This window comes from Vipera ursinii, assembly GCF_947247035.1.
Source record: "Vipera ursinii genome assembly, chromosome: 2".
Classification (NCBI taxonomy): domain Eukaryota; kingdom Metazoa; phylum Chordata; class Lepidosauria; order Squamata; family Viperidae; genus Vipera; species Vipera ursinii.
In genome coordinates, this window is record NC_139513.1 from 256,764,029 (window position 1) to 256,836,117 (window position 72,089).

The 72,089-nt window shown below is 37.5% G+C and overlaps 1 protein-coding gene across 1 annotated transcript; it reads left to right on the forward strand.

The window, feature by feature from the left end:
• The first annotated feature begins 11,364 nt into the window (after positions 1–11,364).
• On the forward strand, positions 11,365–54,923 carry TMEM161B (transmembrane protein 161B). Its single transcript, XM_083355524.1, has 12 exons — positions 11,365–11,511; positions 24,129–24,232; positions 26,241–26,324; positions 28,770–28,867; positions 31,147–31,303; positions 39,284–39,435; positions 39,838–39,898; positions 43,647–43,787; positions 44,728–44,841; positions 45,200–45,374; positions 47,993–48,089; positions 50,850–54,923. Exons 1-12 carry the CDS (start codon positions 11,509–11,511, stop codon positions 51,113–51,115), a joined length of 1,452 nt encoding a protein of 483 aa, XP_083211650.1. The 5' UTR covers positions 11,365–11,508; the 3' UTR covers positions 51,116–54,923.
• The last annotated feature ends 17,166 nt before the right edge of the window (positions 54,924–72,089 follow it).

Consider the following 72,089-nt stretch of genomic DNA (forward strand, 5'->3'; position numbering starts at 1 on the left):
CCACACCTTGAACTGTTTAAAAGGGGAATGTGTGGGAGGGCTGGTTTGCTGAAGGCAACCGTTTGAATAGCTCCTGTTTTAGTGGTTCGTGTTTTGCTCAGTTTGCTCTGTTTTGGATCTGTTTTGTGTAAATAAATTTGGCGGGCTTACTTCCAGCCTTTTGCCTTTTGTAAAGGGGTTGTCCCTGCCTTTTCTGCAGGGCCAGTAGTAGGCTGGAACAGAACACTGGGGGAGGGTATGCCATGAGCAGCATGAGAGTCAATGTTACCTGCGCAGTGCTGCCCAGCCCCCAGCCTGCCCAGTTTTGGCAGGCAGCGGAGTGCTCTCCTCACAGTGCAGTGAGGCTGAGCCGGGTGGCATGAATCTAAAGAGAAGCGCAATGCTGCCCAGCCCCTAGCCTGTTTGAAGTAGGGAGGGCCATGTGCTGGCCACTTCCAGGCAATGGTGCCTTTCTTCATTCCTCACAAAGGATGATACCTCCCCAGTGTGCACCCAGTGGGCGGGGCTGACGCAGCAGGGGCTGGACCCTCGCTGTTTCCAGATGGCCTTATGGAGCTAAGACTGAATGCGTTTCAGCATAGATGGCCACCACGAAATTGTACACTGGCTTCTGGCCAGCCTGGGCCAAGGCCAAGGCAGTGGGGGCCGTTCCCTCATTGTTTCCAGGATGGGTTCATGGGCCACATGAAACCACTCCGTGGGCCGCATCCGGCCCCCGGGCCTTGTGTTTGACATGTCTGGTTTAGGTGATCTTTTAGTCTGATCCAGCACAACCTTTTCATTTTTTCTTCATAGTATATTTGTATAGGATTGCATTGTCAGTGAATTAACTGGTTGGATTACTTTTAAAAATGTGGATGTTTTTCTGCATTTCAAAATTATTCCAATTTCTGTTGCATTAATATTTAATACATAAATTGATTTTGAAAATTAATCAACAAATATTTAATAAGCCTCATTTGAAGAAATGAGCTTTTAGAGCCTATAAATTTTGAAATTTCAAGAATTATTGGAATACTGTCATAGCATATGTTACAAAATGTTAACTGAAAAATCAAAACCAATTGCTATTATAATCTTAGATACAGAGAAATTTTATGCAAAAAAATTCACGGATAAATTAATAGTTTGAGACTGATTTGAATTATGATTAATTTGTACTAATCTCCATAACCCAAAGGGCTCTGGATGTCACTTGAGACAGGTCTAAAAATGGAGAAGAGATATACTGCTTGAATAATGGTTAAACTTTAGGCCACACGCTTGTTCTGCTAACAATGGGCATCAGCAGTAAGGCCAAGTAGCACCTGTTAGCACCTATTACGAAATATCTTAAAGAAACGATGTACAGTACAGTGCAGCATAGGAAAGCTTAAGGTATTTCTGATAATCCTACTTGCCCATTTAAATGTCCATGAACTGTCTTTTCAATCTACATTTCTACATAGCCCTTCTATAGTATTTATGTGTTGAGTAATGTAAGCCAACAGGGCTTAATAAATGGTAATAGGTTTGCCATGCCACTCTTCCAATTTGAGGTTTCAACTCAAAGCTCATTAAATTAAAATGATAGCTTAAACCACTACTACCACCACCAGAAAATCCCAGTCACATATCCCTGTGGTCTTAGCCCGAGCTATGGTTTATGGTTCTGAAAAGTTGGGTTTAATATATATTTAATACCTGTAAAGGAGTGTTGTGCTGCCAGATGACTTGTATTCAAGGAAGATCTATGTGAAGTAACAATTGCAGAATAAGAAATCACACATTTTGCTATGTGCAGATGTGCCACTTTAAAAGCATACTTAATTGCAAGTGCCAATTCAGTGACCCCATTGGAATCCCAATGGATTACACAATCATTGTTAATATTATACATTCCTGCAGGTAGCCTAACCTATCAGCCAGTTTAGAAAAGTACTTAAAACCTATGAGATCTCTATTCACCTCTCTACCTACTGAGTTACCTCCAGAATTGTAATCATCAGTATAATAGTAATTTGCCATTAAAAACTTTTTTCTCCCTAATACATCAGTCATTACTGTATTGCACATTTCATCTAATTTTCTTAAAGTCCTAGTTGTTTGCAAATCTTTGTTCAAACAATCGACTTCATTATCTTTTTATTCAAAGTTTTCCTCATTTAAGAGGGCCAATGAACCTAAGGCTGAAAAACTAGATGGGTGGTATTAACTTCATCCTCAAATAATATATTACGCTATCTTCAATTAACCACTAGTTTTGTGTATTCTATATGTTAAATTTTAAAATTATTTTCATTCTCTTATGCATATATTATTTAATAGATCTTTTCTGGAGTCCTAATTCATGGGAATATTCCATAATTCATTTTTTTCTATCTTCCATGTATAGTATTACATAGAACTAAACAGATGAGATGAAAGCAACTTAACTGGGTCTATGCCAAAATAAACAAAAATATTAGATTGTTTTTAAAATCAGTTTATTCAAAAAGTAATAGTTCTGTTAAATGCCACTGAAAACTTAAATCAGCTGCATATATCTATTCTCTCTATATAAATGCTGTGCCTGATATGTAGAGCACAGATACTCAGTGTTTTTACCTAAGTTTTACTTTTGATTCAACTTAAGGAACATCAAAGGTAAAGGGACGCGGTGGCTCAGTGGGTTAGGACGCTGAGCCTGTCGATCAGAAGGTCAGCAGTTTAGCGGGTCAAATCCCGAGTGCCGCATAACAGAGTGAGCGCCTGTTACTCGTCCCAGCTTCTGCCAACCTAGCAGTTCGAAAGCATGTAAAAAATGCAAGTAGAAAAATAGGGACCACTACGGTGGGAAGGTAACAGCATTCCGTGTGCCTGTGGCGTCCAGTCATGCCGGCCACATGACCACGGAGATGTCCTCAGACAAACGCTGGCTCTTCGGCTTTGAAATGGACATGAGCACCGGCCCCTAGTCAGAAACGACTAGCACGCATGTGCGGGGGAACCTTTACCTTTAAGGAACATCAGGACATAGTTCAAAGTGCAGAATACTTTTTTTTATATTAACCTCACATTCTAAATAAACATCCTGCATGAAAACCTAAGCCATTTCATCACTGATGTAAATTGCTGAAGTCAACAAATTTGCAGCAGGCTTGATTTTTCTTTCAGAATTAACAACCTTGTCTTCCCATTATCAGCATGCATCAAGAAATCTTCAAGGTTTCTTCTATTTCAACCAGAGCAAACTATCATTTAAATATGGCTCTCAAAAACAATAAGACAATAATAAGTACAAACAACAAAAATCCTCAACAGTTTTATTCTATGATCACACAACATTACTTTCAGATAATGCTATTGAAGCAATGACAGATTTTTACTATTAGGTATAAACAATACATAATGAGCATCTATGGGACACTGCACAACTCCCATCAGTAAAAGAGCTTCATAATTCACAGGTTGGTTTACCACTTCGTTTTATTTAACTCTGTTATTAGATAGCAATTGTGTCCTCTGCTGGAAGTGGCAAATACATGTTTCCAAGGCAGCAAAAACATAAAGGGATTCCACCTGGGTATTTTCAAAAGGGTTTTGGAAAATATAATACATTATGCATATGTGCAGGTACTCCAGCATTATTGTGGAATCAGAGGCCAGTACAGGTAAAAGTAAAAAAACTGAGACTTTATGTTTGAATGACCCCTGAAATCTGGTGCTTTAATTAAGGAGCTAGTTTCACTTTAAAGACTGAGATGGAAAAGTAATATATTTATAACTGATACTCATCCTAGCGTCTGCCCTTCCTCATTCTGATTCAAAGCTTTTTATGCATACATCTGAATATAACAAAGACGATTACAAAAATGAAATACAGGGCTCACATAAAGAAGAATACAGGTTATATGCATAAGGGGTAAAATCGTTTGAAGTTTTTGCAGACCAGGGGAACAAAACAATACATTCCTGGCAATATAGCCTATAAGTTTCTACTTACTACTCAGTTTGTATCTGTGGCGTTTTTGTAGAGCTATTGAAGAATATTGCTGTCATGTTAGCTTTTTCGTGACTCTCAAACCATATTGAAATTAATTTGTTCATTGCTTTAATTTTCTTTGAAGTAATGATTGATTTTCAGATTTGATTTTTGACCTTTGGGACTTGCAATGAAATTCTTGTACATAGGCTCCTGTTTATACTTGTTTTGCTTACCAAAATCATTATTTTAATTGCCTTATCTCCAGGTATGAAAAAAAATACATAATTCACATTTCATTTGGTATCTTCTATAATTCTTTATTTTCTCACAAATGAAAATACATGTTTACAACAAACATATTGTAATTAGTCAGATTCTGATAGTTATAATGACAATAGTGTTACATCATGGGATGTACACTATGAGTATCTTTAAAAGTGATAAAAGTACTTTACTGAATATGAAGAATTGCATAATGAAAATCAGTACAATACAATAACAAAGCTGAGCAACATCGTTGCTAGTTCCATAAAGTAAACAATGATTACAAAATACCGTATATACTGACAAACAAGGAGAAAAGAACACTGACTATATTTTTTATCATAAAAACCAAGGTGTTATAATGTAGTCCTAAGGGTTCAATGTACTAAAGATTTCATATTTTATTTATATTGCAATTGCAACTGAATTTATACACTAAACCTCCAAATGTTTTGGCTGATCTGCACTGAACTCACTGGGATCTATTGCTGGAAAAATATCATAGTATCTGTAACTAGTGATATATTTCTTAGAAACAACTATACCGAGCTAAAAATTTTCACACAAAAAAGTTTGAAATAAATTTGAACTTAAATAATAGAAAAAAAGATTAGATTTTTTCAGTTGAATTCTGGCTAATCCCATGATGATAAAACTTGTTTCACAGAAAATACATTGATGAAATATATATAGAATCAAGATCACATGAAGTACAGTATTAATAGCACTTTACAATGCCTTGGTAAGGCCACACTTGGAATACTGCATCCAGTTTTGGTCACCATGATGTAAAAAAGATGTTGAGACTCTAGAAAAAGTACAGAGAAGAGCAACAAAGATGATCAGGGGACTGGAGGCTAAAACATATAAGAAACGGTTGCTGGAATTTGGTATGTCTAGTTTAATGAAGAGAAGGGCGAGGGATGACATAATAGCAGTGTTCCAATATCTCAGGCGCTGCCACAAAGAAGAGGGAGTCAAGCTATTCTCCAAAGCACCTGAAGGCAGGACAAGAAGCAACGGATGGAAACTAGTCAAGGAGAGAAGTAACCTAGAACTAAGGAAAAACTTCTTGACAGTTAGAACAATTAACCAGTGGAACAATCTACCTCCAGAAGTGGTGAATGCTCCAATACTGGAAGTTTTTAAGAAGAGACTGGACAGCCATATGTCTGAAATGGTATAAGGTTTCCTGCCTGAGCAGGGGGTTGGACTAGATGACCTCCAAGGTCCCTTCCAACATTATTATTATTATTAGTCAAATTCTGTGGCTCTTTTATGTGCAATTATATTCCTTCCTAGATGACTAATTTCAGTATATTGTACTAGCAAATTATTAAAAGTGAAATCAGGTATTTTTCTGTAAAAGCATCTAGTTATTTGTTCATAAGACAAATCTATAACTATTTCAAAAGCATATAGGCCTCACAATATCTCACAAGAGATACAAAGCTTTTTTGAAAGGGGAAAATCTGGAATTTCACGCCGAGAGAGAAGCAAAAAAACAGGAAGAGATAGCAACAGGAGCATCCAAACCAAGGGAAGAAGAAACAGAAAATACAAACATAGAAGGGGCAAAAGCAAGAGAACAAAGAAAAAGTTGTTTTTAAATTACATGTTACTGCTCACCAATGATGCAGTATATGTTTGAGAACCATTCAAAAGCATATAGGTCTCACAATTCTGGAAAAAAAGTATTTGTCCCCTTTCATATTTTCCGACTCCATGCATATCTTCACGGCTGAGCCACTGAGCCACCCATTCCAAACATAGGTGTGGTTATTTCCACAATGGTTTTATGTCCATTTTTAATTTTAGCAATAGCAATAGAACTTATATTCCGCTTCACAGTGCTTTACAGCCCTGTCTAAGTGGTTTACAGATTTTTCTATCTTCCATGGATAGTATTACATAGAACTAAACAGATGAGATGATATTTAGAAAGCAACTTAACTGGGTCTATGCCAAAATAAACAAAAATATTAGATTGTTTTTAAAATCAGTTTATTCAAAAAGTAATAGTTCTGTTAAATGCCACTGAAAACTTAAATCAGCTGCATATATCTATTCTCTCTATATAAATGCTGTGCCTGATATGTAGAGCACAGATACTCAGTGTTTTTACCTGAGTTTTACTTTTGATTCAACTTAAGGAACATCAAAGGTAAAGGGACATCCCAGGGTTCTGAAAGAGCTGACAGAAGTTATCTCAGAACCATTGTATCATATCTTTAAAAAATCTTGGAGCACTGGGGAACTACCTGCAGATTGGAAAAGAGCGGATGTGGTTCCCATTTTCAAAAAAAGCGAGAGAAAAAAAACAGATCCAGGAAACTACAGACCAATCAGCCTGACATCAATACATGGGAAGATCCTGGAAAAAATAATAAAAAACCAAATAAAGTTATAATTAATAGCCAGCATGTGTGAGTTAAAAACAGATCATGCCACACCAATCTTATCTCATTCTTTGAGAAAGTGACTAAATTAGTAGACCAGTGGAATGCTGTGGACACAGTATATTTAGACTTCAGCAAGGCATTTGACAAAGTACACAACTTACTTCGTGGTAAGATATAAAAATGTGGGATAGATGGCATCACCACCAGATGGATTTGTAACTGGCTGACAAACCATATTCAATGAATAGTCCTTAATGGTACTACATCTACAAGGAGGGAAGTAAGCAGTGAGGTACCACAAGGCTGTCTTAAGCCCAGTACTTTTCAATATCTTCATAAATGACTTAAATGAGGGAATAGAAGGGGATCTCATCAAATTTCCAGAAGACATCAAACTGACAGGAGTAGCCAACACCCCAGAAGACAAGCTCAGAATCCAAAAAGATCTTGTCAGACTTGAACAATGGGCCCTACCTAACAAAATGATGTTTAATGTGGAGAAAAGCAGGGTTTTACACGTGAGCAGGAAAAACCAAAGGTACAAGTACAGTTTAGGTGAAACCTGGCTCAAAAACAGTAACTGGGAGAGGAACCTTGGAGTCCTAGGTGGACAATTACTTAAACATGAGTCAACAGTGTGCAGTAGCAGCCAAAAAAGCTAATACAATCCTTGGTTGTATACAGAGGCATAGAATCAAAATCATGTGAAGTATTTAGTACCACTTTATAAAGCCTTCATAAGGCCAAATCTGGAATACTGCATCCAGTTTTGGGCACATTACAGAAAGATGTTGAGACTTTGGAAAAAGTGCAAAGAAGAGCAACTAAGATGATTAAAGGTCTGGAGACTAAAACATATGAAGAATGGATTTGGGAATGGCCAGTCTAGAGAAAAGAAGGACTAGGGGGGACATGATAGCAGTATTCCAGTATTTGAGAGGCTGCCACAAGGAAGAGGGGGTCAATTTATTTTCCAAAGCACCAGAAGGCAAGACAAGAAACAACAGATGGAAACTAATCAAGGAGAGAAACAACCTGGAATTAAGGAGAAACTTCCTAACAGTGAGAATAATTAACCAGTGGAACAGCTTTCCTTCAGACGTTGTGGGTACATCATCCCTCAAGGTTTTTAAGAAGAGATTGGACAGCCACTCATCTGAAATGTTATAGGGACTCCTGCTTGAGCAGGGGGCTGGACTAGAAGAACTCCAAGCTCCCTTCCAGATCTGTTCTATTCTGATTGAATGTTGAAATCTTTTACCTTTGCAAAGAAACTTCTTTGCTCACCCAAAAGTACAAATCCTCAAGTAATTCAGACAAAGCAAAAAGCCCCTCTCAAATTCATGAATCAAGTTCCTATCAGCTCTACACCAAACACAGGATTTCTGAATCTGGAGGCAACAATGTGAACCCCCAAAACTGGCTTCATCCCATAAGTTAATTTTGTACCGTAATTCCAATCTTGAGTTATGTTCAAAAGATCAGAGAAGAAACTGTCAGCAAAATGATCAGAAGGCAAATTAGCTTTATTTATGGTTGGATTCAGAAATGTTAAGCTCTTCTACATGGGGCTGCCCTTGAAGACCACCTGGAGGCTCCAGCTGGTGCAGAATTCGGCCGCGTGGTAGTGATGGGATCATCCCGATACTCCCATATTACACCCCTCCTGCGTGAGCTGCATTGGTTACCAGTTGTCCTCCGGGTGAGATTTAAGGTGCTGGTACTTACCTTTAAAGCCCTACATGGCTTAGGCCCGGGATATTTGCAGGACCGTCTGCTGCCGGGAACGACCTCCCATCGCCCTGTACGCTCACATAGAGAGGGCCTCCTCAGGGTGCTGTCGGCTAGACAATGTTGGCTGGCAACCCCCAGGGGGAGGGCCTTCTCTGTGGGAGCGTCAGCCCTGTGGAACCAACTTCCCCTTGAGCTCCGGATGGCCCCGGATCTCTGGTCCTTTCGCCGCGGCCTTAAAACATTCCTTTTCCATCAGGCTGACCTGAACTGATGACAGGGATTTTAAAATGTTTTTTTAATTTTTAATTTCAATTTTAATTTATTTTATTGGGGCTGTTAATTCTTTTTAACTTTTGTATTGCTGTATTTTATTGTTGCTAGCCACCCTGAGTCCTTCGGGAGATAGGGCGGCATATAAGTCCCAAAAATAAATAAATCTTCAGTGGGTAAAAATTAAATATATAAAATCTATTATTTACTGATAAATTCCACCCTGTGGCTAAACTGCACTATGTTTGATTAGTAAGATTAATAAGAAGCAAATGTAAAAATTATTACACATCAGGCAATGTATGATAGCTCAAATATAGGTAGTTCTTGACATACAACCACAATTGAGTCTAAAATTTATGTTGATAAGTGAGACAGTTGAGTTTTTTATGACCTTTCTTGCCACAATTGTTAAGTGAATCACTATAGCTGTTAATTTTAACACAGTTGTTAAGTGAATCTAGCTTCCCCATTGACTTTGTCAAAAGGTTGACCCTGGATTACCGCAAGCGCCATGAGTATGAACCAGTTGCCAGGTATCCAAATTTTGATCACATGACCATGGAGATGCTGCAATAGCCGCAAATGTGGAAAATGGTCTTTAGTTACTTATTTCAGTGATGTAACTTCAAGCAGTCGCTTGAGATTCAAGGTGCTGGTGATGACCTATAAAGCCCTAAATGGCATGGGCCCGGATTATCTGAGGGAGCACCTGCTGCCAGCGTCAATTTCCCATCGTCCTGTGCGCTCCCACAGGGAGGGCCTCCTCAGGGTTGTTGTTGTTAGTTGCGAAGTTGTGTCCGACCCATCGCGACCCTATGGACAATGTTCCTCCAGGCTTTCCTGTCGTCTACCATCTTCTGGAGTCCATCTAGGCTCACGCCTACTGCTTCAGTGACTCCATCCAGCCACCTCAGGTACCCCCGGTCAAGGATTGCCGACGGGCGATCCCCAGGGGGAGGGCGTTCTCTGTGGGCGCGCCTGCCCTATGGAATCAACTGCCAATGGAACTCCGGACTGCCCCCCGACCTTCGTTCATTTTGCCAGGACCTAAAAACCTGGCTCTTTGAGTTAGCCGGCCTGGACGGAGGGGTTTAATGTTTTTAAATTGTGATTAAATTGTAATTTTTTGCGGCTAGACGTAATTTAATTTAGTTTTAATTTTATATTGTATTGTTTTTAAATTTTGCCTTGTAAACCGCCCCGAGTCCTTTGGGAGTAGGGCGGTATATAAACCGAATTAATAAAATAATAAATAAATAAAATAATAAATGAAAGTGTGGTAAGTGCGTTCCCACAGAGAGGGCCTTCTCAGGGTGCCACCGGTCAGAGAATGTCGGCTGGTGGCCCCCAGGGGGAGGGCCTTCTCTGTGGGTGCCCTGGCTTTATGGAATCAGCTGCCGGTTGAGCTCCGGATGGCGGCCGACCTTTGCTCCTTCCGACGCGATCTGAAAACGCATTTATTTGAACAAGCCGGCTTGGCCTGATGGGGGATGCGTTGGGGTTTTTATTGGGGATTTTTTACATTTTTCTACTGTTTTTAGTTCGGGCTCGTATTTAATTCTCTTTTTAATTTTTGTAATTTGTATTTTTATATATGCCCTGTTCACCGCCCTGAGTCCTTCGGGAGAAGGGCGGTATACAAATATAATAAACTTAAACTTAAGTCAAGGACTACCTGTACAGCAAAACCTACTTCGTCAGCATATTCCTAATAACACCACCGCAGACTCCTGTTTTTTCCTTTCTCGGATCAAAAGGGCCACCCGTCTTCTTCCCTCCTCCACAGAAGGCCCCTAACCCTAACAGTCCTTAATAACGACGACTCTTGAACGAGCGGAGAAGACGGGCTCTCCGCGCCCCGTAACGAACCGTCCTCCGACACGGCAACTCGCGCGAGACTCCTGGACGCCTTAGCACGCCTCCCTCGCGCTCCCACGAGACACGCCAGCCAAAACTTCCGGGTTCACGCCGCTTTACGTTAAGACGGGGCTTGGTTCAAATAAAAGCTTATGCGCCCGCGGGCTTTGAAAGCCACTCACCACCGACCTGTCGTCGTTTTCGTGGGTTCTGACATCTCCGTATTGCGTTTCTGTCATGCCCATTATTGTTTTTACGTGTTTGGTTTTTTTTTACAGCTACCCATTAGTCTGCTGTCTGTGACCGATGAACGGTGCTCTAACGCAGCGTTTCCCAACCTTAGGAACTTGAAGATGCGTGGACTTCAACTCCCAGAATTCCCCAGCCAGCTATGCTGGCTGGGGAATTCTGGGAGTTGAAGTCCACGCATCTTCAAGTTCCTAAGGTTGGGAAACGCTGCTCTAACGTACGCGCAGCGAAACCTCAGCGCAACGCGTCCTCATTTCACCCAGTTTGTGTGTTTCCCCCCCCCGGTCGGCTACAAAGAGTGACTTTAATGACCTCCAATGTCACGTGACAACCCCCCCCATCGTTGTGTAGCCGTTCGCGCTTTTAACTTCCAAAAAAGCCGCGAAGGTTCCAAGCTGCGCCTGTTAAAAGCAAGGCTGGGGAATGCGTCTTGAGGGACGAATTTCTTTCGCTTTTTCTCTTGGGAATTGTCTGTGAGGCAAGTTCCTCTCTCCCGCGCTGGGCTGAAGCAAACCGTTCGGGCCTGCGGCGGAGAGACGAGTCTCTTTTCTATTCAGGCGGATTCGGGGACAACCTACGCGGGGTCCTAAGTGGAGCTGGGTCCTGACGTGACCTTTGCAGGCTCGAAAGGCGTGAGCCGGGCAGTAGAAACCGGCGCTGGCTAGGGAATAAATAGGCTCTTGAGCACCGGCAAGATCCCGCTTTGAGGATTTATGAGCTGGGTGTGGGGAGCGCACGTGAGGAGGAGGCGGCGGTGGTGGAGGCGGCGGCCGTTGGGACAGCATGGTGAGTTTGGAGGGGAAGCAGAAGGAAGAGAGGGAGTTTGGATTGGCTTCATCTAGTTCTGTGCTCGGTTAAAAAAGAGGATAAATGCTTACAGAATTCTCGGTTTGTTCACATTAGGGGTATAGGACTCTTTCGGTTGCAAGGTATTTCTGAAATATTTGTAAACAGTGGGGACTCTAATGTTGATGGTTTATATCAGGGGTCTTCAAACTTGGCCCTTTTATGACTTGTGGACTTCAACTCCCAGAATTCCTCAGCCAGCTTTGCTGGCTGAGGAATTCTGGGAGTTGAAGTCCACAAGTCATAAAAGGGCCAAGTTTGAAGACCCCTGGTTTATATGTTATTGATCACAAACATTTGCATCCTACTTTTCACGGCAGCATACTTTACAAGCAGTACAAGCGGTTGTAAAATAAAAATGCAATATGTATTATATAAAACAAGCTTATGGTCCTCCTTCCCATAGGGCAGCTGGTGATGTTATAATTTACTTCGTAGGGAGGAAAAAGCCCAGCTGAACAGGCTTCCGTGTTTGTTGCTTGCCTTTCTTCCATCTCTTAAGGAATCTTATCCGTGTTTTTCTCTGTTAATAATATGATTGGCCTTGGTAAGTAGGCTGTGGCGTGTTTATACTTGTAAACAGCAAAAAGGAATCCAGTGATTAATGATTAGCAGGTGTTATTACTCTATAAGGAATTTTGAATGATTCATTTAATCAGTAATAGTTTTGATGTAAATAATTCAGATCTGAATGTTCAGCAACACAGTTTAACTAGTTAAAACAAATATGAGAAGACAAACTTTTTTGTTTAATACTCTAAATATTACTGCTGGTTATTCTTTTTTTCGAAGAAGATAATTCAGTCATTTGCTTGTTCAGTATTGATTAGTCAATATAATCCATTTGCCATAATGAAAGTTAAACCATACAAAAGGTTAAAGAACATAAAAGGCTATATACTGACATTCTGCGGACATTAATGAAAACATGAATTTTTATTTACACAATTGCCCACATGGCCAAGCGCTACTATGATTAGTATTTTAAGTTGCTATGCCATCCAACTTCCAATGACCCTGGCTACCTCACAAAAATATTGAAAATAAGAAAAATTAATACAATAATAGAGAAAAGTAAAGGAATAAAACAGTAACAGCGGGATAGGAACAAAAGAGAATGAAACCTCCATAATCCAAAGAGGTTTTAACAAAGATGTGGTCAACTCTTTGAAACACCACCATCAGGATTTCAGGGAGAAGGAAACTTCATTGGATAGGGCATGGGTTACTACAGTGAACGCACAGTTCTGGAGTCTCAGTAGATGACATTTATAAATCAAAGGAACCCAGAGTGTGTCAGCCCTGCCATATAGGCTGGGCAGGTACTAGGAGAGTTCCCCTCAGCTAACCAGGCCCTATGCACAGCAACATTCCATGCTATTTTAACCTTACATAAGGAGGAAATCTTTGTTGATCAGAGAAGTATTTGATGTTAATTGAAGAACTAACTTAGTAAAGTTCAGTCTTATGAATGTTTATTTGTTTTTCTCCTAACTAAGCCAACTCTCAAACATTAGTTTGGTGTAGTGGTTCAAGCATCAAGCTAAAACTGAGACACTGAGTTCTTGTCTTGCCTTAGACACAAATCCAGTTGGGTAATCTTGAGCCAGGCAGTCTCTCTCAGTCCTAGGAAATAAGCAATGGTAAACCACTTCCTAAGATCCTTGGCAAGGGGCTGGTCCAAGCAATTGCCAGGAATAAACACTGAATTGAACCTAACCCCATCCCTCAAAAAAGCAAAAGCCAACTCTAATGAGACATCTGTAATCTACCAAAATCTTGATTTTAGTCTAGTTTTAATTCTGCCTACCTCTGCAGAAGAAAAAACGTTCCCATTATGTTAAATTTTAGATATCATGAAAAGCTAAATAGTTTTCTCATTTTAATACAGAATCTTTGCAAATGGTCATGTATTTGCATTTGATAGCTATATTAACTTATGAAGTTGCATTGACAGTGATGTTTGGGAATAATTGTCATATATATGTGTGTGTGTGTGTGTGTGTGTGTGTGTGTATGTATGTGTGTATATATATGTATGTATGTATGTAGATCTTTGGTCATTCGGGTTTTTCCCCCACGTAGAATTGGAGGTATCAGGGCAACGTTTTGACGAAATCTCATCTGTCATCCTCAGTCTGGTGACTTCAGCTTCATTCTTCTGGGAGAAGTGTGGGGGCTTAGCTGTGTTCTGATTGGGTGGGAGTGTGTTTTGAATGGGGGCTGTGTTCTGATTGGGTGGGGATGTGTTTTGAGTGAACAGCTAAGCCCCCCACCCAATCAGAGCACACCTCCACCCCATCAGAACACAGCCAAGCCGTCACCCACAGAACACACCCCCTTTAAAAAAGAAGAAAAAACAGCCACTATCACATACTTCTCCCAGAAGAACGAAGGTGAAGTCACCAGCCTGAGGATGACGGATGAGATTTCGTCGAAACGTTGCCCTGATACCTCCAATTCTATGTGGGGAAAACCCCGAATGACCAAAGATCTACATACAAACACCCGCGAAAACCTCCAAAAATATTTACACACACACACACATATATATGTATATGACTTAATTTTCTTGTGTCATGTATTTTATTTTTATAATGTATACTCCCAACATTATGGAAACTAAGCCTCAAACACAATTTCCAAATTCAAAATATTAAAATTAGATGGGAAGATTAAAGGGCCATGCTAAGCATATTGTTGGGTAAGGGTGGATAACCTTTGACCATACTGCCTGACACAAAAGAAACTAGTATTAAAACAGCTGTTGCTTGAGTAGAAGCACAAGCTCTGTATCAAATAAGGGCTGGACACATCATCAGGAAACCACGCCTACCCCATTGCTGGCAATGGGGGAAAATCTCCGATATGTTGCGCGACGTCATGCGATGTCGCGAGTTTGGCATGTCTGGTCTATACTGTATAATATAAATTTTGTGAACTAGAAATAAAGTTCTGTTTTCAAAAATATATTGATATGTCTAAGGACTTGTTGCATATAGTAGAATTCTTTTAGTTTTTCTGGCCCTTTAGAATATATTGCTACTGATATTAAATCGCAAAAACAGCTTCTCTTGACCCAAGGATCTTTTTCTTCATACAATAAAAAAGGTAAATGTCTACAGAAACTGATTTACAGTCACGTTTCGTGGTTTATATATGTTGGCCAAATATGTTCACTGGCTCTCTCCCTTCCTCCCCCTTTTCCTTTCCCCCCTCCTAATCTTATTTCATGCCCTTCATATTTAACCTGATCCATCAACCTAGACAAGGTACCTGGCATGATATGGTCCCTTACTGTTGACTTATAGATATTGCTTTAAAATTGTTGTTTCTTATTATCTAACATAAATAGTTGCTTAGGTTAATATGCACACAAAAATATGTAATCAGTTTTCATGTCCTTGAAAAAGTACAATTATTTCCTGTAAGAAGTTTAATGATACAACTGTGTTATTTTCCCTTTCTTTTTGTACTACGTCTGATGATGGTTTTTCTCAAAAAAGTATGATTAACAGATTTATTTAATGGTAAAAGCTTTGAAAAAGAGTACAGTTTATTGATAAATCATTGATTCACAACTGTTTTTACAAAATAAGTTCAATAGAATGAATAACAGATTTGGAAGAGACCTTGGAAGTCTTCTAGACCAGAGGTCCCCAACTATTGGGCACCAGGAACCAGTTCCGTGGAGAGAGGTTTTTCCGCGGACCAGAGGGTACATGGTTTTGTGTGCTGCCTGCATCTCACGGATGGGGCTTTGCTTGTTTGTGCAGACCGGTTGCTGGCATGCCATGGACCGGTACTGGTCCACAGACTGGGGTTTGGGGATCCCTGTTCTAGACCAATCCCCTGCTCAAGCAGGAGTCTATACCATTTCAGTTGTCCAAAAAAAACCCTCCAGTGATGGAATACCCATAATTTCTGAAGGCAAGCTGTTCCACTGATTATTTTTTTCTAACTTTAAGGAAATTTCTCCTTATTTCTAGATTGGTTCTTTCCATTAGTTTTCATCCATTGTTTCTTGTTCTGCCCCCGGGTGTTTGGAGTGTAGCTTGACCCCCTCTTCTTTGTATCAGCCCCTTAGATATTGTAACACTGTTATCATGTCACGCCTTGTCCTTCTTTTCATTAAACTAGACATATCAAAATCTGCAATCGTTCTTAATGTGTTTAGCCTCCAGTCCCCTAATCCTTGATGGTCTTCTCTGCACTCTTTCTAGAATTTCAACATCTTTTTTATATTATGGTGACCAAAACTGGATGCAATATTTCAAATGTCTCACGAAGGCATTATAAAGAATATTCTTTCCTCATTCGAAATAGAGATTAATAGCAGCAAGGAGTGCTTTTTATTATACAAATATTTAAATTAGAAGAATATCAAAAAGCAAAAAAAATATACATCAATATCATATACAGCGTAAATTGAAAAATCTTCAACTTTTACTGTTGTGTAGTTAAGTCGGAACTTTATGTGATAGCTGTCTGCTTCATGATCCTACATAATCCTCTTTATGAAACAGTGAAATGGTTTATTTGCTATCACATTCCTGTTTGTATAGTAAGAGTTTTGGACTAGCACTGGGAAAACCACAGAACAAGTACTTCCTTAAACCATGGAAGCTTGCTGGGTGATTCTCATTCCTACTTTAAAGTGTGTGTGTGCTAAGGAAATATATCTACTATGCTTTGATTTCTTGAATGAAAGGTGGGGTATAAATCCATCAAAAGTGATTTGAATATTATATTGCTCATATTTGATATAGCTTAAGATTCTCTAATTGAAACATTCCAGTGGATAGCTAGAGTATCTTTGGTCAGGTTTCAGGGGATAATTTTTAGTTAAATCTAATGATGTGTACAATCTTCCTTGAGAAAGTTAACAGACCACTGTTGTAATAATTTTTGATATATAACAGTTAATTACAACTCCTTAATACATCTTATGAGAGTGGGGTATTTTTTGCTACCTTGAAAATTATCACTATTTAAAAAAATCTCTGTAGACTATTATAAGAATTATTGACGAGTTGCAAATTTTATTTATCAAAGAGGAAGACAACTCTGAATTTAAAAGTTGCCTTATTAATGGCATATTGGCATATAAAATAAATAAATAAATGTCTCCCCATTCCCTTGAAAGTTATGATTAAGAGAAACAACAATTACTAATTTATGTCCACTGCCGTAACTCAGTGGATCTCTTTTAAAGCTGAGTTATTTCAATGGAAAAAAAATCAATTTTCCTTTTAGATAGACTAGCTAAGATAATCTTAACACAGTGGGTAAGCAGCTTGAGAATTTCTTTGATGAAATAGATTTTGTAGGGCAATTTCAGTTGGATTCAGATCTAGACTTGCTCAGTATAATGATCTCCCTTATCAAGAATTAATATAATTCTATTGATTCTCCTCAATCTTTTCACAGCATCACCACTGAGCATAGTAACGTAGAATCATTTGAATGAAAAGACTTGGGAGCCATAATTTGAGTTTATTAATTGGCTGAAGTTTGCATAGGAAGGGAAAATTCAGTATGTTTTTGAGAGGAGTGTATTCTCCCTGAAATGGTTAGATTTGTAGATTTTCAGTGGTCTTCAACTTAACAACTGTAATGGAGCTTGTCCATCACGGTGATAAGTCATGATGGTCATAAACTGGGCTAGTCATGTGATCAACCCAATTTTACACCCTATTTTGTGGTCATTAGGCAAACATGGTGATCATAAAGTGAATGCAATAATCGTTAAGCAAAGCAATAGTTACTTGTAGGCGTGATTGTTCTGAAAACTGGAAGTAAATGCTGGTTTTCAACAAAACTGTGGTAAAACATGATCACATGGCCATGGGACGCTGCAAACGGCCATAAATGTGGCCCAGTTGCCAAATGTCCGAGCTAAGCAACTGGTTGTAAGTTGAGAGCTATCTATAGGTCACTTGATAGCACAGAGGTAGTCTGATAATGGTAGTTTTGAAGATAGTTCAGAAGCTGCAATTAATTTAAAGCACACCCATTATTTTCGAACTGAGTAAATATTTTCCTAGGGTTTGAAATATTTGGAGTGGTTATAAGATCAATTCTGAATGCATTTCCAAAACTAACAACAAAACAAACCTTCACAAGTTTTGGGACTCATAATTTTAAAGTTGTTCTCTTACATCAACAATTTGTGTACTAATATATTTATCAGAGGACTTGTCGGAATGCTGTCAATTTCAAAGATTAAACTATGTGACATCAATTTTTAAAAAAAAAAACTAATATTCTAGATTCTGCCTTCACTTCCTTGTTAACCACTTTATTATTTTTGAAAATAATGTTTTGGATTTGTAAGTAGTGTTTAAAATGTATTGTTATTTCTAAATACAGGTAGTCTTTCACTTACTACCATTCGTTTAGTGACTGTTCAGTGTTACAACAACATGGAAAAAAGTGACATGACCGTTTTTCATATCTATGACCATTGCAGCATCTCCATGATCAAAATTTGAGTGCTTGGTAACTGGCATGTATTTATGATGGTTGCAGTGTTCTGGAGTCATATGATCACCTTTTGTGACTTTCTGACAGCAAAGCCAATGGGGAAGCCAGATTCACTTAACCATGTTACTAACTTAATTGCAGGGATTCACTTAACAACTGTAGCAAGAAAAGTCATAAAAATGGGACAAAACTCCCTTAAGAACTATCTTGCTTAGCAGCAGAAATTTTGGACTCAATTGTAGTTGTAAGTCGAGAGGTATCTGTATAACAATTCTCAATAAAATATGTCCATCTCGGTTTCTGATCCTTCAGTGGCCCCAGTGCCATAGCTTGGATAGGTGGAGGTCTTTATCTATAATAACATATTACCTGTGACTGAGGACTGTGCTGCTTAGATAGTTTATGTGTTGCTTGTTACATTGGGCCATAGAGATAAAAAATGGTATTCAGCAGGACTCCACAGCATTCATAGTGACCATAAGTTGTTCTAACTAATCTTGGGACCTAATACATGAAGGCAGGCACATGTTAGACATTGTCTCTCTCAAATCAGATATCTAGATACAAAGGGCAGTTCCACAAACCCTTTGCTATGGTCAGATCATTTCTTGGTCCTGGTGAGATTCATTACCTTTTGGGATCCCCCAGAGAAAATGGGATGATTAAGGTGACACATGCATGGACATCTTATGGACCTTGATGGTTTATGTTGGGGCCTTGAAAGTTATCCCAGTAATTTTATGGGTGCACCTGGCCACTTGACTGGCCACTATCAAGTAGCCTTTCCCTTTTGGTCAGAGTGGTCCCTGGTTTTTCAAAGATCTGAGAGAGAAGTAGTGGAAGAAAAGTTGCCTGTAATGCCAATTGCTTTATAGGCTGGCCAATTCTCTGTGGGAGAAGGGTCAGCAAGTAGATTTCCCTACGTAGCCTCTCTGACTATTAGCAAAATGTATGTATTGTAGCATTACAATACTGCAAGTATATATAAAAAGTGAAGCTTGTGTTGCAGTATCATTATATGTTTTATTATTTTGAAGAAAACTCCAGATTCTGTTAATTTTTCTGATTACCTAATTAGGAAAAATAGAAGGAAATAAAATATGAATATGAATAAGTGTTATGCTTCACATACTATGACAACAGACAATACTTATTTTTGCTACAAGCTATACAGGGCAAAAATGAACTTTTCTTACCATAGTTTGATGATGAGATAAGAATAGATTTGTATTACCAACACAGTACCCCAGTGTATACAGGGACAGGAAACTTGAATAGCTAAGGGTGCTTAACATTTGTCAAGTTTATTTTAGGGTTTACACGGCCGTATTAATATGATTCATAATATACAACTCAAACTGCCAAGGCCATTTCCCTATCATAAGCTTTAGGTTGTAAATAAAAATGTGAATATTCTTTTGTTTTTAACTTACACACAATCCATTGTAGTTGCTGAATCATAAAATATCATGGCTGAGTTAATATCTACAACTAATATCTAATTGTTTCACTTAGACATGATGTGTGAACCAAGGCACTGCTCTTTGAAAAACCATAGAAATGAAGAAAGTTACACTGTCTGATGGCACTATTAATGTTAGCTCTTTTGTTAGCTGATTTTCAAGTGTAATATTTTATAAGGTGAGAGATAAAACTATTAAAAAGAAAAGGATATAAATGTAACATCAGAAATTAAAATTATAAAAAACAATGTTAACTTTTAACTTCCCAGTATATGACATTCAAAAATTAATTATAGTGGTAAATAGCTGAACTAGAATTCATCAAGAAATTCAGCTTATATACTGTATACGTTACATAGCTAACCAATGCAGAAATGTCTGTTACGGTGTTTGCCCAAAAGTAAGACCAACTCCGAAAATAAGCCCTTGCTTGACTTTTGGGGGTGGGCCTAATATAAGTCCTATCCTAAAAATAAGTGAGGTGAGGCGCATGGCTAAAAATCAATCTGGGGTGGGGGAGTGGAACTTACAATTGCAGCCAGGCCTCCCATGGATTGACACTTGCCTCGCCAGCCCACTTCTGCGGCCAAAGGAGCAGCTTCAATCTGTGGTTTTCTGCAAAATGCAGGCCAGAGCTCCATTCTCAGTTGCAGAATGAAGCTGCAGCAGAAAAAGTGTGAGCTGGCTGGGTGGGGCTGTCGCTGCCGCTGCTGTGAGGTGAGTAAAACAGTCACCCCCTGAAAATAAGACCTGGTGCCTCTTTTGGAGGAAACCCCCCCACATAAGACCGGGTCTTATTTGGGGGGAAACACGATAATTCACTCATCTGTTTTATAAATAGTCAATATTAAATTATCACTGGATATTCTTTATACATTTAAATTCATCTTGATCACTGCTTATTATTTCACCCCAACCTTGGGCATATATGTAATTGAAGCTCAAAAGAATGCCTCCTACGTCTGATTAACAGGCTATAGCCTACAAAATCTTCCACTATACCATAATACTTTTGTCACTTTAAGTTTCCATTAAGATTTCTTTTTTTTAAAATAGATAATCACTGACTAACTTGAATTGTGATTTTGTTTGAGTCCGTTGAAGGGTAAAATTCTCCTGGTTTAACACTTCCGTACAAGGCAGATCATATCTAGAATTCTTAACCAGGGTCAGGAAGAGGTATTTTATCATTAATGATATTCCCTTTTTAATAGCATTGTATGTTTCCCATAAATAATATAGTATAGATAGGACTCTGGCTTCTTTTGAACTCAGGAGGCACTGACTTAGTCATTTGTACAGTCTAGTGATAGGTACATGGTGGTCAGATATTGATCTTACAGGATATGATAGAAACAGTTTGATTGCATGAAATAGGCTTAGAAAAGGAAAATAGGAATAAGAGGTATTTTGCAGCTAAACTTCTATTTTGTCCTGTGGGTAAACAATTGAAAAGCAATTACACTAACATATTACTCTGCCTTCGTAACGTGAAGTATATTAGAAAACGTTATTTTTAATTACAACTCTATATGTATTGTGAGAACATTTTTAAATGGATAGTATTATTGTGATAATTGGGTATGAGACTTGTCCCTCAAAGCAGAGCAGAGCAGATTTCAGGGGGAAAAAGGAAAATGAGGAAAGACAGATTTGAGAGATATGGGTAGAAGGAGAGACCTAAGGAAGCTTGGAATCCTGACCCAAGGAAAAAACATATCTTTCAGAATGACAAATTTATGTATATATTTTAACTGTCAGGGAAGGGAAGCATTTACAGTCTTTAGATACATTTTAATATCAAAACCATTTACAGCAATTTCAATGTACTTTGTTGTTGTTGTTAGCTGCGAAGTCGTGTCCGACTCAACGTGACCCTATGGACAACGTTCCTCCAGGCCTTCCTGTCCTCTACCATCTTCTGGAGTCCATTTAAGCTCACGCCTACTGCTTCAGTGACTCCATCCAGCCACCTCATTCTCTGTCGTCCCCTTGTTCTATTGCCCTCAATCTTTCCCAGCATTAGGCTCTTCTCCAGTTTTTGATTCCATGTTAAAGTGTGCTTCTGATCTATCCCAGTTTCATATATTACTGTGATAACTAAAAGTGGTGTGTGGCAACATGTACCAGAGATGCTCACATTCTTCTTAACTTTTAATGGAAATCGTTGGGTGGAATCCTACTGGCACAGAAAATAGGAAGTGGGAATTCAGTACTGTTCTGTCACCAGTATTCAGTCTAAAATATTTCTTACAAAGAGTGCTTTGATCTGAAGATACTAAGGGGAGACCATATGGGTTATTAAGTGAGGACCTCATGTAACTGCCACTTCTGATTTCCTGCTAGCTTGCCCATAAACTTTACTTTTGGGAAGCTAGCAGGAATATTGAAAATCACAGTCATATGATTGTCGGGAATGCTGTGACAGCCAGAACTTTGAGGATCAGTCATGAGTCCCTCTTGTTCTGTGCCATTGTAACTTTGAATGGTTGCTGAATGAATGGATATAATCTGAGGACTATCTGTACTTTGCAAACAGAGTAGGCACAAGTTACTGTATATTGACAAGAATAACAAGAGACACCTTGCAATGCTGGAAGTAAGGAACAGACTTAGAGAATGGCTTGAGTTACCTACCAGATGTTTTGCAATTTTAAATAATCATAATTGTTTTTCTTAATGTGCACTGAAATAGAATGATTTACATAATTTATATAATTTGTCATATATATGTGTGTGTGTGTATGTATGTGTATGTATGTATTAACAGATTTGTACTTGATATATTTGGTATTTGGATTTTAGTATCCCAGTTCTTAGACTTTCAGTTTTCTGCCATCTGAACTTCAATTTATTTAGTCTTATGCTTAAATTTATATTTCACTGCTTTTAATTTTTTTTGTTCTTATTGTAATGGTTGAGTTAGCACCTCTGTATTTGAATCTCTTTGTCTTACTCTGAACTGGTAGTTTTATAAACCAAATGAAGCACTGGAAGGCTACTTTAAGATCCAGCTATTAAGATGCAGAGGGAATGGGAAATAGATTTTAAAGTAAGAATGAATTTAATCACTGATATCTATGGAACATCTAAGCAATATTATCTGTGTCTGTGATTTCTGATTAAAAAGGTTATATATTAACTCTAATTTTGTTCACTAAGTTTAAAAAATTTAATGTGAAACATTTGCATTTGTTTTTTTGTTTTCAAATTCATATGCCATTTTATCTGTCACATACATTTTCCAACAGCCCTTAGATAGAAAGATTTCTCATTTTTATGATGGAACTGGCCATGCACGTTTCAACTTCAAAAACCATAACTACAGCATATCACATATGACAGTAGAAAATTATAGACATGCTACTTCATTTTATCCAATAAAATGTTAGGCTTTTGAATGGGAAATAATTTTTATAAACTTTATGCATAATTGACTTGCGAGGCTGGTGTGTTGTGCAATTAGTTCACATGGTGTAATAAGATGGAGGGTTTGTGTCACAGTAAGCTGGTAGGGTGGGGGCACGAAGGGAGGCTCAGCCAATCTCAATCTCAAGAAGAGACTTGGTGGAGTAGTGGGCTAATGCCTCCTTAAGTAACACCAGCTGCCTGCAATTAGTGCAGGTTCGAGTCCCACCAGGCTCAAGGTTGACTCAGCCTTCCATCCTTCCGAGGTAGGTAAAATGAGGACCCAGATTGTTGGGGGCAATAAGCTGACTTTGTAATAATGCCGCTGGGGGGGCCGAAAGCCCTAATAAGCAGGCATATACATAGAATGAAGGCTATTGCTAAGCACATTGATTTGTGCTTTAGATTGTAAGCCGCCCTGAGTCTTTGGAGGAGTGCGGGATATAAATGGGATTAAAAAAAATGTATGCATGGTTGTACTTTGATAATAAAGGTTCATTCATTCATAAAATAATGTATGTTTCACTATTGTCTCATTGGTTATACAAAGAAAGTTTTTCAAGTGGAATAAGCATGAATTTGAGAATTAATGGAAAGTACAGTTATTGAATGCATTGTTGATTTTATCCTTTTGTTTAAAAATGTACTCAATTTGGTACTTTACAGATGTAATAGATTATAAGGTTTGTTGTCCAACGTATTTGGGAAGTGTCAGAGCCAAGAGAGCTGTTATAAAGCCACATTTTAAAATGTCATTGCTTTAGCTTAAAGCTAATAATAATTAGAACTAATAATAATTCAGTTATAAGAAAATGATGCTATTTATTTATTTATTTTAATTCCATTTATATCCCGCCCTTCTCCGAAGACTCAGGGCGGCTTACAAGCTTAGCAGTAGCCTTCATTCTATGTATATGCCTGCTTATTAGGGCTTTCATACACCCCCCAAGCGGCATTATTACAAAGTCAGCTTAATTGCCCCCAACAATCTGGGTCCTCATTTTACCTACCTTGGAAGGATGGAAGGCTGAGTCAACCCTGAGCCTGGTGGGACTCGAACCTGCACTAATTGCAGGCAGCTGGTGTTACTTAAGGAGGCATCAGCCCACTGCTCCACCAAGGCTCTTGGTTGGTTGGTTTTAGAGTAGCTGTGAAATAAAGTTTGTTCATGTTAACATGCATTGGTTTATTCTTCTACAGGGGGTGATAGGTGTGCAGCTGGTGGTTACCATGGTGATGACTAGCATTATACAGAAGATCATACCTCACTACTCTCTTGCCCGGTGGCTTCTTTGCAGTGGAAGGTAAGATAAGAAACCAGAATTAAACATCTGATAAAGTGGGTTCTTGTCCATGAAAGCTGATGCTGTAGTAAATTTGCTGCATCTGTAAGATGCCATTGGATATTTTGCTGGCTTATTCCATTGTGTACCAAGTTTGTCTGGAAATTGATTATAATTATAATGCGCTTGGATATGTTGATTCTAAAAATAATCATGTTAAATCTTTTCCAGTCTTATGTAAAAATGTGCATTATGCTGTAGCTTAGCATCTTCTTGAGAAATAAGTGCTATATATTGTTCTATTACATATGCTATCCATGGATAGACACTTCTATCTCACCTTGCTTAATAATATGACCATATATTTTCTGCATAATTGTCTCAATAATTAAAATATGCCTCCTGTAAGAGGAAAAGCAGATTTGAAATTTAAAACAAGAGGATGGCTTACTTAAAGACAATAGTCATTAGTGACAGTTATAGTACTTGTGACAAATTACTTAATAAATTACTTGCTAAAAACAATTAAGAAACACATTTGGGCTATCCCCAGGCTCCCTAAATCCTTTAGAATTACTTGTGAATTTCCATTTGAAATATTCTACCTTTTGTGATATTCTTGCTAAAAAACTAGAATAACTGGTGATCTTCAGAAGATTAATTCTCTAGTTAGATATTATTTGGTTTTTTTAAATGCATTTAAATTTCAGAAGGGATTACTCTAAAAATTAGAAAATAAGAAATAAGCCCAATTTCCTGATTAAATAATTAAGTATCAAGGACCCCACAATTCTATATATAGTTACAACAGTCACTGCACAATGTATGCAGCCAGGTGTTCTTTTGGTTGGATTTACTAATAACTGATGATTTATCTACTCAACCTAAATCTTCTTCTCTGTCTTCATCAAGAGCTTAATTGATGGATGATTCTGAGATGTGTGGAAGGACTGTGTAAGCCAGATGGCTGCATGACAAATAAAAGGGAGTCTAGCACTCATAATTGGCAGCTGCTTGCCACTGTAGAAATTTGTTCAAATACCTCACTAGAGAGGACAGGTGGAAGGACAAAGTAAGTAGATAGGGTAGCTTTGGCCTTGCTAAGTCTTAAAACAGCAGTCTCCTTATTGGTCCTCTGGAGATTCCTGTGGGATATTGAACAGCTGGCCGTGGACTATTGAGTTTGTCATAATTTATCTACAGAATTATCTGTAGATAATTAACTGGTGGAATTTCCATCACAAAGCAGTGGTTATTACATCACCAGTTCCAGTAGTTTTGGTTGTGGGTGTTAGGCAAGGACTATGCTTCTCTTATCCTGCTGCATTGTCCTTTGCTTCAACTCCCCTTCCTACCTATCCCTATCTCTGCTCTTTTGGCTGCCCTTCACTCTGTCACTTCCTACTCCTGCTGCCCTTTGCTGTCCTTTTCCTCCTGCTCTCTCTGTTTCTGTTTTCGTTTCACATGTCAACATCATATGTAAGATAATCACAAATGAAGAATACGGTTCTGTATTGCATAACTAAGGGACGCGGTGGCTCAGTGGGTTAGGACGCTGAGCTTGTCGATCAGAAGGTCGGCAGTTTGGCGGGTCGAATCCCGAGTGCCGTGTAACAGATTGAGCGCCTGTTACTCGTCCCAGCTTCTGCCAACCTAGCAGTTCGAAAGCACGTAAAAATGCAAGTAGAAAAATAGGGACCACTACGGTGGGAAGGTAACAGCGTTCCGTGCGCCTTTGGCGTCTAGTCATGCCGGCCACATGACCACGGAGACGTCCTCGGACAAGCGCTGGCTCTTCGGCTTTGAAACGGAGATGAGCACCGGCCCCTAGAGTCGGAAACGACTAGCACGCATGTGCGGGGGAACCTTTACCTTTACCTATTGCATAACTAGAAGCTTTCATGGGCAAGTATAGATATAATTAAAACTATTTTAACCTTACTATTTGAATTGCAAGGGCTTGCATTATATTTAGTAAAATGTCATTCCAATTGTTGTTAATGTTTTTCTGGTGGGGATTGTTTTTTAGTTTGCGGTGGTACCTGCATCCCACAGAAGAAGAATTACGTATTCTTGCAGGAAAACAACAAAAGGGAAAAAGCAAGAAAGATAGGTATGAAAACAGTGTGGGTAACTAATTATTTTCCAATCTTTACATAGTTGTAAATTGTGATTGATTATTTGATTTCCTTAATTATGGAAATAAATTTTTAGAAGTGATTTTGCACAGAATGAAATTGTACAGGTATGCAAATCTGCTTTTTAAAACGTTGATACCATACTAAAAATCAAAGGGTTAGGGTTAAGGTAGAGGAAATGGAGATAGGTAATCTCTATACTTGCCCTTGTCTCTATTGTGCATTTTATTGGTTTAAAAGGATAAGAAAAGGTACAGAGTACAATTAGAACTGACTTTACGTTGCTGACTTCCTTGTTTAATTTAAATATGTATACATCATAGTTTATATGGAAGAATTTAAAATGAACAGGTATTACAATAAAAAGAGTAACACTAGGATAGAGTCAGGAATTACAACTTATTTGGTCAATTTTTTAAAAAAAAAACTTATCCAGACGACAAGCCAAAATCAGTATTATGTGACCATCCAAGATGCAAGATCTAATGTTCTCCTGACTAATCTCTTGTTCTACTGACACTTACAAGGACTTCTGTATAGATAATTTTAGAACATTAACATGGAAGAATTCTGTTTGTGTGATACTGATCCCACACTAATTATAGTTTAAAAGTTAAATATTCAAATAACCTATAAGATTTCTTCTACTAGAGCAGACATGTCAAACTCGCGATGTCACGTGATGTCGCACAATGTATCAGAGCTTTTTCGCCATTGCCAGCAATGGGGTGGGCGTGGCTTCCCGATGACGCGTCTGGCCCACGGCCCAGCAGTTTGACACCCCTATACTAGAGGATTGAAGTCTACTAGGTCTGTCCACTGGTAAAACTATAAGCAAGACTGAGAAAAGTCTCTTTTAAAATTAATTATTTGTATGTTTTATTTAAAATTATTGTACAACAGTAAATGCCATCACAAGTCAAACTTGACTTATGATAATTACAAAGATGGGACTGTGCTGTTTTCTTGGCAGTTGTAGTTCAACAGTTTGCCTGTGTTGTCTTCTGTGAAGTTTTTACAAATTGAGTTTCAAGCTTTAATGCTACTCTTGAGAATGAAGTGTACCACATGGTAAATTAATTAAAGTGCTCCATCGCAGAATAAAAGTTAAAATCTAAAAGTATTTATTTAAGGGCCTGAAAAATGCTGTCTGATACCAAAGTAATACACTGATCAAGGCATCCCAAATAAGAAGGACTGCCACTGAGAATAACTTAACCTTCAGGCAGCCATTTCTTACAACTTATTCTTTCACTTACTATGCCAAATTTTTACTTGAACAACAGTGTTTTCCATCTGAAAGGTTTATACAAATTGTGCATCAACTTTATTTCTCCATTAAATTATAAAGGCTAGAAATTAGGTTTTCCAAAGGAAAGTTCAGCAGCCAAATGCTCCTGAAGATTTAGTAGATCCTTCAGTACCTTGTTTTATGTTTTATGGAACAGTTGTAAATGTATTACAAACAAATTAACAAAGGTAGAAGAGAACACATGAAGGATGCTTAGTATGCAAGGCGATTTCAGCTATTCTTCAGAAGAATTTGTTACAGAAAAATCATTGATAATAAAGCCTGTGAGCTTTAAGCTGTGACTTCAGGAGCATCTTTAGGAGCTTTTGTGTTCTTGATTCCTAGAACTTAAATTACTAAATTTCTCTTGCCTATTTTCATTTCTTGACATTCAGCAAAAGAGTTGCCAGAATTTTACAAGTTGGGTTTGTACGTGTACTTATGAAAAATTCTAGCATAAAAATGGAATGATATGATGCTCATTAGTTCAACTCGGTTAAAAAAACTCAAGTTCATTTGCACATGTCTGCACATATACCCAATTAGATTAAGCTGAGTAGCAGTTTCTAAGTTTTCAGCCTTTAGATTCACAGATAAATTTGATAAAACAGATAAAATAAATTTGATAGCATTTCTGTCTATTGAATAACATTGTAATATTGAAAGTAGCTTTATTAAAATCTATTAAGTACTCTTTGAGTTGTTTGTCATCCTCTTTTCTTATCTTAATTGATTCTTTTTGAGGGTGAGTGAGAAGAAAAAAGAACAAAAATATTCTTTTGCATTATTATATCCTAATTCCAAACTCCTCAACCTTTTCTTATTTTTTGTGGTTGCTGTATAATTGTGTGGGAGCACAGGAACTTAAGCGCCCAATGATGTATGTTTATCCCTTGTGGTAATTTTTTAGAAGAGAATGTTCTTAAGTTGGATAGATATGAGTTAGATGATCATATGATCATATTATTGTTAGCAGTAGCTGAACTGGAGATGGCTTGCACCTCATCCCATTATTTTTCTTTATGAATGAGGATGTTTGTGTTTCATGCTACTTTTTAAGTAGCAATTTTAGAGTCTTAGTAAGAGTTGATGCGATATTGACAGTTTTAATATATGTTTATCTCAACAGGAAGTACAATGGTCACATTGAAAACAAACCATTAACCATTCCTAAAGATATTAATCTTCATCTGGAAACAAAATCTATCACTGAAATGGATGCATTGGGTAAGGGATTATAATAAATTGAATCACGATAAAATTTTGTGTTCCTAAGCATTTGTTGTTTTGGAAAATATTTTTAAAATACCTTTTAAAAAAGGAGAAATGCTACAGCTTGAGGATCCATAGACTAGTATTTAGGCAGTCATAAAATAATCGAAAAATCCATTAGTATGCTTAATTCATCTCCATGTGTTTAACTTTTTTATAAGCTATCCTTGGCTTCTTTGAACTTTCTATATAGAGGGAATATTTCAAATGTATATGCAAAGTTTTCCTTTTGAATTTCAAATATTTATTTATTTTACAATAAAACTTGCTCAATTCTAGCAGATTCTTGAAGGAATAGAAACATATCAAAAGGAATCATATTGATTCAATATTGTAACTGCTAGATTTAGTAGATGCATGTAAGTAAATTGTTACCATTATGCAAAATAGGTGGTATGTTTATAATTTATTTTAGTTTATGAGAATTAAGGATCTTTATTAGGATTTGTCTGAGTGAACGCACTTTGCCCTATGGAAGCAAAAATGTTCATCCCATAGAGATATGAAAGTGGTAACATTTTTCTCATTAAGGAGTTTTTAATTCTCACAAAGTGTCATCCATTAAGTCCATTAACTGAATAAGATTATTGTACAAAAGTCTTTAACTATTGGATCCCAGAAGAGACTTCAGAAGGGAAGCAGAACAATCTGGAAGTTTACAGCAATGTTTCTTAACTTCAGCAACTTTAGGATGCCTGGACTTCATCTCCCAGAAGTCCATGCATTTTAAAGGTGCTGACGTTAAGAAAAAGTAGTTTAAAGAGATGTATATCTGTTATATTTATATTAGGAGGATATTACATAATATCTTAATAAATACTTAATAAACCAGCACCTTCAAGCTTTGCACTTGCCTAATGAGCTTTAATAAATCTTGGAAAACAGGTTTTTGAGTGCATATAAAAATAACTTGATGGAATGTGATATTTATGCAATACTTTGGTTAACGTTCGCATCCTTTCTCCACATTTATATGTGATGCTTGAATCTATATTTAAAACTTTCAATATATTTTTTGAGATCAAGTTATCTGATCATTCCATTTGTAATATTTTTGAAACATCTGGGAATATCTGAGACAAGGTTTTATTTCAACCACATTTGGTGGTTGAGAAAAGGACAAGTAACTAGGATTATTAATTATTACTATACTTCCCTGTCTTCCCATTTTGCTCATATAAAGTGCTTCAGGAAAATGTACAAGTATCCCTCATTTAGCAACTGCATTCATTTAGCAAAGCAGTCACTAAGTGATAATCGCATGACTGCAACTGTGATTATGATTTTACTTCAGATTTCCTTTGCTTTACGATGTCAGAAAGATAGACCCCAAATAACTGGGTGAAACACTAGGAAAGTTTCAGAAACCTGGTTCACAAGGAAGTCATGTAAAAGGGCAAATTTTATTGCCCTTTTCTCCAATCCCCCTGCCCTTTTAAATGCTCACTCCAACACTCAGATAATTAGCAAGAAGAGAATATTTGTATTTACATTCATTGGAGAGAGGGATTGCAAAAGAATAAGGAGGCACACAATGGGAATACACATCAAAAGGAATGTGCTGGTGCAGGCTGTATGCCTAGTATGCTCTGGGTTGTGAGCCACCAGTTGCTTAGGCTAGGGGTCTCTAACCCCTGGTTTGTGGACCAGCACTGGTCCATGGCATGCCAAAAAGCAAAGCCCCATCCTCTGGATGCAGACAGCAAACAAAACCGTGCCCCCACCGGTTCGCGGGAAAGCCTTTCTCCATAAAACCGATGCCCAAAAGATTGGGGACTGCTGGCTTAGGCAAACAAAAGCCTTTAATATGAAACTGATTAGGGTCTTGTCAGTGTCAAGCAGCAATACTAATGTGAGAACATCACATTAAAAAGAATATAACAGAAACAATTAAAAACCACATGTGCTGCAAGAAACACGCATTCAGATTATTAAAGGGGATTCATTTAGCATCTTGGCCCATGTCTTTGGAAAGAACCATGTCTTCAAGACCTTTCTAAAGGTGGGCACAGACGGGTGATTTGAACTTGTCAGGAAATGTTATTCCATAGGGCAAGGCATACCTTCTTGGTCTAACGTGTGTATCACTTATTTGATGGGACCCATGTCAACCCTATCAGTTTTTGTTTGATGGAGGCTGATAGTCTCACAGATGTCCAGGTCTGTGCTCTGAAGATGGTTTATAAATATGTGTATGTATATTTCAACTACTAAACTTCCACTTTTTATTTTAGCCCTGCATTATTTTCCTGAGTATCAGTGGTTGGTGGACTTCACAGTGGCAGCTACAGTTGTGTATTTGGTAACTGAAGCTTACTATACTTGGATGAAGCCTTCGCAAGAAATGAATATCAGCATAGTCTGGTGTTTTCTTGTTCTCGCTTTTGCAATGTATCCTTTTAAAGTGTTCTGGAACTTCTGTTAAACTTTCAAAAAGATGAATATTTTGTGAAATTCACGGTGGAATTTTTTTAAAGAAATAGTTCATAGGAAATACCTGGTGCTTTTTCTCTAATATAGCATTCCCCAATCCGATATTCTCCAAATACAGTATGTTAGATTACATCTTCTAGAATTTTCCTGCTGTCTAGGAACAGACATGGTATTTGATATCCATGGTATTTGGATAACACCATGCACTAATCATCACTAGGCATATTTTAGTTCATGCCACAATATTTGTGTTAAGGCTAAGAAAAAAGTTTCTACAAATTGGGATTAGTTCATCAGAACTAAGTTAAAGCAGCTCAGACAATAATATTTTACGGTTACCTTTGTCCCTAATATAAGTTGAATAAAACACTTTATAGCCACCTAGTTCAAAGTTACCTAAAGTGCGTTCAAAATGATTATGCTAGATTTTAATATATTTATTATGAAAACAATTGTGGAAACTGTAATTACTTAAAGATATTTTATTATTATACCATAGCCAGAATTCTGTAGATGCTTGGCAATTGACTTATGATGGTTGCAGTGTCCTGGGGTCACATGATAACCTTCTGATGAGAAAGTCAACATGGAAGCAAAATTCACTTAACAACCGTGTTACTAACTTAACAGCTGCAGTGATTGACTTAACATCTATGGCAAGAAAGGTTCTAAAATGGGGCAAAACTCACTTAACAAATGTCTCACTTAGCAACATAAATTTTGGGCTCAATTGTGATTGTAAGTTGAGGACTACCTGTATTGTGGTTCTTTTGTAGTTTGAAAGTAATTCTCATAGCTCTACTCCTATTAAATCATACTTCCTCTTACATAGCAAGAATTTGAAGTAATTTTATTTACTTCCCTTATTCTGAATATTAGAACATATGGGCCAATATTATTTTTATTATTCACTGAAAGATTTAGTACTTAGTACAGGAAAATGTATTCTTTCAAACCTAGAAGAGGCTGCTTATTTTCTTTTACAGCATATGGACAGACTCAACTATAGTTTCAACTGAAAAATTGAGCGTTGTAGACCAAGCTAAATCCAAAAACACAAGGGAGTTTCTGGAAGCTGGGCACTCAGATTAGTCAGCCATTAATAGATACATAGAGATAAATCACATTTACGCAGCGTTCAAAATTGTAAAAAAGCTAAGAAGGAAACCAAAAGACCATATCCTCTCCAGCAGCAAACACCCAGATAAGCAGGGATTAACAGCAGGAAAAGAAATGGAAAACAATATCCTAATCAAGGAACTACCAAGAAGACAAGCTAATAAAAAGCAGAAAACTACCATTAAAGGAACTACTAAGGAGAAAACCATACCCCCACCAACACTGGCAGAGCAAGCTATTGAATATAGAGAACAAGACCACCCACACACTAGCACTGGTTATGCAAGCAAACAAGTTCCGAGAACACCAAGGATGCAACAGTTCAACCCTGAGCTACACATATCCTTCTGTATTAGTTCCAGAACTCTTCCTAAAATGTCAAATTCCATATTTTGGGAGTGATAGTTCAGGATCACATTTTAACCATTAGCAACTATACTTTTCCTCATAATTGTGTTAACTATAATGCCTTGAGACTAAAAATGAACCATAAAAGGATATGACCAAATCATATCAGTCAAAGACCCTTTAGGTATTTTACAGAGCCAACATAAATATATATGCTGTTTCTCCTTTTGAAGACATTATTGTGAGAATCAAGTAAAAAAAATAATTCATGAATGAATGAACTTTTTAAATTGTAAGAAATACTGTATGTTCAATATTTCATAAGCCTTTCTATAATAATAATAATAATAATAATAATAATAATAATAATAATAATAATAATAATAATAATAATAATAATAAAGTTGGAAGGGACCTTGGAGGTCATCTAGTCCAACCCCTTGCTCAGGCAGGAAACCTTATACCATTTCAGGCAAATGGCTGTCCAGTCTCTTCTTAAAAACTTCCAGTGTTGGAGCATTCACAGCTTCTGGAGGCAGGTTGTTCCACTGGTTAATTGTTCTAACTGTCAGGAAGTTCCTCCTTAGTTCTAGGTTGCTTATTTCTTATTTTACAGATCATATACAGTATATTGCCAATATTAACTAGTATATTGATTTGTTTTGTGTAAAATTAAATTTGTTGATGTAACTTCAGATAAAGCATCTATTAAATATCTAAATACTTCAAGTGTATTTGAAGCTGCTAAAGCTTTCAGACCATATTTTTTCTGATAAGACAAGTTTTAATTCCACATACTTCAGAAAGGTTATATTCGAAATATAAGCACAAAATCCTTCAAACACCTGTTTCTAATCAAAGGTTCGGTAGATAGCATACTGCATGAATATGTTTCCATATATACCTGTAGTAGCAAGTCTTAAACCAATGTTTCTCTCTTTTTTGCCTGTGACCCCTTTACAAACTTCTTTTTCTTCTAGGTCCTCACCTATCCAGGTCCCATTACAAGATATGGATTATCTTATTTTCTGGCATTGGCAAAAGAGTATTTGCAGCATAAAAAAATCTTTTTCGGAGGGGGTGGGGGGGCAAGTGACATTTTTTTCATCTGTGGCCTTTGAAATAATCTAAATAGTCAAGGGGCCATATGGCCGCAGTTTGAGAACCATTATCTTAGACTTCTGTGATCATTTGTCTTTCAGGAAATTACAACATTCCCTCTACTCTTTAGGAACTGCTATTTTATATAGTATCATTTTTTTTCTTCTGAATGTTTACGACCCATTTCTTCTGCAAAAGTTGTGGCTGGTTCTCAATTTCTATAATCCGTATTCTGTTTCTATTTACCTCTTAGACACTGCTTTCTTTGTTGATGTATGTTCTTTATGGAAACGTGTCTTCTATGTCAGCTCTGGCTGACAGCAGATCATTCAGTAGTTGTCTTAAAATATGCTGCAAATAGAAGAAAGATAGGGCTAGATTTGACTTTAGTGTGTGTTTTTATAGCTGATAGATTCAGGAGGGATCACCAGTATTACTTTTGATTGCTCACTCAATTCTGACGATAAATAAAACAAATGCCCTAGTCTAAAACTTTTCCTACACTGAGGAAACCCCAATCCACAAAGCATGCAAGTATTTTTATGCATCTGTATTCAATATTGGTGTATGGCAATAAAAAAATGTTACCGCTTTTGATGTCATACAGATTTATGTTGGAACTTGTTGAACAATTACTTTATATTTTAAAAACTATAACTTTAAAACAATACCCATGTAACAGTAATTTCTAAATTTCTTATTTGTTTAAAAGGGTCGAGGATTTCTTCAATTATAATTTAAAACATTTAAAAATCTTCTAAAAAGGACCATATCATTATTAATAAAAGTAAAAATAAAAAAGACTGCTAAGTTTCATTTATATATTTCGCCCCCGATATTTTTAAATACTGTAGTTTCTAATAAGGAATCTAATTTTTAATCTAATAATCTATTCTTAAAGAGCTAATAGAGCTGTTTAATTTTCTTTTAAAAGAGTGTTGCTTAATTTTGAAAATATACAATAGTTTGCTGAGTTTTTAATGTTTCCATTAAACCTGAAGGGCCTAATTATAATTCTTAAATGAAAGAAAAGTCACTTATGATACATTTAATAATAATAATTTTTACTGAAGTTTAAAAACACAAGGATAAAACTAATGTAAACTAGGAGAAATATTGAAAAATGGAGGAGGGAAAAATATAAAATGAAAAAACAGAAAAAATATAGAAATGAATTTCCCCTTCATTAAGACAAGTACATTTTCAGTAAAACTGAAAGACAAAAACGACAAATACAAAAAAGAGAAAGAAGGACACATAACTAAGGCTGATTATCAGCAGACAGCCAGAACATGTAAAGATGAAGTCAGGAAAGCAAAGGCTCAGAACGAACAAAGACTTGCAACAGAAATCATGGATTTAAAAAAAGGTTTCTTCCAACATATTAACAAGAAAAAAGTCAAGGAAACTGTAGGTCCACTAAAGAGAAAAGATGGCATGGAAATAACAGGCAACGGAGAAAGCAGAGCTGCTTAACTCATACTTTACATCAGTCTTCACACAAAAAGAAACCATAGCCCAACATACCAAAAAAAAGCCACTGCAAAAGACAAATTAGAGACAAAAATTAAAATAAGCAAGAAAATGGTAAGACAATACCTATCTGACCTTGACAAGTATAAATCACTGGGGCCTAACAGATTACATCCCAGAGTTCTGAAGGAGCTAACAGGTGTTATCTCAGAACTACTGCACCACATCTTTTAAAAATCCTGGAGCACAGGGGAAGTACTTGTAGATTGGAAAAGGGCTGATATGGTCCCCGTTTTCAAGAAAGGGAAAAAAATCAGACTCCGGAAACTAGATCAGTTTAACATCAATACCTGGGAAGATCCTAGAAAAGATAATCAAAAAACAGATCTGCGAACAACTAGAAGCAAACAAAGTCATAACTAGTCGCCAGCACAGGTTTGTTAAAAACAGATCATGCCAAACCAATCTTACCTCATTTTTTCAATAAAGTGACTAAACTAGTACACCAGCGAAATGCTATGCACGTAGTATACTTAGATTTCAGCAAGGCATTTGACAAAGTAGACCACAACCTACTCCTTGAAAACTAGGAAACTGGCTGACAAACTGTACTCAACAAGTAGTCCTCAATGGCACTACATCCACATGGAGAGAAGTAAGCGGTGGGGTACCACAAGGTTCTGTCTTAGGCCCTGCACTCTTCAATATCTTCATAAATGACTTAGAGGAGGAAGTTGGGGAATTCATCAAACTTGCAGATGACACCAAACTAATAGGAGTAGCCAACACCCCAGAAGACAAACTCAGGATCCAAAAAGATCTTGACAAATTTGAACAATGGGTCCTATCCAACAAAATGAGTTTCAATGTGGAGAAAAGCAAAGTTTTACATTTAGGCAGGAAAAACCAAAGGTACAAATACAGATTGGACGAGACCAGGCTTAAAAACAGTAACTGTGAAAGGGACCTTGGAGTCCTAGTGGACGATCACTTGATTATGAGCCAGCAGTGTGCAAATACAATCCTGGGTTGTATGAACAGGCATAGAATCAAGATCACGCAAAGTATTAGTACCGTTTTATAAAACCCTAGTAAGACCACACCTGGAATACTGCAGCCAATTTTTGTCACCATATCACAAAAAAGATGTTGAGAGTTTGGAGAAAAATCAGAGAAGATGATCAAAGGCCTGGAGACTAAAACATACGAAGAACGGCTACGGGATTTGGGTTTGGATAGTCTAAAGAAAAGAAAAATAGGGGAGACATGATAGCAGTGTTCCAGTATCTGAGGAGCTGCCACAAGGGAGAGTGGGCCAGGTTGTTCACCAAAGCACCAGAGGGAAGGACAAACAATGGTTGGAAACTGATCAAAGAAAGAAGCAACCTGGAATTAAGGAGAAACTTCCTGACACTGAGGTCAATCAACCAGTGGAACAGCTTGCCTCCAGAAATCGTGGACGTTCCATCACTGGAGATTTTTAAGAAAAGACTGGACATTCACCTATCTGAGACGGTATAGGTTCTGCTTGAGCAGGGGGCTGGACTAGAAGACATCCAAGGTCCCCTCCAGCTCTATTCTATTCATTTCTCATCTTATTTATTAGTAAATAATAGAGTCTTATGATTCAAACAAAGGTCCATTAAGAAATACCAAAAATAAGTATATTTTAAGTTTAAACAAAACAGTGCAATATTTCTTTTCCTCACTTACACAGTACCTTGTCATTTTTTATAAAAATATAAAGAAAAAACACTTCTTTTTTCTTATCTGTAAACAAATCTTTTAAAACCCATCACACTTAAGGAAAAAAGTCATTACGCACTATCAGAAGTAACATATTTAAAATTTTAATCTTTAATCCCATCAAATGATATCCCACCAATTAATTCTTATCTTCATCTCTTCTCAATTTTAATACTATAGCTTATCATTTTCTTTTAAAAATGCAACAAAATTTTCTCTTATTCCGACATCTAAAAATGAATTGTTAAAGCTTCATGATTCAGTTCTAGTCAAGAAAAAAACATGAAAACTTATAGGGAGGAAAAAGAATTGTATATATCTTAATCTTGGTTGAATCAGCCAATTTGTAAAACTTAATTTTATTTTTAAAGATCTTGATATTTATTCCTTTTAGGTCATATTCCAAATATTGATTTCTTTTCTTTCTCTCCTTGTGTTTTCACAGGAGTTCCTTCTTATCACATCTCTGTTGTAAATCCAAAATAAAATTGTTCAAGTCACTTCTCAGTTAAAATCGACATATCCAAGTAACACTGTTGGTTTATTACCTATGTGTCCCTTTTAACTACTAAAACATCAACCACTTTCATCTATAAGTTATATAAAATGCCTACCAGTATCTTTCTTGTATCTTATCAGTTTTAAATCCATATCCAAAACAATCTAATCTTCATGTCCCAAAGGTGTTTTTCAAAAGACAACTGGACTTCCTTTGTTTTTTCTTTGAAAATGTTTCACTTCTCATCCAAGAAGCTTCTTCAGTTTGGGAAACCATGATCTGGATAGTTGAAAATCTCCATAGACATTTATTCTGATTTTCAGTTATATTCTCTTCTATCTCTTTCTTTTAAGCCCATTTTTATTGTATTAGTTAGTCTAAAGAGAAGTTTGGGGGTACATTGTTACCAAATGTCCTTGACATTTCTGAGTTAAAATACTTTATCTCCATTCTGTAGCAGTGAATCTGCCTCTAGTTAACCATCCTAAAGGGTTTCCTATTATGTTTTTTTTCTCATCCAGCATATATTCCCAAGGGAATTTTTTTACAGTTAAACTCAAAATTTGCATATATTTTAGCAAACTACAGGAAGTATTTCAAAATTCATTTTCAATCAATCTGACTCCCTACTCCATTTAAAACTAAAACCAACATTTTAATAATCTTTTTGATGCTTATTTCCAAATAAAAAAAGTTTTTCTTTAGGTTTTACGCTTACCTAAAGTTTTTTTTTTCTCTACAGGTGGAAGGAAAATCACCCAGTATAATGAAACTTTTTCTTCTGAAAATTTTTAATATCAAAAAAGCCATTTATTTACAAGTCATTTCTACTAAAGATGATCAAGAAATGAAGGGGACAAACCCAACCCACCAGAAACCACTATTTTACAGTTTCATCACAGGGAGCATCTGAAAGGAGCACCCAGTGATCCCAAGTCCTCTCCTTTATTGAGCTTGTGGCTTTATTTTCTCCCATGTTTCTTGTCGGCTTGGCTAAAAGCAAACTCACTTTCAGTCTGCCATTGCTTTAACAGAAGTCCATCTTATGATACATTTTGAGCAAATTAGGGCTAAGGTTTCTTTTCCAAAAGTATTCATTTTCCACATAATAGCTGGTTTCTGAAAACCTGCACATTATATTATTCTTCCTCCTCAACCCTACTGGTATTCCCCAAGAATGCAGTCTTTTTTTTCCCCCTACAGGATCCAATTTTTAAAATTTGCCAAATGAAAAACAAGTTCCAGTCTTCTTTGGGTAAAATGGATTTGATTTTAGTGGGGTTTTCTTTTAAGCCTAGTATACATGCTCAGAAAATGTATTGGTTTTTTTAAATGTTGCAATGCTTTGTCAAAACTCATTTGTGCTGTCAGGAATATTTCGATTGTTTTGCTGAAATTTAGCAATGTGATTTTCTATAGCATTTTTGCAAAAATGTGAGAAATTGGCATTAACCTTTTATGATGTCATTAATAAATTATTTCTCTGAACACATTTACCTTATCGCTTAAAAACTACTACTCCAGCTCCCTCCCTCCCCCAAATAGGGCCAAAATTAATTTTCCCTACAGGCTAATCTCTGTAATGTTAGCACTTGGGTTCAAACATCTTTATTTAGAACTGCATGATTTTTTTCCTTGACACTTATATACAGCAAAATATTGTTCTCATTAACTACACACTACTTTAAAGTTGAAGAAGGAGGTGAAAAATCAGTCTGTGTAACCTTTGGCTTCTTTTTCTTTGTCAAAGCAATGGTAATTCTGATTGTAACAGAAAACTATTTGGAGTTTGGACTTGAATCAGGTAATATTTTGATGTTAATATGGACAAATACTTAACAGTAAATATTTTATAGATAATATTTTTAAAAATATTCAGCAATATTTTTTGTTTTCAAATCTTCTATTTCATAATTTTTCCCCATTAGTATTACAGCCATGAAATATTTTTCTGCAAATTATAAATATTCTTAAGTTAGTGTTCAGAACTATTAAATTCAGTAATACTATATTCTTTTGTAATAATGTGCTATTTTCTAACAGTGTATTGCACTTTCAAATAGTGTTTTGATTTTACACATAGCAAAGGATGTTCTAGATTATGCATAGCTGAATTGATATTTTGGTTTAACTATTTAAAACTATTCTATTCTTTCTACATTAGCAACCTAATATTCTATGTTTACTTTCTACATTCTATCTGCAGGTTTCTCCAATTTTTCAGAAAGTGCAGTGCGATTTTTTGAAAAACAAGGGTTGGAATCCCAGTAAGTATAAAACACAATATTATAGAAGAATATATATTGTCATCAAAATGTTCTCCTTGTAAAAATTTTTCAGAATTATGGATCCTTTAATTCAGAATCACATCTGCAATATCTGAAAGTATACCAAAAACTTACATTTTGTTCAGGACAATAATTCTAGGTTCTTCTGTCTGAAATGCAGGAATCCTGTCATTGTATACTTGGATGGAGACATAAATGTATCTTTTATATAAAAATTAATAATTCTGCATTTTATAATTACCTGTATAATGTAAACCAACAATTCCAATTATTGGGCAAATTAGAAATAGCATAAATAAGTAATAAAATTATTATTAATTGGATGTTCAGGTAAGTATCACAGTGCAATATAGTCTAGAATAGTCTAGAGTAGAATATGTGTCAATTAGTTCTGCCTTTTTCCCCCACATACACGTTTCTATTATATAGCCCATTTTAGTTTATTCCCTCTCAAATTCTAGTATTTTGTGTCCAGTTATAATCCGTTTTCTGATCCAAACATAGACTTCTGGTTTTTGTTCTTTGGCACATTAATATCTTCTTCTTATAGATAAGCACCAGTATTCCACAACTTTTTTTTTTTTTTTATTGAAAAGTTTTATAAAATACAATTTTCCTTTAAAAAAAACCCCCTTCCCCCTCCCTCCTCCCCTCCCTACCTCCCCCCTATCTCCCCCCCTCCCCCTCCCCCTCCTCCCTCCCCTACCTCCCCCCCTCCACTTCCCCTCCTCCCCCCTCCCCCCCCCCCCGACTTCCCAGAGCAAAATACAAGGTATATATCTAAAAGGCAATCATAAACAATCATATACTAACAATTATAAACTCTAAAATCCATCACTCTCTAGCTTGTATATAGTAAACCAATCCTTAATAATACTAAATATATATAAAAAACTAAAATAAAAGAAAACTAGCATCATTCCCATCTATGTTCTTCCACAATTCACTATTACCTTAACATATTCTCATTTGCACATTAATAAATAGTTCTTACACAAATTAACCCACATTAACCCACAAAACTTTCTTCCTCTTCCTCTGTAGTAAGTTGTCCATTAATTCCAAATTAAAAAAAAAAAATCTATTACCATACATAGCATCCCAAAACTTTTTTTTTTTTTTTTTAAAACACAACTACCACTTAACTATAAATATTTTGTGGAAGTTCCATAGATTTCTACTGGTCTTATTTTTTTTCCTTTTTTGAGCGTTTTAAGGCAGCACGCGTCACCCTCTGTTCTCTAAGATCATCCAAAAGAGTTGCAGCTTGAACTCCTCCTGTACCCTTCTCGTCTATCTGTGCATCTTCATCCTCTTGATGTTCTCCTTCTCCAGATCCCTCTGCAGCTTCCAGAAGTGTTGATGGGGTTACTTTCAAGACATTATTATAAAAATCATGCGCTTGCTTCACATTACTCAAACAGTACCTTTTGCCATCATACATGAAGCTCAACCCAGCTGGGATCTCCCATCTAAACCTTATATCTCTTTGCTTGAGCTCTTGCACAAGAAATATAAAATCCTTCCTTCTCTTTAAAATCTTTGGAGGAATTTCTTTTAGAACCAAAACTTGTTGACCAGCAATCACAACTTTGGTATCGTAGGCAGCTTGTATAACTTCATCTCTAATTTCCCTTTTTACAAAATAAACCACCACATCTCTAGGCAACTTTCTCTGTTTAGCAATCCACGAATTCACACGAAACACTTTGTCCATACCTTGTTTTAATTCAGATGCTGGATGGTTCAATACTCCCTCAAAAGCCTCAGAAACCAGCTGCTTTAAATCTTCCTTAATATTCTCTTTTAGGCCTCTAATTCTCACAGCAAACTGCATCTGGTAAAATTGAGCCAAGCTCTGTTCACTGTCGATTTTGTCTTTTAAATCTTCAATTTCCAATACTTTTGCTTCTAATAAAGCATTCTTTTGAATCAAATCTTGCACTTGATCATCCAGCACCTCCACACATTTAGCAACTTTTTGCACTGAGGACAAAATGTCTACCTTCATTTCTCTAAGTTTCTGTTCCATCCTTTCTTCCATTCTCTGCTCCAATTTCTCCAATTTCTCCTCCATCTGTAGAAATTTAACACCCATTGACTCCAAAATTAACTGGGTATGTTTTTCAAGATCCTTCGATGTCAATACATCAGGAGAATGCAACGCCTGCAGCAATGATTGTTGTTGCACCGGAGAATTTCCAGCACTCCGAAAAGTTCTAGGGGGAGGTTTAGCCGCCATCTTTTACTTACAATTGTGACGCACTTTCACTTTAAGTTTTAAGCAAAGTCCATCAAGCTTGAGAGTAAAATAAAATCTTCTTCATCTCTTCATCTTTCCCTCTTGTACTGCTCTGCCTGCTCTTTCCCTTTCATAGTCTCTCCTTCAAGCAGGGATGGTCGCAGACGCCTGGCTCTGCTCCATGAAGTCCGGAGCAGAGACGCTAGCCAGCTGGGAGCAGCCCAGGCTACGGGGGAGTTCAATCCTTCAGCCGCCCAAGCTCCAAGCTCAGGCGGCCCCGGAGAACTCAACCCCCACCTGGGGGCTCACCCCCTCCTCTTCTCCCGAGGAGGGGGCTTCAGATTCGCCCGAACAGCTGATCGGCGCTGTTTCGGGCGAAAAAACACCAGCTGAGCTGCGGGCAGCCCGGGAAGGCTCCCTCCGTCGCCGCGGAGCCACCGGAAGTCCCTATTCCACAACTTTTTTAGTTCATAACAAAATTCGATACACCTGAATTTATGCTCACTTATCCTGGCATAACACACAATAAGAAGGACTTTCGCATTTGAATTTGGCAAAAAAAAGCCTTCTTGATAATTTTCATCAGAGAATATGTAAGACACGTAATGGGGAAGAAACTGATGGGGAGCCCCTACCCCTGTCTCTCTTCAGTGTTAGATCTAAAAATAGTTTTATTTGAGTCTGTCTGTCTGTCTATCTAATATAATATCCACTCATCTTGCAGAATAAGTAACTCTGGCTGGCTTACAAGTTAAAACAATAAATACTTAATCATTACAATATTAACAATTAAAATATCAAAATCAATAGGAAAAACTGAGCTAAAGCAAAAAGTAAATGAAAAGAAGTTACTACCTCAACCTGTCCCCTGGGTCCCCAATCCTCTTGCCACAACTAAGGGATTTTTGGAGGCTCAGAAGAGACGTGGCCAATTTCACCTTAGAGGGGAGAAGATTCCACCAAGTGGTGCCACTGCAGACAAACCTGCTGCCTAGGGCCATTAAATGTAGGCAGTGGAACCTTATAACAAGCCCTCTCTGCTAGATCTGGTGAGATGAGCAGGTAAAATGAGGCAGAGGTAGTCCTTCACATAACCTGCCATGAAAGGCTTTAAAGCTCAACACCAACACCTTGAATATAAGTAGAAGCCTCTTTATGATTGCAGAAACAATTTGTGGCGAAGAAGAAAATTCTGTTAGATTCAGATGAAATTTAGGAGGGAGGAGACAGGCATACAGCTTGTTAGATGGAGCCAGTGTTGAAAGACTCCATGCAAATATGGCCTTTTTCTGCACTGTTATCGGTAGGCATAATTTGGTGTAATATTTCCAGTTTTCAATTATAACAACAAGCTTTTTAAAAGTTAGAATGTTCCTTGGGTGGGGTTTTTTGTTTATTTTGCTTCTCTTTCAATCACCTGTATTGTTAGTAGAAAAAAATGTTTTAAAATGTTAGAAAAGCTAACTGTCACTCTTTCTCTTTTAGGGGTCCTGTTTCTAAGCTAACCTTCAAACTTTTCCTGGCTGTCCTCTGTTCACTTATTGGAGCTTTCTTGACATTCCCTGGTTTGAGGCTGGCTCAGATGCATCTAGATGCTTTGAGTTTAACAACCGAAAAAATCACCCAGTAAGCAAAAGTGTATAGATTTCAACTTAAATTGTATTCTCCACTCTTAGTATTCTTATAACATGGCTCTGTTTTTTTTCCTGTCAAATTTCAGAATGTATTTTCTAAAATTCAGTAAATTTATGATCTTATTAAAATGCATTTGAAATTCATGAAGAATTTTCAAAGGAAACCCACTAATGGATTAAGAGAGTGGAGTAAAGTAGGACTATGTTCAGACAACTAAAATTTAAGAGCTAAACTAATGAGTTCCATCCAGATACTCATATGTTCACCCCTCTACATTTTAGGTATCTGAATACAGTCCTATTTTTCTTTCATCTCCTATTATCCATTAATGTGTTTTCTTTGATTAATCTAATCTTGGGGGGAATGATGTTCCAAAGGATCGGTGCCATGGCAGAAGCTGCTGTTCTGCCTTTCCCAGATGATATTCCTTAAAGGATGTGACCCTTAACATGCCATTCCTGCCAAACCTGATAGGACAGATAGATGTAACTTAGAATAATCCCTCAAATAATCTGCCATGTAGGGTTTTAAATGTCATTACCAGCACCTTGAATTGACTTGAATTTCGGACTCAGTTGTCATAAACTGAGAACAACCTATATATGTAACGACTCTCAGTATTCCCTCGTTCAAAGGTACAAGCTTCCAAACTTTCTTGCAGTTGTATGTGTTAGGGAATATTTGTAATGGCAAACAAATTAGGCTTGGGGAATTAATTTTTATTATTCATTTTACACAATGAATAACACTTGATAAGCTTGCAATGAATTCCAAGGTTTTTTCAAGCTTTTTAGAAACCATAAATAATTTAACGTAACAGAAATCAGTTAGACTAATATTTATTTCTCTTGCTTTCAATATAGAAAAGTTTAGAAATATCTTTTTTTTGTAATAATACAATGTATTTATTTTTGTTTTCTATTTCTTCCAGAACTCTGCTGCATATAAACTTCCTGGCACCTCTGCTTATGGTGTTATTATGGGTAAAGCCAATTACCAAGGATTATATTATGAACCCACCATTAGGAAAAGAAAATGTGCCTTTGTAAGCTGCTTTGGAAATCTTTATTTTTAAACCTTATAATAAGTATATATTTAAAATGTAATGTTTTTGTAGATATATTCTTATTCATAACCTTAGTGTTTAGGACAAACATTTTCATCTTTTCTGAGGGGAAAGCAAAGGCCTCCTCTCTATCCATTCAATCCCTCATGGAGGCACAAGCAGTTCTCCTTTCTTTGATTTCTTTTAATCCATATTTCTCTCCCCTCATTTATTCTTTCTCATAGGAACACGTTCCCATCTCCCATTCCCATCTTCTCCCCAGTGTTTGCTTGTGGGGATTGTGGGTGTGTGAGGAATGATATTTAGAAAATTATTGTGTTCATTCTTTAATCTACAGAATGTCAGAAGCTACATTTGATACTCTAAGATTGTGGATTATAATTCTCCTATGTGCTTTGAGGTTAGCCATGATGCGAAGCCATCTCCAAGCCTATCTGAATTTAGCACAGAAATGTGTGGATCAGATGAAAAAAGAAGTGGGAAGAATAAGTACTGTTGAATTGCAGAAAATGGTAAGCCTAAGGTTACTATAATCAAATATATAAATTAACAAGCCACTTAAGTTTTAATTAATGAGCATGATACTGTTTTTAAAAATTAGACTAAGGCAGAATTTGATGTGTTTTTCTAGAAACCACGACAATATACTTTAGTTACTTTTAAGTGTAAGGTTGTCTGGCAGTAAAAATGATAATTCATTTTTCATTAATTTTGAGTGATATTACTACTGTTTTCTTGAAAATGGTTCTACTTTTAATATATTCTATTCCATAAAATTGTATGTTTATATATATGTGTGTGTGTGTGTGTGTGTGTGTGTGTGTGTGTGGCTTCCTTTGTCTTTTTCAATTTAGAAAAAGAGATTAGATATAAATAACACATGAAATTCTATTTTAAATAAGAAACAGCAAATACAAGAGCATTCTGAAATATCCCTTTCAGAATAAAAGTAAATGCTTTGGGAGAAGTTAAAAGGGTTTTTTAAATATTAAGAGTACCCCCTTAACTATTAATTGTTTTCCTTTGATTTGAGGGATTATTTATCTCCTATAGCAGACATGTCAAACACAAGGCCCGGGGGCCAGATCCGGCCCGCGAAGTGGTTTCATGTGGCCCGCAAAGCCATCCTGGAAACAGTGAGGGAACGGCCCCCGCTGCCTTGGCTCCGGCCCAGGCCGGCCAGGAGCCAATGTACAATTTTGTGGTGGTCATCTATGCTGAAATACATTCAGTCTTAGCTCCACAAGGCCATCTGGAAACAGTGAGGGACTGCCCCCTGTCGCATCGGCCCTGCCCCCTAGGTGCATGCTGGGGAGGTATCACCCTTTGTGAGGAATGAAGAAATGCACCATCGCCTGGAAGTGACCAGCACATGGCCCTGCCTACTTCGGGCAGGCTAGGGGCTGGGCAGCGTTGTGATTCTCTTCAGATTTGTGCCACTGGCTCAGCCTCTCGGCGCTGTGAGGAGGGCCATGTGCTGACTACTTCCGGGCGATGGTGCATTTCTTCATTCCTCATGAAGGATGACACTTCCCCAGCTGCATTTCTTTCCTGTTTTTCTCCCACCCTCATTTCAAATATTTTCCCATCACTGTTCGAAGGAAGGAAGGAAGGAAGGAAGGAAGGAAGGAAGGAAGGAAGGAAGGAAGGAAGGAGAGGGAGGGTCTGAGGGAAGTCCTGCCTTAGTCCTTCCCTGCTGCCCTTTCACCATCCCCTTGCCCCCTCCTCTTGGCCTAACCTGGGTGGTCTCCCATCCTATTGCTAAGGAAGCCTTGGATACAAAGCCAGGTCTCCTCACATGGAGAGGAAGTGGGCCTCCCTCTTGATACCCATCATGAGCAACCTGGCTAAGGAGAGCAGGCACAGCAGCTGGGCACCCTCTTAGGGAAGTGGGGGTGGGCTTAGTGCTGTGGGTGCTTGAGGGCTAGGCTGGGAATTTGACCTCCACACCACCGTCCAGCCCCCCCCCCACACACGCATGGCCTGAGAGGATCAGTGAGGCTCCTCCAGTGGACCATGCCTTGGCACTTGCCCCGGTCCCATCTCCTGCCAGAGACCCTCAGATTTGTCCCACTCCTGCCCAGCCCCCATAGGCACCCTTGACGCGAACGATGTAGAGCTGGCCATGCCCACCCAGTAGGCCACACCCACTCCAGCCACGCCCAAACAGTAGGCCATGCCCACCCTGGCTACATCCACCTGGCCCCTCAAGGGTAACTGCAATGCTGATGCGGCCCTCAATGAAATTGAGTTTGACACCCCTGTCCTATAGTTTCTGCTTCCCCCATACGATCAGACAGAGCGTGCTTGGGTTCCATTAAATAATATTGCCTGTTGGATAGCAGGAAGCGGGTGCATACCCTCTTCAAACAATCTAAAGTGTACCCTTCAAATCTAGCTTTATCCCCAGACATTTTGTGGGAAATTTCAGTTATTTAATTGATTGTTTGGTAGATTTTCTTTTGAATTATATGATCTGTTTTGTATTGTTTTTACTGTTGTAAACTGCCCAGAGTTAACCAGATTGGGCTGGACTTTAATAATTAAATAACAGGACAAAGTGTCAAAACAGTTTGCTTTCCGGGAGTTAGCCATTTGTGTTCATGAGCAGCAAATATATTCTTAATGTAAATCACTCACTCACTTTTCAGACTATAGAACAAGATTGTTTTTATAATAGCACTGCTATAAAAACTTATGTGGGATTGGATTCAGTCAAAAGAGGAATCAGAAAAAACTTTCCAGTTTTTTTCAGGATTAGAAACGCATGCTTAATGGAGAGGGAATTGAAAAGAAAATGGGAGACTATTTGGATTAGTGTGGCATTACCTTCTGCTTATTCATTCTGTTAACTGCTGTTTGAGTCCACATTTTAGATCTTTAGTTGTTGAGAGAATTGATTATTCATGGCTCTGGGCTGACAGGGCAGGGAGTGAAAAATGTAGGCTTTGTTCCCTTTCCAACAGATGAGTATTGGGATCTCTCTCTTGCGTGGTTGATTGTCAACACATTCTGTAAAAGTGTTTAATGTGGTTATACCATTAACTGTGTGTGTTGTTGGCTATGATAATTTATATGGTAGTATAAATTCTCTTGTACCCCTAATTGTGCAATATTTTGTTGACTTCAGGTGGCCAGAGTGTTTTATTATCTTTGTATAATTGCTCTTCAATATGTGGCACCTCTGGTTATGTTGCTGCACATGACTCTTCTATTAAAAACTTTAGGTAAGAAATATTCAATAAATGAAATAAAATGCTTATGGGCAGTTACTGGAAAAATATATGAGGTGCAAAAATCATTTACAGGGGGTTTGTTTTGAAAGTAGACAAAGGTAGATGCAAAAAGTTAATTTCTTGGTTATTCATTTCTCTATTCCCATCCCACCAGTCATCTTTTAATTTGCAAATCAATATATGTCATAAATATCACTGTGCAACAGGAAACAAAATGCTGCTGGCTGTAGTCATACTTGTACAAAAATGCAGTTAACATGCTCAGAAACAAACTTGCTTTCTTTTTTCAAACTGTGTCCATCAGTCCCAAAAGAAAAACATTGTCTTAACTGCATATAAACCTTAAAATTGGTCTGAATCACTGTGTGTATGTCAATGCAGAGTTTTGTAGTTTTATTATATATCCAGCAAAAATGATAAAATGGCCCTTCTAGTTTTTCACATTTCCTACATAAATCTGAAATGCCTTTACATATTCTAGACAATTTTTCTGATGACATGTATCAACAGTACATCATTTTATAAAAATTCTGTTTAAGATTATAACACAATGTAAATTTCAATCCCTTCAGCCACATACTTTCCCATTTTCCCATTTCTAGATTGTTGCCAAAATATTTAGCCTATTTCATTATATGTTCTTTCACTTGTTCTTTTTTCCGTTTCAAAGTTTAATAAAAGTTTATACATTTTAGCAATTACATTTTCATCATTTGTACACAATTTTGTTTCAAACATTTGTGTTTGTGTATTCTCATCTATAAAATGCTTATTGTGCTGAGAGCACAAAGGTGTTTCCAGCCCCAAGCTGAGTTTCTATTTATTCTGCATTCTCAATATGTCATTCTAACATAGTGATTTTTAAAGTACACATTAGCCTTAACTTTGTTATACTACAAATAACCATGCCACCGATATCTCAGGTTGTGTTCTTCTAACTCCATAAGCCTATTATTTCTCAGCAGCATCCATTTCTTTATTCAAACAGCAAGTGGCAAAATATAAATTCAAATCAGGTTAACCTAATCATTCTCTTTCCTTTGCATCTTGTAACATCTTATATTTAACACATTTTTCCCTGGCACACCAATTTAGGTATTTCCTTCTGCCACAATTTCAGTGATAACATTAGTTCTCAATACAAATATTATCTGAAACAAAAATATCATTTTAGGCAAGACTTTTATTTTTCTATCACAAATTCTTCCCAGTGATGATAGTTGCAGTTTCTTCCATCTTATCATGTCTTTTTCAACTTCATTCCATGCCTTAACATAGTTATTTTGAAATAATAGAGTTAATTTTTGTCACAGTGATACCCAGATATTTTACCTTCTTCTCAATCTTAAAACCATTATATTCATCAGTTCTGTTTGATCTTGTATTTTCATATTTTTGTTTACATCTTCATCTTCTATTTTTTAACCTTGAAACTAGCTAATTCACTAAATTCTTTTAATTCCCCATTAATATTTTAGTTCACCTTAAAGGATCTTCCAGAACCAACACCAAGTCATCTGCAAAAGCCCTTATAAACTTATAAGTTTCTTGTTTAATCTTTATTTCATCTCTAATCAGTATTTCAAGAACCAAAATAAACGAAAGGAATGAATAGTGGGCCTTTCTTTTGTTCAATCTCCATTAATAATTATTTGTGCTTTCTGTGGAATATAAATTGATCTTCTCCATTTTCTTACCAAGTTCTCTCCAAAATTCACATCAATTAAAACCCTGTACAAGAAAGCTTAATTCAAAGGCCTTATCCAAGAAAATAAGTGTGGCTTGCTTTTCAAATATTCCAAAATGTCCAACACATTTCTAACTAGATTTTATGTAAAAAACCCACATTAATCCTCATCAGTAAATTCTTGCAAAATTATTTTCAGTTTATCAGCTAAAATCGTGAACAACCTAAGTCATGATTCTATCATGATACTGACTTATCATTTCTTGTTAAAAGACATTTTTGTTAGCTATTAATGCTATATTGGCCTCTTCAATTGTCTGCAATCTTTCTTCCTTCTAGGATAGAATTCATTATATTTTGTGAAAGTTGTAAAGATATTTTATCACAACATTTATAAGAAACTAATAATTCATCTGGTTACAAGCATTTTCCCTACTTTAATCTTTTTTATAGCTTCAGGAACTTATACTTATAGATGTTCAGAATCTGTCTCTGTTCCTTTGTAATCCTTGGTAAATTTTGTTTCTTTAGATATTCATCAGTTTTTTCTAGAAAGATGTCATTTTTTATACAAATTGGAATAATAATGATGAGATGCTTTTTGCATGCCACATTGCTCATCAATACAATATCTCTTTTGTAATTTCAGTATTATTATTCTTTTTTCTTGTAATTTATATGCTAGCCACTTCCCTGGTTTACAGTATTTGCAAACTCAGGTTTTTTTACATAATTCATTTTTATTTCCATTTACTGTGCTATTAATATAGACAATTGTTGTAAAAGCTTAATTTGTTGAGAAATACCTATCTTTTCTGGAAATTTCTTTAATTCTTTTTCTTTCCAAATATTTCCAAATTAATATTTCGTCTTTTAAAAAATTAAGCCTGATTTAATACTGAGAAAAGTTTGCACCATGTGTCTCAGGTTTCAAATGGTTGTCTCTGTCTTTATAAAAATGTTGCTTGTCTTTTCTAATAAGTATGCAGTTTTATACTTAAAAGCATGTAATTAAAATAATATAAAAACTTAGCAATGTTCTTGCCTTAATTATTTTTCTGTAGGTAACTATTCGTGGGGCATTTATCCAGATTTACCCCCAGAGGACAGTCCACAGAGCAGTTCAATAAACACTGAATCGTCATCTGATGATAGAAAGATGAAGGTAACGGTAGTACAGCTAACAATGGCTCTGGCTAGCCTGAAGAACATTTTCACTCCACTGTTATTCAGAGGACTTCTTTCATTTCTTACTTGGTGGATTGCTGCTTGTCTTTTTTCCACAAGCCTTTTTGGGCTGTTCTATCATCAATACTTGACAGTAGCATGATTTTAGAAAGCAGCTACTCAAAGAAGTCTGTGTTCCCCAACAAAGCAGAAGAATATTGGAAGAAATAACATAATAAAGTTTCATTCCTTTAATACCTCTTCTATCATCACAAGCAATGTAGTGTGTAATATCAAAAAAAACTTGACTTCAAAACACTGTTACCCAAATTTGTAGTCAGAATTATGAGAGGGTTACTTTGAGATTTGTTTTAAGTATTTTTTGTTTTCATGAGTTCCATCCTACCCTGGGGAGCATGATGTATTCAGTCATTGATTGACTGATCTTAGTGGTGTTAAGATAAAAAGATAATATTAATGGTGACTGCTTAAAAGTGAACTTTTAACTGAGCCATATAATGAGTCAGAAACTTGGATAACTTTTCTTTTGAAAAGTAAACTAATTCCACAGGACAAATGAAATACTGTATATTACAGTAAAGGAAACATCATTCTGAATAGAGTTTGTTGTAAATAAAGTGCATGGAATAAAGAAGAAATGTCCTGCAGGAGGTGTTTTCATATTAGTACTGCATCACTTGTGTGAAAATTCAGGAACGTAAGTTTCTCAGATGTTACAGGCATGTGTCTCTGAGCACTCATGTATTTAAAATGAATGTTTAGTGTTTATAATCTGCAGGCAGTAAACTCATGAATTGTTTGAAAGCTTACTACATGTACTTTGCTTCTGCACATTCACAAATTATGTAAAGTGGTATAATATGCTCATGCATTTCATTGTACCACATAATATAATGTGTCAAGAAGTTCTAAAAATTGGTATTATAAGAGTAATATAATTATATTGTTTCAGTCTCATCAGTCATTTTAAAAATAATGAATGCCCATAAGAATCATTGAATGTTTAGTATTGGTGCTGATAATTAACTAGAAATTTATTTAGCTTTTATGGGTTCCATAATTTAACAAATGCCATTATTATAACACTAGTCAATGATATTTGACACAAATCAATACTGAACTAATTTAACAAGTATAATTCAGTAAACACTCGCAGTGGAGCGTATGCTACAGGGTGGGCAAATTTTGCTAATTATAATGGTGACTATTCCAGCACAAATATTTTTAAGTTCTGTAATAATAATTGATTAAATTTGTAGGCCACCTGACTCTCAATGACTTGGGGTGGCTCACAACAATCAAAGAAATTGCAATAAAATAAATAAAAAATAAAGATAAAAGATGGCAAACATGATGAAGTGAAAGCTCTCCCTTAGCAAAGATCTGGGTGAAGACCCAGATCTTTACAGCTCTAAACAACAACATAGTGGAGCTATATGGGTCTGGGGTGAGGGTAGGGAGGGGCTTCATTCTAGAGGGTAGACCTGACTACAGAGAAAGTGTACTTCAGAAATAACATTGTTTAATTAAACGAACCCAAAAGAGGCCAACCTGCAGGATCAAATTGGCCGGGCAGTTGTTATGAGAGACAGGTGATCCCTCAAGTAATCTGGCCCTATGCCTTATATAGCCAAAGGTGTCAGCCAGCACTTTGAATTGCACCCAGAAGTAAACCAGTAGTCAGTGCAGATCATGAAGCTGAGGCTTTCCATGGGCATACCAAGGCATGCCTGTTACTGGTCATGACACTGTTAATGCTTATATTTACTATATATTCCCATCTTTTTCAAGCTCTACATAGAACCACTAGGTGAAGTCATCTACTGGTTTGGAGTTCTGTATCATCAATGTCACACAATCATTTCTTTTGACCAGGCCAGCCAATGAACTACAATATTTTGTGAAGTGAAAAGTTATAATTTCACTTATATAAATTATCTTTGCAGTAAATTTCATCCTTTTTGGAGAGAACTATCATTCCATCTGGCTATTACAATCACTATATAAATGTATAGGTTAGCCGTCTTTGAAAAAAATATTTAAGTCCATATTCTCTCAGCAGAAATGAATGGGTATATATGCTAGTGGTAGATGGGCAGGACAGTTACAAATAATTGTCCAAATGGGGGATCATGACCTATAATTACTTGATATAAAGTGAGTCACGTCCATGGCCCTTTTGTTATTTCCTACAACGTTAGATTGAAATATATCCGTTCAAAAATTAGAATTAGGTCTCATTATCTGTATGGATAAAAAGAGGAGTTCATGTCTGAAAAAGTAAAGGTTAATATGCAGATAGCTACAAAAATCAAAGTATTGAATGGAATAAATAAAAAATATTCAACTAGTGAACATTAAAACTACTAATAGAAACTACTCCAATTGACTCTTTGCCAATATTATACCTCACATTTCATAAGTTTTGCTTCAAGTCTAATACAATTTCAGATTTGACTATCATTTCAAAACTAAGTCTAAAATGTTCCTAATTTGTGCCCAATCAGACTAATATAGAATCAGTAATGTTGATTAGGTTTTAGCATTGTCAAACAGGCTTATTTTTATTATGCTCATTATATGAGGAAAACTACATACATACTTGATGTTGATTGCCAGCTTTGCATAAACCATTCAACACTCCAGATTTTTACAGTCCTCAGAAAAGTAGCATATGATTTAAAAAAACAACTGCCAGAATATGGATTTTAAATTTTGAAGTTTGTGCTCCTTTCCCAAACAATGTTTTTTAACCAAAATTAAGTGCAGTTCAGTTTATTGATAGTGGCTTGAACTGTGAATGGATTTCATGGAATTCTGAAGGATACATTTTTTTAAAGAAATTGCGAATCTTCAGACATGCATGCAGTGGGGCTTTCCTGTATTCCTGTATCACTTCCCATCAAAGTTTCTTCTATCTTTTCCTAAAATCTGATGTTGTAGATTGGTGCATTCAAATGGTAAAGAGCTGCAGCAAGAGGGAGAAAATGGTAGAAATAATGCACATATCATTTTGTAAGTGCTTTTGCTATTCAAGTACTTGGTTCTTTCCAAACTATTTTTTGATTCAATATAACTTATTTTGTGACATTTCTGCACATCACTGATTATTCTTCTGTAAGAAACAAAACATTGATATTACAACGGTAATTTGGTTTGGTACTTTGATATTTTTTTCACACCCTTATGTATGTTTGTATTCTTTCATTGATTTCTGAATTATCAATTGCTTTTGTACAAGAATTTTCTTACTTGGTGGAAAAGGCATGTGTACATATATAGCTTCATGTATTAAAATGAATATCAAGACTTTCTTTTGAATATATACATAAAGCTGGAAACATAAAACATGGGAAATGGCAAATGAAAGAAAGTTTAATGTTGAAAAAAACCTTGTAGAAAATGGGTTGTAACTAGTGACTGAAATCCAGTGTTACCTGGACAAATGGAATAAATTATGTGGGAACAAGAAAGAAAAGTATAATCCATATTGAAAGTTAAATTTTCATGGAATGCTCTTTTTGGATTGCCACATACAATACTACTTGTGCAAATTTTATTTTAAAAATATTGGTTAATTGCAACCTATATTTTAATGAAATTAGGTTGTAACTCATAAGTTTGTGTTTCCTAAGTTTGAAATAAAATTGCTTGTTACAAGATTTTTCATAATTTGTTTTATAAAATCACATTCAAGTAAATTCATAATGCCTTAAAGTACTGAAATGTTTCTGAAGAATTACATCACTCTTTGATGGTGAATCTTGATGACTCTGTTACATGGGAACATTGCAACAACCATTACTTTCCAATTTAAATATGTTGTTTCAATCTTGTTTTAGTGTGAGAAAATATATGGCATTTGAATATGTTGAATATTTTTTCAAAATATTTTCCATCTCTGATTTATGATAAAAATGTCTCTTTAATAAATATGGGTCAAACACTCAGTTGGGTGTCACATTGACATTGGGTTTTAGAAAAGCTAGTTGCAGTTGGTAGGAAATATTTTTGCGCTAAATATTGGGAAATAATTTTATACAGTATATTCATAAGGATGAACAATCTATAAATGCAGTTTTAATTGGAACAATATGTTACACAGAATAACAGCCTATAGAATCATGTCATTCTCCAATTGATATTTTTCTACTTTTAAATACTCTACCACACTGGTAAGATATTGGTATAAATTATTTGTTTAAATAGATAGATTGAAAGTATCTTTTAAAATAGATGAAATGAAATAAAAAAGAATTGTAAAATCAGAAGAAATAATCCTACTGTATATTGATCATTCTATTAAGAATAGTGTTAAGCTATTTAACTTAGACAAAGTTTCAGACACCCCGTTGGCTCTAAAACTCACCAAATTACTTTAGATGGAGAATGACAGACTCCCCAATCTACCTCATAGGCTTGTGTCTATAAATGAAAGGAGTCCCCCCCCCTTCTCCCATTACATTGCTTTGACGGGAGTCCCCACCTCTCTTCGTTATACTGCTTTGAGTTCCTAAAAAGAGCCAGACACACACATAATCATTGATTGACTATGGGCTGTCAAGTCAGTGTCAGCTCTTAGTCATCATGCAGATAGATTTTCTTGGATGCATGTACTAAATATAGTCAATAAAGTGACATCACATATATGCCAACAATTATCTATCAAAAGATTATAGCTAAAGTTGGATTTTGAAGAAGCAAGATAAAAATATTTAAGCTTTTCAATTTTGGTGATGGAGAAAACTCCTGAGAAAACAATGGACAGTTAGAAAATAAACAAATGGATCATCAAACAAAGCAATCCTTACTCGAGGTACAACTGAGCTAGCTCAAATTATCTTTCTTCGGACATATGATGTGAAGACATACAATAGTTTTCTAGAGAAAGCTCTAGTGCTGGAAAAGAGGGAGAGGATAACCAGTAGCAAGGTGGATAAAGAAAGTTACAATGGCATTGAGTGCCACTAAAAGATTTGAAAGCCAGGTTAGGGACAGATCATCATGGAGAAAATCTGTGTGTCCCTAAGAGTTGACATCAACTTGATGGTAAATAATCAGTAGCTATTGATGTAGACATCTCCTGAAAAGGAACTTAACAGGAATATGTTGCCAAAAGAGAATTTTGTTATTTTATTCAAGATGTTATTAGGAAGATAAATCTAGTAGAATAGGAACTTTTAGATAAAATACATTGCACAATGTAATATATTTTCTATTTCTACTATCAGATACTCTAGATTCCTTTGTGTATTTGTGATAAGATAAAAATAATTAAGATGAACTTAATTCTGAGGTTAATTTAAGCATTACTTTTATTCATATTGTTTCAAGTAAATTTATAGGATATTAAATTCTGTGGCAGGGTCATCTCAAGAGTTTCATTGCAAAGTAAAATTACTTGTTGAGAAAGGTGGATATGATTTTCCACATATGTGTATCTTGAACATTTATCTTTGGTCATTGGTTTGAATAAGATACATCAGAACTGAGCTTTTTTTTGGAGATTAGTCTGAAAGCTATTATTTCACTCCATTGCAGTTGTAGCAAACATTTGGAAACATGTTTGTGTAGTAATATTATTTCAATACCTGCAGTTTATGCCATAAAATGCATAAGAAAAATATTGTATCACAGATGCACATTTGAGATTTTTTCTTCATAAAAAGCTCATGTGGGACAACTCAGTATAGAGGAATGCAAAGATAATCTTGAAGAAGCTATGTAGCAGTAGTTAAGATAAAATAAGAGGCTATTCATTTCTGGGAAAGTAAAATGTATGAAAGTAAAATGTATTTCAGAATCACCCTGCTTTGATGTTGTTGTAGAGTATAATAACAATAATCCCTTGTCTCGGCTAATTTGGTGTACCATGAAACGTGAAAATCCAAGTTGTGGTAGCCATTATTTTTTAAGTAGGTCTATTGTCAATTTCACATTATCATCACTTTGGATCAACTTAGTTCTAAAAAATAGATTGCAGAATTTTAAGCCAAGTTTACACAAAACTACTTCTTGACTGTTTAATTCAGCTATAACTCTTGTTATTTGGTTTCTTTGACCATTATTCCATTGCTGTATCTGAAGTTATTCAAAGTTGGTACAGATTTTGCGACATTAATTAATGCTAAATCTACAACCATTACTGATTGAAAAAACTGAAGGAAGTTTATCAAATTAATATTAGCTATTCCTAGTAGACTTGATCTCAGCCAAAAGGTCAAGAAGCTGTTTTTACATTCTTGATATCAGGAGTATGTCCTGTTTGTGTAAATCAATAAGTTGCTTTAAAGAATGTGAAATTTATTTTTATCTTAAAATGACGTTCTTATAGTAGAAAAGTTTATTTTATGTTTATTTGACACAGAATGTTTAATAAGAGTTGATTGCAATCAACTTTTTGGTGGAAATGCATTTGCAATGTTTGAGCACTAATTTGCATGGTTCGGACTTGTCTGTATATTGTGGGCATAACTGTTAAGATTTGAAGCCAATTGTTATAGATAAGGATGCATATGTCTTACTACACCTTTAATATTTATAACACATCAAGTATTGTGGACTTTTTCCACATGGGGGAATGCAGAAATAATTCCTTTACAACAAGGAAAAAACTTCTATTTTACAATAGACTACTGGTGTATGTGGTCTTTATATTTGAATTGCAGGGTATGTGTTTGTTCCTAACAAGTGAGCATCACAGAGGGCTTTCTCGCTCTCTCTTTTTTTAAAGCAATCTAGTCAAATGCCTTGGAGATGCCTGTCTATGTGATAATTTTCCATTTTTTTCTTTTTCCTGTATTCTTTTAAAAAACAATGTTATTTTATTCTGTCATGTATGCAATTTTCCTCTTGTTAATGGGTTTGATGTGATAAAAATAAATTATAAAGAAGAATTAAGTGGGCTGTCTTTTCACTCTTTATTAATCAGCTAGTCTAAGTGACAGTACCTAACTGGCCTTGGCTGATACTGAAAAGCTAAGCAGAATTGAATCTTGGTTATACTTAGATGGGAGACACCAGGAAATCTAGATCTGTAAACTAGATTGGAAAGGATATTTTGCAATCTACTTAAACAGAAACTGCTTTAAACTAGATGATGATTTCAACTGCAACTTTAAATTTCTGCAGAAATCTTTGTATTCAGTGGAGTATTTCTGGTGATTTGAGTGCAGTGAAGATTTTGTTGATATTACCTTTCCTATGCATTTCACTGTCTCATTTCTCACCTGAACTTTAATGGACTCTATGCAATGGTGGGGGAGGTGGATGATGAGACTTATAATAAATATGGGAGAAGTTGAATCATTCGTCCATTTCCACCATTAAAAGTAGTACAAACACAACTCTGTTCAGACTGTTTTTGCTGGTGGAATCAAATCTTAGAAATAGATGTGGCTCCTGAAATCAGGCATTTCTATTCTAAAGTTTCTGTGAAATAGAGCTCAGCTCCTGGTGTTTTCATGGACACATCTATATAGTTTTAAAGCAGCAGCTTAGAAGTGATTTGCCATTGAGACTTTCTGGGAGGCATCTATTTCCTATTTTGCAATCTAGCCTACACTCCTGTCATTTCCTGAAGTTCTCTCATCCAAGTACAGGCCAGAACCAAGATCAGCCAAGGGCAGTTTTAAAATACTTAGCTGTTATCTGTGTCAGCTTTCTTCTTTTCAATCTAGGATCTCAAAAATCTATACTGTACTGAGATAATTCCAATAAAAGTGAGCCATTAAAGTTTATAAACTTTTGATATAGTCCTTGTAATCAGAAATGTGAAGAAAGCATTCAGACAATGTTGCTTTTTGGGGTAATGAATATTGAGTAAATTTGGTTCTCGGCTCATTGCTTGCTGCAATGTATGTAATACTCATTTTACATGATGACTGGCAAATATTCAGACACAAAGTAGGCGATATGTTGAAATCAATAATGATAAAAAATGGGAGCTAAATATTTCTTCCGTTTATATTTTTATGGCATCTACAAAGTACGTAGCCCTATTACTGTGTGCTATGCCAAGAAGAAAAACTATATATTAATCTACAGTATTTTTGTATGACAGGCAGCACTTTACTAATAATGGTGGGAAGAGTAAGCGGTACAAGCCTTTCTACTCTTCAAGTGTTATAGAAATTACACAACCATCATTATGTAATACTAGTATAGTAAACATTGTTCCATAAGAATTCAGTGAAGTATTCTAGAAGAAACTAGATTCTTCAATCTTTAGTAACATTGGTTATTGGTAAAGCACCAGCCATAATTGATGTATATAACTTTTTATACCTGCTGTGTATAAAAGTCAGAAGCAATTGTGTATAAGTTACTTGTGCAAAAAGGACTCCTGTTGTTGCAAAGCCGTATCAATTGTGCTAATTTTTGCTAAACAATAGAAGATACTTCATGCTGTTATCTTGTGTGTATTGTAAGTTGCTTCTGTAGCTGAAGTTTATATAATAGAAAACCTGAAAGCAATTTAAGCAAACACCAAAATGTTCCTGTGTAAATTTATACTTTCAGAATGCAAGTATTTACCTATTGTGCATTTCTGGTTAGAGACCAGTTATTTAGATAATTCTACTTGGTGTGTGTATTTGTAGATTACATATTGTTAAGAAAATACACTTAATTTCCTTTTTGAAGTATTTCTAAAAATGATATCAAAAGCTACTTGGCCTGTCAATAAATATCAAATTATTTTTTTTAAATTATACAGTTGCTTTTTATGACAAGCTTATTCCAAATAATTATCTGCCAGATAATCTGAACATCAAGTATAATTTAGCTTATTGGGTTTTCTTTGGTAATTAACGCTAGAGTTAAATTAAGAGTAAAGTGTGAGCTGGTGATAGCATAAAATAATAGGAATTCTAAATATAATGGCATAAATACATTTGGAAAATATTATCCTAAAGAAATCTATATTTCATGAGAATGTAACTTTGCATCTATTAACTTTGTGAGGTCACTATCATAACCAAATTACTTTTTCTTTTACAAAAAGGAGATTCCAGGAAGTAATAAACAAGATAGACATATCTGACCTGAATTTTGTTTTAGTCTTTGTTAAACATGTTTTTATGAATAATGTATTAAACCTTGTAACCTGAAAGTTCTACCTGAGTAACTACTTTCCACTGAAAGATCTCTGTAGTTTTAATATACTCAATTGTCAAAGAGCAGTTATTTTACTGTGCAAGCAGGCTAAAGCTGCTTTTACAATTGCATAAAAGTTGTATAAAGAAGCTAGTAATCAGTTATGAAAATTCACATTTTTTAATTTTTAGCAACAATTTTTAGTAACAATTTTAGAAATTGTTACATTGGGATGGATTAGCTTAAGATGAACAGTTTCTGACTGCAAAAATAAGCTCTTTGTTTTTTCTGCAAAAGCATCAAGAAAGGCACTGTTTTGTTGGGGAACAAGAAATAGAATAGCGACAAGAGTATTGCCATTGACCTTGGTACTATTTGTGTACTATTTCATTTTATGTTAAAATTCTCAATGTTTGGCAGGCTGTTAACATCCTGAGGTGTTTGACCATTTGTACAGTATGTGGTAACTATGGGGACATTGGGCCTAGTTGAATAGCATATTTCGTTCAGATTGGAAATTTGAGAATTATGTCAGGCATAATTCAACTTAACTTTGTGATTAAAGGCCCAGTGGAAACTCAGCTGAATTTGAGCCATTTAAATATTCCGTTAAAAATAAATTATAACGGGGAACATTCAAAAGTGGAAAGAGGGGCACATAACTAAGTCAGAATATCAGCAAATAGCCCATGCCTCCAAAGATGAAGTGAGGAAAGCTAAGGCTCAAAATGAAAAAAACAAGAAAAAACTTAAGGAAATGATTGGTCCATTAGTGGGGGAAAGTGGCAAGAAGGTGACAAGCAACAGGGAGAAAGTAGAACTATTTAACTCGTTTTTTCCATCTGTCTTTGCACAAAGGGAAAAACCAGTCCAACCTATCCAAAACAGTGCCATAAAAAACAGAATAGAAACACAAGTTAAGATAGGCAAGAAAATGGTAAGTGGGCACATGTCCACCCTAGACAAGTTCAAATCACCAGGACCAGATGGATTACACACCAAGGTTCTCAAGGAACTGGCAGATGTGATCTCAGAACCACTGAACTATATTTTTCAAAGATCCTGGAACACTGGGGAACTACCAGAGGAATGGAAAAGAGCTGATGTAGTTCCCATCTTCAGAAAAGGGAAAAAAAATAGATCCAGGAAACTACAGACCTATCAGCCTGACCTCAATACCTGGGAAGATTCTGGAAAAGATAAACAACAAATCAGTGAACACCTAGAGGCAAACAAAGTCATTACTAAAAGCCAACATGGATTTGTCAAAAACAGATCATGCCAGACAAATCTTATTGCGTTCTTTGACCAAGTGACAAAATTAGTGGACCAGAGAAATGCTGTGGATATAATTTACTTGGACTTCAGTAAGGCATTTGATAAAGTAGATCACAACCTACTACTTGATAAGATAGAAAAATGTGGGTTAGGTAGCATCACCACCAGATGGATTTGTAGCTGTCTGACCGGCCGTACTCATTGTGTGGTCCTCAGTGGAACTGCATCTACATGGAGGAAAGGGTGTAGTAGGGTGCCCCAGGGCTCTGTTCTGGACCTAGTGCTCTTCAACATCTTCATCAATGATTTGGATGAGGGGATAGATGGGGAACTCATCAAATTTGCAGATGACACCAAGCTGGCAGGAATAGCCAATACTCCAGAAGATAGGCTTAAGGTACAGGAGGATCTGGACAGACTTGAACACTGGGCGCTATGTAACAATGAAATTCAATGGTGAAAAAAGTAAGGTTCTAAGTTCAGGCAAGAAAAACCAAATGTAAAGGTATAGTATAGGTGGTACCTTGCTCAGTAGTAACTGTGAGAGGGATCTCGGAGTCCTAGTGGACAATCACTTAGATATGAGCCAGCAGTGTGCTGCAGCTGCCAAAAAAGCCAACACATGCTAGGCTGCATTAACAGAGGGATAGAATCAAGATCATGTGAAGTATTAATACCACTTTACAATGCCTTGGTAAGGCCACACTTGGAATACTGCATCCAGTTTTGGTCACCATGATGTAAAAAGGATGTTGAGACTCTAGAAAGATTTCAGTGAAGAGCAACAAAGATGATTAGGGGACTGGAGGCTAAAACATATAAGGAACGGTTGCTGGAATTGGGTATGTCTAGTTTAATGAAGAGAAGGACGAGGGGGGACATGATAGCAGTGTTCCAATATCTCAGGGGCTTCCACAAAGAAGAGGGAGTCAAGCTATTCTCCAAAGCGCCTGAAGGCAGGACAAGAAGCAACGGATGGAAACTAACCAAAGAGAGAAGCAACCTAGAACTAAGGAGAAACTTCCTGACAGAACAATTAACCAGTGGAACAACCTGCCTCCAGAAGTGGTAAAAGCTTCAACACTGGAAGTTTTTAAGAAAAGACTGGACAGCCATTTGTCTGAAATGGTATAGGGTTTCCTGCCTGAACGGGATGGGACTAGATGACCTCCAAGGTCTCTTCCATCATCATCATCATCATCATCATCATCATCATCATCATTATTATTATTATTATTATTATTATTATTATTATTATTATTATTATTATTATTATTATTATGCTACAATGAAGATGCTTCACTGACAGAATGAGGAATAGAGCAAGAGTGGTAAAAGTCATTAATTAGGTCAATTTGGATGGCTTTACTGTAATAGTACCTTTGAAACTATTTTAGACATGGATAAGTAATGGACAACACAACAACCTTCAAATTATGGAGCAAGCAGGCTGTAAAAAAGGTGGCTAGACCAATGAAAACATTTTACATCAGTTTGAAAAACAGAACTTCCAAAAACTTTTGCAAATGTTTTTCTTATTTTTCTAGTGCTCAGTTTGGCATGCAATGCAGAATGAAGACTGCTATGTTGTAAAGGAGTTGTTTGCCATTTATTGCCTCTGATCACTGGGGTCCACCTTCTCTGTGTCTTAAACAAGCAGCACCTTTTTGTTATATAGCATAAAAGAAATATGAACTTGAGTTCAAGAAGCATTACAGAGGTAATGACAGGATGTGACCACATGTTCCCATTCTGTTGTTTTATTAACATCTCCTGAGGCAAATGTGAATTTTCCTTAGCCTGTGCAGCTACTTTACAAACCCAGGAAAAGTTGTTGCTTCTTCAAAATATAGAAAAGGCACCTGTACTGGATTCAAAGGTCCTTCGTCCGTTTTTGATTCTGATATTGTGCACCTCCAGTAAAGGGGGGCAGGATCATACCTGTCCATCAGCATCACTCAATTTTATTTGGGGAAAAATGGCAAAAGAAAGATGAAGTTTGAAAATGGCCCAGATCTAGCTAGGAACTATAACGTACTTTTAAAAAACACTTCCAGGTAGTTGGGCGGCAGAATGGGAGGTGGGTGGCTGGGTGGTACTAGCCCTTTTGTATCTTCCTCCATCTTCTCTCATTTTCACTTTACCCACAGCAAAGATATTAAATATTGGGGGGGTGAATTAAAAAAAACAACTGTTTATTCTTTCCCTGGCTGCTTTTAATTCAAAATGCTGGGAAATTGCAAGTACTGATTTTCAATAGCATTTTCTGAAGAGGTTAGGATCAATTTTGATTATTTCGTTGCAATCAGCTGTGAGCATGAGGGTGGGGAATTCTTCACTTGCTATTCACATCTTAAGTTAACTACTCCTTTTTTTTTAATTGAAAAGTTTTAACATACAGTTTATCTTTAACAATCCCCCCTCTCCCTCCCCTCTCCCTCCCCCCTCCCTCTCCCCCCTCCCCCCTCCCCCCCCCCCGACTTCCCAGAGCTAAATACAAGGTATACAGTATATATAAAAAAAACAATCATAAACAACCATATACTAAAAACCATAAACTCTAAAATCCATCACTCTCTAGCTTATATAGGATAAAACAAACCTTAGTAATATTAAATATATATAGAAAAGCTAAAATAGAAAAAGAAAAAAAAGAAAGAAGACTTATTCAAATGCTACATGAAACTTCTTGACAAGTATAGGGTCAAGAAGTTAAGTTAACTACTCCTAATTGCTGGTAACAATTGCATATAGTGTCCCAGAAAATATTAAGAATGGACTCTCCTTTAGCATTCACCCTGACTGGAAAGTAGATTTGTTACTCCTTTAGATCAAATTCCAATCCCTCTACTGTACTACTTCTCCCCAGTTTGATATTGAGAAAAAAGAAGTTCAAGATTTACACATGCCCATTTTCTGTTTATGGAGTGCTTCAAAGTGCTGGGCTGTTTTGATTCTGGTCACTTCAGAACAGGGATGAAGTAAGAGCTATCTTACTTTTTGCAACAGATAGCAATAGACTCTATCTGGTAGGAGAGATTAGAATAATGTATTCTAGGAATACAATAGTAGCAAGATTTCTAGATCATTTTCTGGGGTAACCTTTCTCAATTTAGTGCCTTCAAATTATTTGAAATTCTGGGACTAGTAGGAATGGTATCGCCCCACTTCAACTAATGTCTTGCTTTTTTATTTGCATGTATCCAACAAGTTTTGGTGTGCAAAAGAAATCCAAAGTAGGCTGTAGAATAAAATCGAGAGAGCAATAATAACAGCAACAAGCATAAATTTAACAGGATTTTAAAAGATGGAATAAAACATCATCAATTAACCAGGGCTGGGAGAGGAGATAAGAATTCATTGAGGATAAAAGTCAGCAGCATGGCATCAGGCAGGTTTCCAATGGTGGGCATTACCTCTACACTGACCAGCTACCATGCTTCATAGAGTAGGCACTGCCTTTGCCTGCTCGCTGAACACACAGGGAAGAACATGGACCAGCACAGCGGTTAATTGAGAGAGACGATATTCCTGCATAATGAGACTGCCCTGGAGCTGTTAAGGAAAATCTAGGCAATGCCGCTTCACTTAATCATTCCATCTACTACTGATGCCTAAAGCTAACTGCAGTTGAGACCACTGTATATTTTGTACCAACTATTTATAGGATCCTGTGGATTTTCTCTTACTGCCATATACATGAGATCCCAAAGGGGTTATTAAACAAGTAGGTACACTGCAACTTGTATGCCAAGGCAGAACTATGGAAATGTTGCTTCCCGACAAAGGAAAGGTTTTGAATAGATTTAATAAACTGGAAAGGGGAGCTTCAGTTGCAATATTTCCAAATTTATTTATTTATTTATTTATTTAATAATATTTCTATACCGCCCTTCTCCCGAAGGACTCAGGGCGGTGAACAGGGCAAGAATAAAAATACAGGATTACAAAAGTTAAAAAATAATTAAATACATGCCCATATGCTATAAACAATTAATACATCTTAAAACCCCAATAAAATAACAATAACAACACCCCCCTAGTCCCCCATCAGGCCAGGCCAGCTTGTTAAAAAAAGTATATTTTTAGCTCGCGGCGAAAGGAGCGAAGATCGGGCGCCGTCCGGAGCTCAACCGGTAGCTGATTCCATAGCTCCGGAGCGCCCACAGAGAAGGATCTCCCCCTGGGGGCCACCAATCGACATTCTCTGACCGGTGGCACCCTGAGGAGGCCCTCTCTGTGGGAACGCACAGGGCGGAGGGAAGTTGATGCCGGCAGCAGGTGTTCCCTAAGGTACTCCGGACCCCTGCCATGTAGGGCTTTGAACACCATTACTAATACCTTGAATCTCACCCGGAAGACAACTGGTAACCAATGCAGCTCACGGAGCAGAGGTGTAACATGGGAGTATCGGGAGACTCCCAACACAACTCTCGCGGCTGCATTCTGTACCAGTTGGAGCCTCCGGGTGGTCCTCAAGGGCAGCCCCATGTAGAGAGCATTGCAGTAGTCTAGTCGAGAGGTCACGAGCGCATGAGTGACCGTGCATAGATCATCCCGGCTTAGATAGGGCCGCAACTGGCGCACCAGGCGAACCTGGGCGAAAGCCCCCCTAGTCACAGCCCCTATGTGATCTTCCAAGGTAAGCCGTGAATCTAGGAGGACTCCCAAGTTGCGACCCCTATCTACGGGGGGTAATAGTTCACCCCCCATAGAAAGAGGTGGAATATCCGAATAGACCCGGGATGAAGGTATGCAAAGCCACTCAGTCTTGTCGGGGTTGAGTTGAAGTCTGTTCCTCCCCATCCAGACCCGAACCGCCTCCAGGCAACGGGACATTTAAATTTAAGCAACAGGTTTAATGTGATGCCAGAAATATAATATTTATTGGAGTTCCATTGCAAAATTGGTGAAGAAATTAAGTATATTTAAATATGCATTAATGCTTGAGGAAGATGTTCCCTAGAGAGTTGAACTTCTATGCATATACCTTCCAAGTTGCCCACTTAGTCTGCAGCTATCTCACCTTATTTATTTGTGCTAGGCTGACCTACATTATCTGATTCTTTTTTCTTGCAATCATAGAAAGCATTGAAGGAAAAGGAGAACCTTTCCTTACTCATCTAAGCTTTCAGCTTAGCTATTGTCACTAGCAATGGCTTCTCTAATTATGGGCCACTTTTATGGTCTGTGCAACAGGAAAAAATACCATCCTATTTATAAAAAGGCATGAAAAATGGTCTTTCAATAAAAAAATTGTCTGATCTTTTAATTACGCAAATAATGTACATTAATGTCAGTTTAAGACTTGAGGGTTTGATTTAATTCTAGAAATCTGTGGAAAATATTCTGAAGAAACCTGAAGTTAAGGTCAATCAGCATTATTAGCAGGCTGGATCCATTTCTGTACAGATAAAGATTAAAAGGTTTGGTCTATTTTTTGTTCTCCACCTGTTCTTTGAAAGATCATTATGGACACTTATGAAATTATGCACAACTTTGAAAAAAAATAAGCAGTGCTTTTCTTTCTCTTGCTACCATGGGGAGATATTCAATGAAATTAAGCATCAAAATAGATAAAACAATTCCTTCACATGGAACAATATTGAATTAATAATTTATTTGTGTCTATAGCCAATGATTTAAATTACTTTAAACAGGTATTGGAAAAATCCATAGAATTTGAAACATAGCTTCAAGGTATATGCAGCTTACACGTTAAGAATCAAAACAGTTCTACTGTTGTTGGCAAATCTTAACTAATTATAAAAACAATCTGTAGATGGTACCATCCCCTTATAAAATTGCAATATACTAAAGAAGGTCTTTCTAGTTTGTAATGATTTTGAATTCAGTTGTAGATATTTTGATCAATTGATATGTGTCATCAAGTTGATGTGTTTTTTTTAGTGACCACAGATATATATTTTTTCCTTGACCATCTGTTCCTAACCTGGTGTTCCAGGTCTTCCAATGGTTAATAGATATTTCCATATTTGATAACTTGAGCTCAAAACTTGAAATCAAATTTGGTGACAATGATAATTTTGATTGACAGTCAACTAAATTCATTTAATCTGACTTAAAGATTTTGAGGAAATAACAGCCTTTATCAATTAAATAAAAGGAATCCTTGTAGTCCCTTTTCTCCTTATTTTATAAAATGCTACAGAATAAGAAATTATTGCCTCCAAGATTTACTATAGCAAAACACTACAAAGCTAAAGTACATATTTGAGTCAACATGTAGTAAAAGATATTGGGTGAAAAATGTGAAATAAAGGTGAGTAAATGTATTATTTAAAGCTTATTTTTCTGTTAAGTATAGTTTTTTAATTTTTTATTCATCTTTAGTCAACATGTTTAAGATTACTTTATAATCAATTGTTATTGTTTTGAAGGCTCTTGATTGTTCCTTAGGAACTTTTACTTTGCTTTTGATTTCAGTCATCCTGAAGATTTTCTCCACCAGATAGTACTTCATGCTACTTTAAGCTTGCTGAAATTAGCTCTCCTGAAATCCTTTGTGTCTGTGTACACAAGGTTATAATGAAAAGTAATGTTTCTACCTATATAACAAGGGACATTTTTATATATTAAACAGGAAATAATTCTTGAAATGAGCTCCTTTGTTACCTATATTTACTTCTTTACACAATCACATCATCTACTGCAATGTCTGCCAGTGATGACTTCTTAAATGAGTGAATATGCAGCCAAAGACAGAACCCAAAAACTAGCACAAAGGGAGAAGTAGAGGCAAGGGTAGAGACCTGGTTTTACAGGAAAGTACAACAAAGCCAAAAGTGAAATTTTTTACAACTATGCATAGAATATGGGAATTAAATGAGGAAAATGAGCGATCTTGATTCAGAAAGACAAGTGCATAGATACTTAGATAAATAGATACTAGATATTTGTATTTAATTATAGTATATATAAGGAGCCTTGGTGGAGCAGTGGGCTAATGCCTCCTTAAGTAACACCAGATGCCTGCAATTAGTGCAGGTTCGAGTCCCACCAGGCTCAAGGTTGACTCAGCCTTCCATCCTTCCGAGGTAGGTAAAATGAGGACCCAGATTGTCGGGGGCAATTAAGCTGACTTTGTAATAATGCCGCTTGGGGGGGGCTAATAAGCCCTAATAAGCAGGCATATACATAGAATGAAGGCTATTGCTAAGCACATTGGTTTGTGCTTAAATTGTAAGCCGCCCTGAGTCTTCAGAGAAGGGCGGTATATAAATGGAGGAGCCGCGGCTTGGAGGGCTCCGAATGGTGGATCCTTGGGGCTGATAGAGCCGCGGTCTAGAGTGGCCTCCAATATACCTGTTTGCTGAAATGGAGACTGACTCGGCGTTGGGATAGAACGGTGGAGTGATTGACAGCGAGCGGAATGGGGAGCGTTTTGCAGGCTTGTGGCCTCTGCACGGTCTGTGGAGGATTGTTTGAAGTTATTTTGGCCTGTTTTCGACCGGGGAGGCCTGCGGCTGGCGTGGGATTGCCTGACTTCGGGTGCTGTGTGTGGCTGGCTGGGCGACGTGCTTTTTGCCAATGGTTCTCAGCCCCCTGCATCGGGGTCCATCGATCTGCCGTCCGGCGTCTCCTGCTCTCCCCACTTTGCTCTTCCCGCCTTGAGATGAACTCTGCTCTCCAACCTAACTATGGTTACCCTCAAGTTAACCCTGATAACTGCTGCTCTTCTCTTTCTCTCTCTATGGACCCTACTGAAGCAAGAAGGTCCTGGACGAGCCTCTGTGAGAGGGCGGCTCGTATATGTTATCATCTGTACCAACCAACTACCATCTGCTGCCTCCCTAGAGGTGAGAGATCTAGGGAGGTATGCCTTTCTGAGTTGGTATTTGTCCATCCCATGTGAGAGGGAGGTGCCTGTTCTATTTCGGAGTCATCTGATTGGTACCCAGCTCAGTGGCAGGGAGCTGGTGAACTGGACAATCTTGACCTTGGACACTCTTGACCAGCTTTTCAGCTTTCCAACTTTTGACTGATGGACTGCCTGATTGGACTCCCCCGGACTAATGGTTTTATCTTACTCCAGCACAGCCTTACTGGCGCTCAGGGGTGCCCCCCTCTCCTGGGTGCGACCCGCCTGCCTTTCCATCGGACCTCTTGATGACAGGCCCAATTATTGGGACCCCGAGAGATGGCTGGGCAGGGACAGGAGCCTCTCTTCTAAATTTAACAAGAGGCCCCTGGTGTGTTTTTTAGCTAAATGTTTTGAGGGGTTAGGGAGGGGGGTGGGTTTATCGGCTCGGTTGGAAACTAGGGGGGTTCTGCCAACCGTTTCTCAGACCAGGTCAGGGATTGATCGTGCCGTGGTAGGAGTTGGGCTGGGGGCCTACGGGGCCCCGGGGCGGGGTGTGGGATTATCTATTCCCACGGCGGTTGGGAATGGCCGCAGGTGTAGGAACAGAGGGCCACATCAATTCCCGGGGGTGCGTCCCCGCTGTCTTCAAGCGGTGATGCGCTCTGACCCTCTGATTTCAGCACGTGGTACCGGGAGCGAGGATGTGCAGCCACCTGAGCTCAGGCTCGTGTATTTCAATGCCAGGTCCGTTATGAATAAAGCACCTCTCATCCGTGATCTGATTGAGGAGGAGCATGCGGACCTGGCTTGCATCACGGAGACCTGGTTGGGCCCAGAGGGCGGAATCCCCCTGGTTGATCTTAGCCCATCAGGTTTCCGGGTGCTGCACCAGCCTAGGGCTCAGGGTAGGGGCGGTGGAGTGGCAGTTGTTGTGAGGGAGACCCTATGTCCGCGGGAGGCCACCACAGTCCAGATAGCCGGGTGTGAGTCCCTCCTCCTGAGATGTGGTCCCAGAGCTCAGTTGGGCTTGCTGCTGGTGTACGTTTCACCAAGACACGTGGCAGCAGCCCTGCCTGAGCTTCTCGATATCCTCTCAGGGTTGGTGGTTGAGTTCCCCAAACTTATTGTTTTGGGTGACTTCAACCTACCATCCCTGGGGGGATCATCTGAGTTAGCTTGGGAGTTCATGGCTTCCATGACGGCCATGGACCTGAAGCAGGTTATTCTGGGCCCAACTCACGGGGGGGGTCACACGCTCGATCTGGTTTTTCTATCTGGACGGTGGTTAGATGATCTCGGGGGGGGGTTCCCCAATTAATTCACCCCTGTCATGGACCGATCATCATCTCCTGCGGATGGTCTTCCGTTTTGCCACTCCCTGTCGTGGGGTTGCTGAGCCAACAAGATGGTTCCGCCCTAGGCGCCTTATGGACCCTGAGCGGTTCCAAACGGCACTTGGGCCCCCACCTGCCTCCTTTGCTCACAGCTCGGTCGATGCCTTAGTGGAAGCCTGGGAAAGGGCAGCCACAGGGGCACTCGACCAAGTTGTACCCATGCGGCCCTTGACCCGACGCAGATCCCAACGGGCCCCATGGTTCTCCATGGAGCTCCGTGAGATGAAGCGTCGGAGACGGGGCCTAGAGAGCTGTTGGAGGTCCAGCCGATCCGAATCCGACCGGTTACGACTAAGGTCGTTTACGAGAACTTATCTCGCAGCGTTGAGGGTGGCTAGGTCTAACCACTTTGCCACCCTCATCGCGTCCGCAGATAATCGCCCGGCCGCCCTGTTTAGGGTAACTCGCTCTCTTCTTAATCAGGAGGTGAGGGAGGAACCCTTGCAGGGTCGAGCCGAGGAATTTAGCCGATTTCTGTCGGACAAAATCGCTCGGATCCGGACCGGTTTGGACTCCGACTGGGCAGAGTCTGACAAAGAGGATACGGGCGACCTTGTCGATTTAATCTGGGAAGAGTTCGATCCTGTGACTCCTGAAGAAGTGGACAAGATCATGGGGAAGCTGAGCTCCACCACGTGTTTGTTGGACCCGTGCCCATCCTGGCTGACTTATGCAGCTCGGGATGGGACACGAGGCTGGCTCCAGGCAGTGATTACTGCCTCTTTGAGTCAGGGTAGTTTTCCCTCCGCCTTGAAGGAGGCGGTGGTGAGACCCCTCCTCAAGAAGCCTGCCTTGGACCCAGCAATTTTAAACAACTATCGTCCGGTCTCCAACCTTCGCTTTTTGGCGAAGGTTGTTGAGAGCGTGGTGGCGCATCAGCTCCCTTTGTTCTTGGAGGAAGCTGACTACCTAGACCCGTACCAATCGGGTTTCAGGCCCGGGTACAGCACGGAGACGGCATTGGTCGCGCTGGCGAATGATCTCTGGCGGGCTCGGGACAGAGGTTGTTCCTCTGTCCTAGTCCTTTTAGACCTCTCAGCGGCTTTTGATACCATCGACCATGGTATCCTGCTGCGACGTCTCAGGGGGTTAGGAGTGGGAGGCACAGTTCTCCAGTGGTTCTCCTCTTACCTTCTGGGACGTTCGCAGTCGGTGTTGGCAGGGGGGCAGAGATCGACCTTGAGACCTCTCATTTGTGGAGTTCCTCAGGGATCGGTTCTCTCGCCTCTCCTGTTCAACATCTATATGAAGCCGCTGGGTGAGATCATTCGTGGTTTTGGAGTTGGGTATCACCAATATGCTGATGATACCCAACTTTTTATTTCTACCCCAAACCACCCCAGCGATGCCCTCGACGTGATGTCCCGTTGCCTGGAGGCGGTCCGGGTCTGGATGGGGAGGAACAGGCTTCGACTCAACCCTGACAAGACTGAGTGGCTGTTCGTGCCGGCATCCCGGGAAATTCCGATTATCCCATCATTGGCTATGGGGGGTGAGTTATTACCCCCCGTAGATAGGGCCCG

Excerpts from the sequence above, each read along its gene's own strand:
- TMEM161B (XM_083355524.1), top strand. Across the intron at positions 28,868-31,146 it reads CACTGAAATGGATGCATTGG|CCCTGCATTATTTTCCTGAG; the intron begins GTAAGGGATTAT and ends TTTTTATTTTAG. Across the intron at positions 39,899-43,646 it reads AAACAAGGGTTGGAATCCCA|GGGTCCTGTTTCTAAGCTAA; the intron begins GTAAGTATAAAA and ends TTTCTCTTTTAG.